At 49.3% G+C, this 72,089-nt stretch overlaps 1 protein-coding gene and 1 long non-coding RNA gene across 2 annotated transcripts in view; one reads left to right on the top strand and one right to left on the bottom strand.

The window, feature by feature from the left end:
• LOC142295377 (uncharacterized) overlaps nucleotides 1-12,976 on the bottom strand; it is a 23,771-nt gene extending 10,795 nt beyond the window's left edge. The window contains exons 1-2 of the long non-coding RNA XR_012751441.1: nucleotides 11,038-12,976; nucleotides 7,898-8,075 (exon numbers count right to left, since the gene is read on the bottom strand). This is a non-coding gene — a long non-coding RNA (uncharacterized LOC142295377). The remainder of the gene's footprint in view (nucleotides 1-7,897; nucleotides 8,076-11,037) is intronic.
• A 9,409-nt stretch (nucleotides 12,977-22,385) lies between these two features.
• On the top strand, nucleotides 22,386-63,022 carry AP2M1 (adaptor related protein complex 2 subunit mu 1). The gene is made up of 11 exons (XM_075340365.1): nucleotides 22,386-22,490; nucleotides 34,696-34,815; nucleotides 39,051-39,316; nucleotides 39,949-40,031; nucleotides 54,968-55,103; nucleotides 55,189-55,330; nucleotides 56,239-56,358; nucleotides 59,936-60,071; nucleotides 60,281-60,378; nucleotides 61,707-61,818; nucleotides 62,036-63,022. The coding sequence occupies exons 2-11, from the start codon at nucleotides 34,742-34,744 to the stop codon at nucleotides 62,168-62,170; spliced, it is 1,302 nt and encodes a 433-aa protein (XP_075196480.1). The 5' UTR covers nucleotides 22,386-22,490; nucleotides 34,696-34,741; the 3' UTR covers nucleotides 62,171-63,022.
• The last annotated feature ends 9,067 nt before the right edge of the window (nucleotides 63,023-72,089 follow it).

Here is a 72,089-nt window from a genome sequence, read left to right as displayed (position 1 = left end):
GTGTAGTTAATGTATGATTTTTGTTATATATATATAGTGTAACGCCTGGTCCCACCAGACCCCGGGGGGGGGGAGCTCTCCCTCACATCTGCCCAGTCCCAGCATGGCTCCCACGTGCACTCCTGCCCCCACTCCCAGGCAGCGAAGGCCTTCCTCTTACCGGCCCCATGCAGACGCTGCTCCCACTCCTAGGCCTGCTGCAGTCTCCTCCTCACACAGAATTGATGTAAGTGACTCTAGGCTGCGTGCGAGGCCACGCCCCCTTTCTTAAAGTGGCATGCCCCATTTTCTGGAAGTGACCTCAGAGGTCACCTGTTGCCTAATAGGTATTTAAGTTCACCTCCCCCGGCAGCAGGCGCCCGAGCAACGCCTCTATTAGTGCATTGCCAGTGTCCAAATCCGTTTGTGCTATTGTTTGTGATCCGTGCATTTGTTACCTGATTCTAATCCTGTGTGTCTCACCGTAGTGCCATCTATACCATCCCGGCTGTGGACGTCACCACTTATACCTACCGTGGACGTCACCGTGCCATACCTGCCGTGGAAACTATCTATACATACCCGCAGTGGACGTCACCGCTCATACTGACAGTGGACGTCACCGTGCCCTACCTGCTGTGGACATTATCCGTACCGTATCTGCTGTGGACGTCACCTGCTGTGAACATCTCCGATGCCGTTTCCGTGTTCTGCCGGCTGTGGACGTCACAACCTTGCTACACCTGGCCCTACAGAGACTCCTACTACCGGTTCCTGGCCGCCGTGCATTTAGGCCTTCTGGGGAGGCGCCGCATAGTCCCTGTATAGGGGTTCACTGCTGGTCGCCTTCTCGGGGGAGTCTGGTGCACGGTCCAGTGGGTTCACCTCCGGCCGCTCGCCGCTCCTCGGTGAGCGTAACAGTTTGCTCGGGCCATGGACTCCGCCGGGATCAAGGTTAACCCGCTGACTGACCTGCAACAGGAGCTCTCCCGCCAACGCGAGACCCAAGCAAGAATAGTAGCTTACATGAAGTCTGTGGAATCCCGTCTGGCATCCATGCAAACCTCCGGATCCTCTGACGGCTCCCAGTTAAGTGAACTACAGAAGGAACTGTCCCGCCAGCATGAGGCCCAATGACGCATGGCCGAATATATGGCGTCCGTGGATTCCCGTCTATACGCCCTGCAGAATCCGGCCTCCTATACAACCCCCGACTCTGCGGGATTACTGACATGAATGTCTCCTTCCCGCCTGGCCTCACCACCCATGTATGGAGGGGATCCCCGTTTGTGTCGCGGTTTCTTAAACCAGTGCTCCCTGCACTTTGAGCTGTCGCCGCTGCAACGAGCGACTGATCGCTCGAAAATCGCATTTATCATGTCTCATCTGACTGGTCAGGCTCTGGCTTGGATGAATCCGCTCTGGGAGAGGAATGACCCGACCGTTCAAGTCCTGTCCGTCTTTCTGACCACCTTCCGTAAGGTGTTCGATGAGCCAGGCCGTCTCTCGTCTACTGCCTCTTCGCTCATGAGAATCCACCAGGGGAATCTCACCGTGGGACAGTATGCAATCGAATTCCGCACTCTGTCCTCCGAACTCAAGTGGAACAATGACGCCTTGGTAGCTGCCTTCTGGGAAGGGTTATCCGGTAAAATCAAGGATGAACTGGCCGGCCGGGATGTACCTACCACCCTGGAAGAGCTGATCTCTCTGGCTACCCGTATTGATCTCCGCTTCCAAGAGCGTGCCAGAGAAGTCACCCGGGCGAAAAGAATCCCGCGCCTTGCACCCACCTTCCAGAGGCCGATGTCGCCTCCTTCCACCCGGCCTACTGCTCCGCACGAGCCCATGGAGGTCGATCACGTCAGTGAGTCCAGACTGCGACAGAAGAATCGGAGAATGGCAGGAGAGTGTTTCTACTGCGGAAGTGCCAAACATCTGATTCAGGACTGTCCAGTAAAGCCGGGAAACTACATAGCCTAGGGTCCATCGGAGAGGCCACCCTAGGTCATGCCAAGTCCTCTCCTTTTCTCCATGTACCTGTATCCTTGTCCTGTGGTTCCATCCGGTTGTCGGAGCATTCGTTCCTGGATTCAGGCTCTGCCGGGAACTTTATCCAACAAGCCGTGGTGGACCTACACCGGATTCCCGTCCGATGTCTTGCTACCCCCATCAGTCTTTATTCCGTGGATGGAAAACCGCTATCCGAACCCATCCGGTACATCACGGAGAACTGTACTATGCAAGTGGGGTTGCTACACTCTGAGACCATCGCCTTCCACGTACTCCCTGGCATGACGCATGCCCTACTACTGGTAATACCCTGGCTTCGGTCACACAAGCCAGTACTGGACTGGGATTCTGGAGACATCCTGCAATGGGGTGCATCTTGCCACAGCAACTGCCTGAAACCAGTGCATCCTCCGCACCGACCCGTTGAACCGGTCACGCTTCCCGGGTTACCCCCTGCCTATTGGGCCTATGCCGATGTCTTTGACAAGAAGGAGGCTGAGACGTTGCCGCCACACAGACCCTACGATTGTCCCACCGACCTGCTCCCCGGGGCAACCCCTCCGCGTGGGCGCATCTACCCTCTGTCCCGAGAAGAGACCCAAGCCATTTCTGATTACATAAAGGAAAATCTAGCACGAGGCTTCATCCAAAAATCCTCCTCTCCTGCCGGAGCGGGTTTCTTCTTTGTGGGGAAAAAAGGACGGGGGGTCTACGGCCTTGCATTGACTACCGCGGATTGAATAAGATCACGGTGAAGAACAGATACCCGCTACCCCTGATACCAGAACTGTTTGACCGCTTTCAAGGTGCCAAGATCTTCTCCAAATTAGATCTCCGGGGTGCGTACAATCTGGTCCGCATTTGGTCAGGAGACAAATGGAAGACTGCGTTCAACACTCGGGATGGGCACTATGAATATCGAGTGATGCCCTTCGGGCTCAGTAACGCTCCAGCGGTCTTCCAGGAGTTTGTGAACGACGTCTTCCGTGATCTTCTATACACCTGTGTAGTCGTGTATTTGGATGACATCCTTATCTTCTCTCCGGACTTGCATACCCATCGAAGACATGTCCGTCTTGTCCTGCGGAGATTGAGAGAGAATCGCCTTTACGCCAAACTCGAGAAATGCCTGTTTGAGCAGACCTCGCTACCCTTCCTTGGCCACATAGTCTCTGATACCGGCCTGAAGATGGACCCCGATAAAGTATCAGCCGTACTGAATTGGTCCCGTCCGGAAGGGTTGAAGGCTATCCAGCGATTCCTGGGATTCGCCAACTATTACCGGCAATTCATTCCACACTTCTCATCTCTGGTGCGTCCCATAACCTCTCTCGCAAAGGGGAAAACCCAAAGAAATGGACCCTGGAAGCTGAAGAATCGTTCCTGTCCCTTAAACGAGCCTTCGCTTCTGCTCCAGCCTTACATAGACCCGACACGAACAAGCCGTTTATTCTTGAGGTAGATGCCTCCTCATCCGGAGCCGGTGCGGTTCTTACACAGAAAACGTCAGAGGGTAAGACAGTAACCTGTGGCTTCTTTTCTAAGGCTTTCTCCCCAGCAGAACGAAACTACTCAATCGGAGACCGTGAGTTGCTGGCAGTCAAGCTGGCCCTGGAAGAATGGCGATACCTGCTGGAAGGGTCATTGCATCCAGTTACCATCTATACTGACCACAAGAATCTGGCATATCTCCAGACAGCCCACAGGCTAAACCCCCGACAGGCCCGATGGTCATTATTCTTCGCCCGCTTTGATTTTGTTCTGCATTTACGTCCAGCCGAGAAGAACCTGAAGGCCGATGCGCTGTCTCAATCATTCCTGTTAGAGGATCAGGAAGATGAACCTCGGCACATCATTGAACCTTCCAAGCTAATGGCGGCACCAGTTGACATGCACCACCTTCCTCCCGGTAAGACGTTTGTTGCTGAGGTCGATAGAGAACGTGTACTCCGGTGGGGACACTCTTCCCGAATAGCAGGTCACGTGGGTCAAAAGAAATCTCTGCAATTGATATCCCGATATTACTGGTGGCCAGGGCTACGTCGAGACGTCCAGGACTTTTGTTCATCCTGTTCCTCCTGTGCCCGGAACAAGGTCCCGAAGACTCTTCCGGCGGGCCCTTTGCTTCCTTTACCCGTACCATCCGCTCCATGGCAACATATCGGCATGGATTTCATCACGGACCTGCCAAAATCGTCTGGCTGCACAGTCATCTGGGTGGTGGTGGACCGGTTCTCCAAGATGGCCCACTTCACACCACTATCCGGGCTACCGTCCGCTCCGGTTCTTGCTGAACTATTCATTCAACACATCTTCCGGCTTCACGGCTTGCCTCTCCATATCGTGTCCGACAGAGGGGTCCAGTTCACCGCTCGGTTTTGGAGAGCAGTCTGCAAGATGATGGATGTGGAATTGAACTTTTCTTCTGCCTACCACCCTCAATCCAATGGGCAAGTGGAGCGCATTAACCAAGTTCTGACTAACTATCTCCGCCACTTCGTGGACGAACACCACAGCAACTGGGTCAAACTGCTTCCATGGGCCGAGTTCTCCTATAACAACCATGAAAGTGAGTCCTCTGCTAAATCTCCGTTCCAGGTGGTGTATGGACAGCGACCCAAAGTGCCGTGTCCTGTGACATGTTCCTCAGGCAACCCTGCAGCTGATGACCTCATGAGGTCCTTCTCCGCCGTCTGGGCTGAGACCAAGTCGGCTCTGCAACGGTCCTCTGTCCGCATGAAGAAACACGATGACAAGAACAGTCTGGATGTTCCTTTCTTCCAACCCGGAGATAAAGTCTGGCTCTCGTCTAAGTATGTCCGCCTGAAACAGCCGTCTTACAAGCTGGGTCCCCGCTTCATTGGTCCCTTTGAAGTGCTCCAGCGGATCAATGAGGTGTCCTACAAGTTGAAGCTGCCGTCGACGCTTCGCATCCCGAACTGCTTCCATGTGTCCCTCCTCAAGCCGGTGGTCCTGAGCCATTTCCACAGTGATCCTGGGGCTTCGCCTCCTCCTGTTGGTGATGATGACGTCTATGAGGTAAAAGCCATCCTTGCGGCTAAGGAGGTCCGAGGTAAAACCTACTATCTGGTGGATTGGAAGGGGTTCGGTCCTGAGGAGAGGACGTGGGTACCTGCGGAGGACGTGGATGCTCCTCGTCTCCTCCGGAGCTTCCTGAGGAGGAGGGGGCTTCAGGGGGGGGTACTGTAACGCCTGGTCCCACCAGACCCTGAGGGGGGGAGCTCTCCCTCACATCTGCCCAGTCCCAGCATGGCTCCCACGTGCACTCCTGCCCCCACTCCCAGGCAGCGAAGGCCTTCCTCTTACCGGCCCCATGGCTCTGCAGACGCTGCTCCCACTCCTAGGCCTGCTGCAGTCTCCTCCTCACACAGAATTGCTGTAAGTGACTCTAGGCTGCGCGCGAGGCCACGCCCCCTTTCTTAAAGTGGCATGCCCCATTTTCTGGAAGTGACCTCAGAGGTCACCTGTTGCCTAATAGGTATTTAAGTTCACCTCCCCCGGCAGCAGGCGCCCGAGCAACACCTCTATTAGTGCATTGCCAGTGTCCAAATCCGTTTGTGCTATTGTTTGTGATCCGTGCATTTGTTACCTGATTCTAATCCTGTGTGTCTCACCGTAGTGCCATCTATACCATCCCGGCTGTGGACGTCACCACTTATACCTACCGTGGACGTCACCGTGCCATACCTGCCGTGGACACTATCTATACATACCCGCAGTGGACGTCACCGCTCATACTGACAGTGGACGTCACCGTGCCCTACCTGCTGTGGACATTATCCGCACCGTACCTGCTGTGGACGTCACCTGCTGTGAACATCTCCGGTGCCGTTTCCGTGTTCTGCCGGCTGTGGACGTCACAACCTTGCTACACCTGGCCCTACAGAGACTCCTACTACCGGTTCCTGGCCGCCGTGCATTTAGGCCTTCTGGGGAGGCGCCGCACAGTCCCTGTATAGGAGTTCGCTGTGCTGGTCGCCTTCTCGGGGGAGTCCGGTGCACGGTCCAGTGGGTCCACCTCCGGACGCTCGCTGCTCCTCGGTGAGCGTAACATATAGATGTTGTTGTGTGTAGTTGCCAGTGTTTGTGTAGGGCGCTGTAAATGTTCTGGGTGTTGTCTGGGGTGTGGGGGTGTGTGAGAGCGGTGTTGTATGTGTGTTGCGTTGTGTGTGTTGCATTGTTTGTGGAGCGCTGGGTGTCTGCAGCGTTCTGTGTCTGTGGTGCTGTGTGTGTTGCGCGGTTTGTGTGGGTGTGGAGTGCGTGTGTGTGTTTTGGGGGGAGGTATGTTTTGTGAAGTGTGTGTGTTGCGCGGTATGTGCGTATATTTATTTATGCCGCGGTGTTTGTGTGTTGGGTGTTGTGTGTGTGCGGTGTTGTCTGTGTGGGTGTCTATGTAGGGCGGTGTTTGTGGTTCCCAGTGTGTGTGTGGTGTGTTGTGCGGTGCGCGTGTGGCGGTGTGTGTGTGTGTGTTTTGGGGGGAGGTGTGCACCCCTCATCGTGCTCCATCCCCCATGCTGCGCACCCCTCATCGTGCTCCATCCCCCATGCTGCGCACCTCCCATCGTGCTCCATCCCCCATGCTGCGCACCTCCCATAGTGTTCCATCCCCCATGCTGCGCACCCCCCATCATGCTCCATCCCCCCATGCTGCGCACCCCCATTGTGCTTCATCCCCAATGCTGCGCACCCCCCCATCGTGCTCCATCCCTCATGCTGCGCACCCCCATCATGCTCCATCCCCCATGCTGCGCACCCCCTATTGTACTCCATCCCCCATGCTGCGCACCCTCCATCGTGCTCCATCCCCCATGCTGCGCACCCCCCATCGTGCTCCATCCGACATGCTGCGCACCCCCCATCGTGCTCCATCCCCCATGCTGCGCACCCCCCATCGTGCTCCATCCCCCATGCTGCACACCCCCCATCGTGCTCCATCCTCCATGCTGCACACCCCCCATTGTGCTCCATCCCCCATGCTGCGCACCCCTCTTCGTGCTCCATCCCCCATGCTGCGCACCCCTCATCATGCTCCATCCCCCATGCTACGCACCCCCCATCGTGCTCCATCTCCCATGCTGCACACCCCCCATCGTGCTCCATCCCCCATGCTGCGCACCCCCCATCATGCTACATCTCCCATGCTGCGCACCCCCCATCGTGCTCCATACTCCATGCTGCACACCCCCCATCGTGCTCCATCCTTCATGCTGCACACCCCCCATCGTGCTCCATCCCCCATGCTGGGGCCGCCGGGGGTGGGTCCGAGCGTGGCAACGTGTGCCGGGGGCGGGGCTGAGCGGGCGAGGCGTCAGCGTATGCCGGCTCCCTGCACATGTGTACCGGGAGCCGGTGTACGCTGGTAACCATGATACACATCAGGTAACTAAGGGAAGTACTTCCTATAGTTACGCGATGTGTATCATGGTTACCAGCGTACACCGGCTCCGTCACGATCCCAGCATCGCAAGGTTATGTCCGCCGGGGGCGGGGCCGAGTGTGCCAACGTGTGGCGGGGGCGAGCGGGCGAGGCGTCAGCGTATGCCGGCTCCCTGCACATGTGTACCGGGAGCTGGTGTACGCTGCAGCGGGCGATGCGTGCGGAGGGCCGGGGGGAGCGGCTAATCCATGTGGGGGGCGGGGCCAGGCCGAGGCAAGCGGCTAATCCGTGGGGGGGCGGGGCCAGGCCAAGCCCAGCGGCCAATCCGACAGTTGTCACTGTAACGACACTGTCACGGTGACACAGTTTTGGAACAAGACAGACAGACAGACATACAGACAGACAGAATAAGGCAATTATATATATAGATATAGTGTGTCACCAATTGGGACTATATAATAAAGAAAGCCGAAGATAATATTAAGAATGTAATTAATCATACAGTACCTCCATGCGCAGGTGGTGAGATGAGATCTGGAGAGAGGAGAGCTGATCTTCTGTCATGGTTGAGAAGCTGGTTATGGAGGAGGGCTCAGTAGTTTTGGGGAGGGCTGTGGGGACTGTGAGCCAAAGCTTCCTCTGATGTTTTCAATCTTCTGATCGAAGAATAAGGCAAAGTCTTTAACTGAGATTAGAGGAGAGGGAGGGGTGCCAGGGGATGGAGGAGAGAATTGAAAGTGTTGTGAGACAGGGAGGATATGAGGGATGAGAAGTAGATTTGTTTTGCAGCAGTGAGTGTGGACTTTAGATTGGTGAAGAACTATATTCGATGAAGTGTATGCGATGAAGTGCTCTGTGGAATGGGGTATCTTCCGTCTCCGTTCAGCCATGCTGGAGGCCTGTCTCGGTTCTTTAGTCAGGCTGGTATGCCAGGGTTGTCTGTTGATTGTGCGGGTTTTGGTATGTGTGAGGGGGGTGGCCAAATAAAGAGCTGTAGATTTTGTGGTATTATATAGAGTGGCAGCAGCATCTGCATCATGTAATGAAGCAATGACAGCAAGAGGGAGTAGGGACTCAGAAAGTGAAGTGTAGTCAAGGTGTTTGAGATTTCTACAAGCGAGTGAAAGATTCTTGAGTGGGGATAGAGTGCTAGGTGAGGAGAGGAAAGAGATTGTAAGGCTATGTTCACATTTCCGTTGTTTAGGATCAGTCTCAATCTGCCGCTCTGATAAACAACACAATCTGTTTGGCGGATTCCGTTGTTTCCCATAGACTTGTATGAGCGGCGGATTGTGACTGATGACCCTGCATTGCATTTGCCACGCGGCGCATCAGTCGTTTACTGACTGACCGTCGGGCGGGAGAAACGCAGCATGCAACGCTTTTTGTTGTGGCAAAAAAACGCACCCCGCAGGATTCCGTTGGCATCCGTCAGGATGCATAATGTAAGTCTATGGTGCAGGATTACGTTATCCTGCGTCATGCAACGGATTCCAGTGCAGGAATCTGTTATGTTTTACTGAGCATGCCCAGCATGTCCAGCAGAATGTCCGAAATCATGTACAATCAGTTCCTCTCTCTCTCTCCCCGCAGGTTTTAAACTGAAATGATTGGCTTTTCAGAGAGATCAGCTGATCGGCTTTTGAGAGCGATCAGCTGATCACCCGGAGGCGGCCGGCTTTTCACAGCGATCAGCTGATCAGCTTTTGAGAGCGATCAGCTGATCACCCGGCAGCTGGCTTTTCAGAGAGATCAGCTGATCGGCTTTTGACATCACCCGGCGACCAGCTTTTCATTGCAATCAGCCGATCGGCTTTTGAGAGCGATAAGCTGATCACCCGGCGGCCGGCTTTTCAGAGCGATCAGCTAGCTGATCGTTCTCCCTCTCAACGGAATCTGCTTTCTCATGACAAGCAATTCCATTTCTTGTCACCCGTTGTACAATGCATCAGTCACAAGCGTTAATCCCTTCACGACCATGGACGGATCCTTCCGTCATTGTGCCCTGGGCCTTACGACCAAGGACGGATCTTTCCATCATGGCGTAATCGCGGCACCGGAGCCTCCGGTGACTGCGAAAAGTTAGCATAAACCGCAGATTCGGGGAGGAGGGGACCTGTACCTGACCTCAGGAGGGGTGGTGCCTCCTCCCCGGACCTACGGAGGCTGTGATTGGCTGACGAACGCCGCTCAACCAATCACAGCCACTGTAATGTTCCAGCCATTTAAAATGACTGAAACATTGAAATCCAGCCCTGACCAGTGCAGCTGTAGCACTGGCCATTGGCTGGAGCTGGGTGACCTCACTGGATCACCCTCCCCCAGTTCCAGCAGCTCTGATTGGAGAGATCGGCCTTGTGACCGATCTCTCCAATCACCATGGACCTGTTGCCGGTGACCGCCCCCGTCACTTGTCGTCCCTGCAGCACGCCAGCACAGTGAGTGTATACAGTGCAATGGCAGGGCGACAAGCTCCGGTCCCATGCTGTTATGTGACCGGAGCATGGGACCCGGAAGTTGCTGCGCTGCCATTGCACTGTATGAAACCGGCGAAAAGCCTCCCGATCCGCCGCTGCCCTCCGCGATCTGCCACCTGTCTCCCCAATCTGCTGCCCGCACCCCCACCCCTCGTATCTGCTGCCCTCACCCTCACCCCCACACCTCCCAATCCGCCGCCGCTGCCCTCCGCGATCTGCCACCTGTCTCCCCGATCTGCTGCCCGCACCCCCACCCCTCGTGATCTACTGCCCGCACCCCCACACCTCCCGATCCGCCGCTGCCCTCCGCAATCTGCCACCTGTCTCCCCGATCTGCTGCCCGCACCCCCACCCCTCGTGATCTGCTGCCCGCACCCCCACCCCCACACCTCCCGATCCGCCGCTGCCCTCCGCAATCTGCCACCTGTCTCCCCGATCTGCTGCCCGCACCCCCACCCCTCGTGATCTGCTGCCCGCACCCCCACCCCCACACCTCCCGATCCGCCGCTGCCCTCCGCGATCTGCCACCTGTCTCCCCGATCTGCTGCCCGTACCCCCACCCATCGTAATCTGCTGCCCGCAACCCCACCCCCACACCTCCCGATCCGCCGCTGCCCTCCGCGATCTGCCACCTGTCTCCCCGATCTGCTGCCCGCACCCTCACCCCTCGTGATCTGCTGCCCGCACCCCCACCCCTCCTGATCCGCCGCTGCCCTCCTCCGTCTGCCACAGTGTCACCGCTCTCCCCGATCTGCTGCCCGGCCCCTCCCCCTCGTGATTGGCTGCCCATCTCCTCTCCTGCGTTATGTGCTGCACGCCCCCTCTCCTCCGTTATGTGCTGCGCACCCCCTCTCCTCCGTTATGTGCTGCGCGCCCCCTCTCCTCCGTTATGCGCTGCGCGCCCCCTCTCCTCCGTTATGCGCTGCGCGCCCCCTCTCCTCCGTTATGCGCTGCCCGCCGCTCCCCCTCGTGATCGGCTGGCGCCCCCTCCCCTCCGTGATGTGCTGCCCACACCCCCCCACCTCTCACCCCCGTGATCGGCTACATCAGGGGTGGGGAACCTTTTTACTGCCGGGGGCCATTTGGAATTTCCTACTAACCTTTGGGGGCCGCACAACATTATCAACCTGAAAAATAACCCTGCTATATTTGGTCAAACGATTAACTCACCCCTATTGTGGTGGCCGGAGCTGCTTCTCTTTGGTGCGATTGTAATGTTCGGTGATATTGATCATCTTGTTTCTCACAGCTGCTTTTCCAGGTTTGTCTCTGTCTGGAGATGCTGAGGGCATACACATCACAGGAGGGGCCAGGGCGCATAAATTACAGGAGACACTGGGAGTACACATCACAGGAGGGGCTGGGGCATATACATCACAGGAGGGGCTGGGGCATATACATCACAGGAGGGGCTGGGGCATATACATCACAGGAGGGGCTGGGGCATATACATCACAGGAGGGGCTGAGGCATATACATCACAGAAGGGGCTGGGGCATATACATCACAGGAGGGGCTGGGGCATATACATCACAGGAGGGGCTGGGGCATATACATCACAGGAGGAGCTGGGGCATATACATCACAGGAGGGGCTGGGGCATATACATCAGTAGGGGGCATGGACAGCCCTGGCGGTGGCACAGACATGACTGGGGACACGCACAGCACTGGGTGGCAGCACGCACTGCACTGGGTGGCAGCACGCACTGCACTGGGTGGCAGCACGCACTGCACTGGGTGGCAGCACGGACTGCACTGGGTGGCAGCATTAGGGAGACAGACAGGTCTGGGGGAACATAGACATCAATAGGAGAGCACGGACTGGGGAGCATAGAAAGCAGTGGGAGGGTACAGACAGCAGTAGCGAGTTAAGAGCACTGAGGGGTGGCACACAGCACTGGGGAGCATGGACAGCATAAGGGGGACACAGGCAGCACTCACCGTGGCATGGACAGCACTGGTGGCAGCATGGACAGCATTAGGTGGTGCGGACAGCACTGGTGGGGGGGCATAGACATCACCCAGGGGGTACAGACAGCACTAGGGGGGGCACGGACAGCAGTGAGGGGTTACACCGCGCTGAGGGGGTACACAGAACTGGGGTGTACACAGCATTAGGGGGTACACACAGCACTAGGGGGTACACACAGCACCTGGGGGTACACAGCACTGGGGGGTACACACTGTACTAGGAGGTACACAGCATGAGGGGGTACACACAGCACGAGGGGGTACACAGCACGAGGGGGTACACAGCACGAGGGGGTACACACAGCATTAAGGGGTACACAGCATTAGGGGGTACACACAGCATTAAGGGGTACACACAGCATTAAGGGGTACTCACTGTACTAGGGGGTACTCGCTGCACTAGGTGGTACACACTGCACTAGGGGGCACATAGCACGAGGGGGTACACACAGCACTGGGGTGTACACAGCACTAGGGGGTACACACAGCACTAGGGGGTACACACAGCACCTGGGGGTACACAGCACTGGGGGGTACACACTGTACTAGGAGGTACACAGCATGAGGGGGTACACACAGCACGAGGGGGTACACACAGCACGAGGGGGTACACACAGCACGAGGGGGTACACAGCACGAGGGGGTACACAGCATGAGGGGGTACACAGCATGAGGGGGTACACAGCATGAGGGAGTACACAGCATGAGGGGGTACACACAGCATTAAGGGGTACACACAGCATTAGGGGGTACACACAGCATTAGGGGGTACTCACTGTACTAGGGGGTACACACTGTACTAGGGGGTACACACTGCACTAGGGGGTACATACAGCACAAGGGGGTACACACAGCATTGGGGGTACATACAGAACGAGGGGGTACACAGCACGAGGGGGTACACACAGCATTGGGGGGTACACACAGTACGAGGGTGTACACAGCACTGAGCGGGGGGGGGGGGGCAGCGATGGGTTGAGTACTCGCAGTGAGGGGGAGGGAGAGTCACACACACACACAGCACAGTTTCGGGAGGCTGGTAAACCTGCTGCAGCTCTTCTGTGTGACTTTATCGCAGCTTGCTGCTTACCCGCCCACCAGAGCACACAGGCCGGGGATAAGCCTAGAATGTATGGGCTGCAGTCAGGTCCTGGAAGTCAGGATCTGGAGAGAGCCCGTACATTCTAGCATCTACCCACAGGGCATCAGGCAGTGGGATTTAAAGGGCCGGCAGCCGGGAAAGCGCGGCTGCCACCAAAGCACAATGGTCCCCGGGAATGTGCCCGGGGGCCGCATAAAAAGTCGTCACGGGCCGTATACGGCCCGCGGGCCGGAGGTTCCCCACCCCTGGGCTACATGCTCCCTCCCCTGTCACCCCCGTGATGTGTGCTCCCTCCCCTGTCACCCCCGTGATCTGTGCTCCCTCCCTTGTCACCCCCGTGATCTGTGCTCCCTCCCTTGTCACCCCCGTGATCTGTGCTCCCTCCCTTGTCACCCCCGTGATCTGTGCTCCCTCCCTTGTCACCCCCGTGATCTGTGCTCCCTCCCTTGTCACCCCCGTGATCTGTGCTCCCTCCCTTGTCACCCCCGTGATGTGTGCTCCCTCCCCTGTCACCCCCGTGATGTGTGCTCCCTCCCCTGTCACCCCCGTGATGTGTGCTCCCTCCCGTCACCCCCGTGATGTGTGCTCCCTCCCCTGTCACCCCCGTGATGTGTGCTCCCTTACCTGTCACCCCCGTGATCTGTGCTCCCTCCCCTGTCACCCCCGTGATCTGTGCTCCCTCACCTGTCACCCCCGTGATCTGCTGTCCGCTCTCCCGCCACCTCTCACCCCCGTGATTTGTGCTCCCTCACCCCCGTGATCTGTGCTCCCTCACCTCTCACCCCCATGATCTGTGCTCTGCTCACCTGTCTCCCCCGTGATCTGTGCTGCGCTCCCTCTCCCACCTCTCACCCTCCCCGATCTGCTGCCTCCTTCATCTCCTGTGATCCTGCTGCCTAGATCCATCCTGTAAGGTAACTATCCCCATCCCCCCCATCCCCCCTTCACCCCATCCTCTGCCGCTCCTGCATCCACTGTGCCCTCTCCCATCCGCCCCCACCCTATCCCATCCGCCCCCACCCTATCCCAGCCGCCTCCACCCTATCCCAGCCGCCTCCGTCTCACAATCACAGATGCTCCCTTTATATGCCGCTGCCCCCCCCATCTGCCGCTGTTCTGATCCATCCTGTAAGTATAGTTCGTTGCTCTTTTCTAACTATTCCCAATCCCATCTCCCACTCCCTCTCCCCACCCTCCTCTCCCACCTGCTTGCCGCCAAGTGCTGATCAGCTACGTGATTGGCTGATCAGGTACATAATTGTTGCTCTAGGTTTTGCTTTTTTTGTGCACCCCAAATAAAAAAAAAAAAAACAAAACTTGAACAATTAGGTACCTGATCAGCAATCATCCTGCAGTCGTACTCGACTTTGGACAGGACTTCTTTTTTCCATCCCACCTAGTCCCCCCCCCTTTTTTGCAGAACATTCGTGCGTGCGCCCTGTTTTTTTTTTTCTATGCCATGGGGGGTCTAGTTTCCAAAATGGGGTCACATGTGGGGGAGCTCCACTGTTTCGGCACCTCAGGGGGTCTCAAAACACAACATGGAATACGGTAATTATCGCAGACAATTTTGCGTTTGAAAAGTCAAATGACGCGCCTTGCATTCCGAGCCCTGCTGTGCGCCCAAACATTTCATTTCCAGCACATATGAGGTATCTGTGTATACATTTTATGGTGCAATTTTTCCTGATACTCTTGTGAAAAAAAAGCTACCTGGTTGAAGTAACAATTTTGTGGTAAAAAATTTTTTTTATTATTTTCACGGCTCAACTCTATTGACTTTTGTGAAGCCCCCAGAGGATCAAAGTGCTCAATAAACATCTAGATAAATTCCATGAGGTGTCTAGTTTCCAAAATTGGGTCACATGTGGGGGCGCTCCACTGTTTCGGCCCCTCAGGGGCTCTCCAAACGCAACATGGTGCGGCTAACGATTCCAGCTAATTTTCTGTTTAAAAAGTCAAATGACGCTCCTTCCCTTCCGAGTCCTGCCGTGCGCCAAACAGTGTTTTTTCGCCACATATGAGGTATCTGCGTGCTCAGAAGAAATTGCCCAACAAATTTTGGGGGTTCATTTAATCCTGCTACCCTTGTGAAATTCAATATTTGAGGCTAAATTAACATTTTTGTTGCAAAAAGTAAAATGCTCATTTTTTCCTTCCACATTGCTTTAGTTACTGTGAAGCACCAGAAGGGTTAATAACCTTCTTGAATGTGGTTTTGAGTAGCCTGAGGGGTGCCGTTTTTGGAATGGTGTCACTTTTGGGTGTTTTGTGTCATGTAGACCTTTCAAAATCGCTTCAAATGTGATGTGGTCCCTAAAAAAAGTGGCTTTGTAAATTTTGTTGTAAAAATGAGAAATTGCTCATAAACTTTGAACCCCTATAACTTCCTTAATTTTTGTTTTTTTCCCAAAATTGTTCTGATGTAAAGTAGACATGTGGGAAATATTATTTATTAATTATTTTGTGTCATATGTCTCGTTGGTTTTAGAGCATAAAAATTCAAAGTTTGAAAATTACAAAATTTTCAACATTTTCGCGAAATTTCCGTTTTTTTCACAAAGAAACGCAAAAAATATTGGCCTAAATTTACCACTAACATGAAGCCCAAGATGTCACGAAAAAACAATCTCAGAATCACCGGGATCCGCTGAAGCGTTCCAGAGTTATAACCTCATAAAGTGACACTGGTCAAAATTGCAAAAAAATGGCCCGGTCTTTAGGGTCAAAATAGGCTTGGGGCTGAAGGGGTTAAGCAACGCAGGTGACTGATGAAAAAAATGGAAATATGAACATAGCCTAAGTAGGTTGTGGTCAGACAGTCGGAGAGGTGAGTTTGAGAGGTTAGATAGGGAACAGAGGTGGGTGAAGATGAGGTACAGCGTGTGGCCATCTTTATGGGTGGCTACGGAGGACCATTATGTGAGGCTGCGGGAGGAAGTTAATGTTAAACGTTTAGAGACAGCTGAGTGGGAGGTGTCAATGAGGATATTAAAGCCGCCCATGATGATGGTGGGGATGTCATGTTTATCCCTTTTATTTTTATGTAATTGTATATAGGGGCGTACATAGAAATCATGGGGCCCCATAGCAAAAGTCTGAATGCCCCCCCCCTGTCAATAAAAAAAAAAAATATACAACAAAATAATAACATAATAATCATCATACATGCTACTGGGGGCCGGCACACGTTACTGCGGGTGACATACACGTTACTGCGGGCAGGTTATAGTTAGGAATAACACATACTACATAGTGTTACTGAATAACACCCACCATACCAAGGCCAATAATACATTGCAAAATAATGCCGCCACTCCATGACCAAATATCACCACATAGAGTCTGAATATAATCACCGTCCTGTTACTGAGCAGAGCCCACTGCACCAAGACCAGTGGATTCACACTGCAAATCCTTAAAAAAAAATCTGCAATATGTGAACTCTGCCAAAAGTAGGGATGTCCTTCTTCGTGCCCCTCACTACACACATACATTTTCACATCTCTCTCCCCCATTTAATGGTAACAATTATGACCCCCTTTATAGCATTAGGAAATACAGTAAAACTCTACAAAGCACATATATAACACACACGCAGCCACACACACAGCCACACACACATACAGCCACACCCACACACACAGCCACACACACACAGCCACACCCACACACACAGCCACACACACAGCCACACCCACACACACAGCCACACACAGCCACACACACACAGCCACACCCACACACACAGCCACACACACAGCCACACACACAGCCACACACACAGCCACACACACACACACACACAGCCACACACACACAGCCACACCCACACACACAGCCACACACACAGCCACACACACAGCCACACACACACACACACACAGCCACACACACAGACACACACAGCCACACACACAGCCACAACACACGCAGCCACACACACACAGCCACACACACACAGCCACACACACCCACACACACAGCCACACACACAGCCACACACACAGCCACACACACACAGCCACAACACACACACAGCCACACAAAGCCATAGTCACACACACATCCACTACACACGCAGCCACACACACACACACACACACAGCCACACACACAAAGCCACACACACAAAGCCACATCCACACACAGCCACACACACACACACACAGCCACACACATCCACACACACAAAGCCACACACAGCCACACACACACACACACACACACACAGCCAGAGCCACACACAGCCACAACACACACAGCCACACACACACACACAGTCACACACACAAAGCCACAGCCACACACATCCAGCCACACACAGCCACAGCCACACACACACACACACACAGCCACACACAGCCACAGCCAGCCAGAGCCACACACACACAGCCACAACACACACAGCCACACACACACACACACACAGTCACACACACAAAGCCACAGCCACACACATCCACATCCACACACACACACACAGCCACACACACACACACACACACACACACAGCCACAGCCAGCCAGAGCCACACACACACACAGCCACAACACACACAGCCACACACACAAAGCCACAGCCACACACACAAAGCCACAGCCACACACACCCACACACACAAAGCCACAGCCACACACACACAGCCACACACACAGCCACACACACACACACACACACACACACATAGCGCCACAGCCACACACACAGCGCCACAGCCACACACACAGCCACAGGCAGCCACAGCCACACATACACACACACACACAGCCACACACACACCCACACACACAGCGCCACAGCCACAGGCAGCCACAGCCACACACACAGCCACACATACACACACCCACACACACAAAGCCACAGCCACACACACAGCCACATACACAAAGCCACACACAGCCACACACACACAAACCCACAGCCACACACACAGCCACACACATCCACACACACACAAAGCCACAGCCACACACAAAGCCACAACCACATACACACACACACACACAGCCACAGCGCCACAGCCACACACACAGCCACAGGAAGCCACAGCCACACACACAGCCACACACATCCACACACAACGCCACACACAGAGCCACAGCCACACACAGCCACACACGCAAAGCCACAACCACACACACACAGCCACAACCACACACACACACACACACAGAGGCCCCAACACACACAGAGCCACAACACACAGCCACAACACACACACAGCCACACACACAGCCACAACCACACACAGCCACACACACACACACACTCACACAGCCACAAACACAGTGATGGCACAGCACAGGAGCAACACACATGGCACAGCTCAGGAGCAGCACACACACAAACAAACACACGCAGTGATGGCACAGGAGCAACACACACACACACACAGCCACAACACACACAGTAATGACACAGGAGCAACACACACACACACAGCTACACACACACACACACACACACAGTGATGGCACAGCACAGGAGCAACACACATGGCACAGCTCAGGAGCAGCACACACACAAACACACAGTGATGGCACAGCACAGGAGCAGCACACAGTAATGGCACAGCACACACACACGACACAGCTCAGGAGCAACACACACACACAGAGTGTAATGGCACAGCACAGGGCAGTTTCTGTAGTTACAGGCAGACATTTGTCCATTATAATACCTGCTCCTGTGATGTGAGAGATCATCAGTGACTCCGGCCTCACTGCTGCACTCCCTGTCAGTCCTCCTGGCGTCTCCTCTGCTTTTTCTTTCAATTCCTTCTGTTCTCTGCTTCTCACTGTTTTTAATACTTTGTTTGATCTTCTCTCTTTTCTATGGTCTCTACTCTGTTTTCCTGTTCATCTTTGTTTCTCCCACGCTGTACTGAAGGAGCTCCGCCCCCTCTCCTGATTGGCTGTTTTTCTCCTGGCATCTCTCACTGCTATCTGACTGAAAGAGGAAGTTGCCTGGCCACTCCCTCCTCTTCAGCACAGGCCGCGCACAGTGTGCAGTGAGTGAGACTGCATCTCTGCATTGCAGCCAGCCTGCAGCTATAGAATCAGTGCGGGTACCCAGCGGCCTTAATCAGCTGCTTGGTGACGCCATGGGGGCATGAAAGAGAAAGTGGAAATATACACACAGCGGGCAGCTGCCTCCGGGCCCCTCCACCTCACAGGCCCCGTAGCAGTGGTGTGGTCTGCCTCTATGGACGGTACGCCACTGTCTATATAGTATTGTATTGCTTCCTTTTGTACAATCTTGTATATTTTTATAAACGCTGCCTACTCTTTTGGATTAAATATATAAAATTTAATAGCTTCATTCCAACTCTCTTCCCGCTCCCTCTTTGAACGGATACAATCTGGCTTCCGACATAATTCCACTGAAACGGCTCCAACTAAAGTCACCAATGACCTACTAACTGCCAAAGCCAAGCAACACTAGTCTGTCCTCTTCCTCCTAGACCTGTCTTCTGCCTTTGACACCATGGACCATTACCTCTTGCTACAGATTCTCTCATCTCTTGGTATCACAGACTTGGCACTATCCTGAATCACTTCATATCTAACGGATCAGACTTTGAGTGTCTCCTACTCTCACACTACCTCCTCATCCCACCCATTATCTGTCGGTGTCCCCCAAGGTTCAGTTCTAGCACCCTTGCTGATCTCCATTTACACCTTTGGCCTGGGACAGCTCATAGAGTCCCAAGGCTTCAAGTTTCATCTTCATGCTGATGATACGCAGATCTATCTCTCTGGACCTGATATCACCTCCTTATTAACCAAAATCCCACAATGCCCTATCCACCAAAATCGATGGCTGCTCACTCTCCCCAGTCATGCGTGCTCCCTGCCTGCGGATAACCCTTGACTCTGCTCTGTCCTTCAAGCCACATATCCAAGCCCTGTCTACCTCCTGCAGACTCCAACTCAAAAATATTTCCCGGATCCGTACATTCCTTGACCAAGAATCTGCAAAAACACTAGTGCACACCCTCATTATCTCCCGACTGGACTACTGCAACCTCCTGCTCTCTGGCCTTCCTTCTAACAGTCTCGCCCCCCTACAATCTATCCTAAACTCTGCTGCCCGACTAATCCACCTTTCCCCTCGCTATTCCTTAGCCCCTCTTCTCTGACAATCTCTTCACTGGCTTCCCACTGCCCACAGATTCTGTTTTAAAACATTAACCATGACCTACAAAGCCATCCAGAACCTATCTCCCCTGTACATCTGTGACATAGTTTCCTGGTACCTACCTGCATGATCTTCACAAGATCTTCTCTACTTCCCTCTTATCTCCTGTTCCCACAATTGCATCCAAGATTTTTCCTGTACCTCCCCCATACTCTGGAACTCTATATCACAACATATCAGACTCTTGCCTACCGTGGAAACCTTCAAAAGGAACCTGAAGACCCACCTATTCAGACAAGCCTACAACCTACAGTAACCCTCAGTCCACTATACCGCTGCCCGACCAGCTGTACTCTCACTTACTGTTTCTTCACCCATCCCTTGTAGATTGTGAGCCCTCACGGGCAGGGTCTTCTCCTCCTGTACCAGTCTGTGCCTTGTATTGTTCATGATTATTGTACTTGTATGTATGCTACCGCTATTTTCACATGTAAAGCGCCATGGAATGAATGGCACTATAATAAATAATAATAAAAATAAACTTACTAAACTCGTACCACAGATATGACTTTCGGGTTTATGGAGGATTTCTGAGAATACAAATATATAGCACCATAGCTTATCTGTATCCTCCAGAACTGAAAAAAGCAAAAATGTGGTAGCTGACTTATGACCTCAGGTCACCCTCCCCTCTATGACCTCATATGGGGATGTCTTGTAAGATGTGTCAAAAGCTTCACAAAATTATGAAATTCTAGTTTGCAGAATATGTTTGCCCCTGGGACTCACAGGTGAGGAATATTAGCGTAATATTTTCTATCCTGATTTTACCTTCACATAAATATGAAACATATTTGGCATGATTTTATTGGCCAATATAAATTTATTGGGATACCTGCAATATCCCAGCAAAACAGTGATTTGCATTCGCCACTTCGCCAGCATTCCTACAATATAATTTTTCTATCTCCGATATTAACGTGTCACCTGAAATCTTGGTTCATAGTTTCTTTTTTAACTACAAGAACAGAGATGTCTTTCTTTGCACATTCTCCCTGAGCTACACGCATCCTCCGGTTGTAATACCCTATTCTAATAGATGATCAGATAAGGTGGCCATAGTGCCATGGAGAGGGGGGCAGCCAGAGGCATCTCGGTGCTAGCTTTGGTTTGGGTATGACTGTATGAGAGACTGGGCCATTATTGGCGGTTTGCCCCTTACCTGAAGCATTTTGGTTCACATGTATAGCCGCGTTATTAATGCTTTTTCAAAGCAAATGTATCGGTGTTTCTTTTTACATATGTGGGGTTTTCACACTCCACATAGAATAAAGCACCAAAGCCAATACAATACAATACAACAGCGTCATTGATGCACGGAGGGCAGATTTCATGACATCACATCCACTGTGCTTGGATTTTCTGCATTATTTGTCTGTTCTTCTAAAGTTTGGCCGTATGTACTGTGTATTGAGACACTGATTGCCATTAAAGCCTGCTTTACACCTTGCAATTAAGCATACGATATCGTATGCGATCATACCCGCCCCCATCGTATGTGCAGCATGCTCAATTTGTTGAATGTGCCGCACAAACGATTAACCCCCGTCACACGTACTTACCCGTCCAAACGACCTTGATGTGGGAGGCGAACGTCCACTTCCTGGAGTGGGGGGGAAGGTTCGGCGTCACATCGACGTCACACGGCAGCTGGCCAATAGAAGTGGAGGGGCGGTGCTGAGCGGGACGTAAACATCCCGCCCACCTCCTTCCTTCCGCATTGCCGGCGGGAACCGCAGGACGTAGATAAGATCTGTTCATCGTTCCCGGGGTGTCATACACTGCGATGTGCGCTACCCCGGGTACGATGAACAACCTGACGTTCAATTTTTAGGAATGAACGACGTGTATGCGATGGATGTTTTACCGTTCAATCACAATCACACGTAGATGTTACATGCTACAATGTACCTTACGATGCCGGATGTGCGTCACTTACAACGTGACCCCGCCGACACATCGTAAGATACATTGCAGCGTGTAAAGCTGGCTTTACACTCCAAAATTGGCCAATCTGAATAGAGAATTAGGCAAATCACAGGGACCTGACGTGCAAGCTGAGCTATGGGCCACACATAGACCTGTATACTGTTTTTTCCTCACAGAGCTGTATATACTGAATACGATGGTCTTTGCATCACGAGACATGGCCTGATCAGTCAGCTGATAATTGGAGTGTCGCCTTCTAGTGCGCGTGCGCAGACTTCCCTGCCAGTCACGTCTCATCTGCTGGAGGCTGGAATTAAACGCAGCTGCGCGGTGACGTAAGCACTGCGGAAAGGAGCGGGTGGGAGGAGGAGCGGCCATCTTGCACTCTCCTCAGAAGCTCGGGGATTGAGAGAAGGTAAAGGGGCAATGACAGGCTGAATGTCTCGCGCTTTGGCTGGGCCGTTATTGGCGGTATCCACAGTACGGGCTGCTTTTGTCCTCCTCATACGGGGACGGTCTGTGCTGGGCGCGGGCTGGAGGCTGAGGGCGCGGCTGTCACTTTAGCCGGGTGTGGTCTCCGAGCCGGCCGTGTGTTCACGGGTCACAGCGCCTGGCTCCTTCTCAGGATGGAGGCATCAGCCTGGTCCGCCATAGCAGAGAGGCACGGGTGGAGGGACCGGTCTCCCCGAGCAGGGGACGCAGCGCTGCAGTGGCCTCAGTCCATGGCCCGGTGCCTGTGCGGTGTCCCTGTCTCTGTGCGCTCCTGTCACCAGCTCTCCTCCCCTCTGTGTATACTATATACTGGCGCTAGGCTGTGCCCTCACTGCCAGGACAGGCGCCACTCACCTTGTGGCCAGCTCTGGGGCATGATGGCTTCGGTGTCTGCTGCGTATAATGTAACTGGCAGATCTCGAGCATCTGGTCTGTGCCAGGGTTGGCAACGTGTATTCAGTTAATGACATGGTTTATCCACGCAAAGAACCCTTTAAGATTCCGAGTAATCCACGTGTAGCCCAGGTCCTGGTATGAAGACGTCTGAAGTGTCACCTGTAAGAAGCCACAATCCCACCTGCCCCGATCCTGCAGTTTATATGGACGCACCTTGTGTTTTGTGTACCGATATCTGGCGGTGATGTTGATCTGCGGGTAGTCACATTCCACATCTTTTCACAAACGTTTCTAATACCAAAAATCATTCCATACATCAGAATAGGACCCATGTACTTTGCGCCAATGAATAGCCTATTAAAAGGCGTCCCGCTCTGCTGACCGAGCATCTCACCCGCCGCAGCCAGCACAGCGCCATTCACCAACTCCCGGTAAGCTAAATTTGGATTATAAGTTGCACCCCTAATTTTCCTCCCAAATTTTTGGGAGGAAAAGTGTGCCTTATAATCTGAAAAATACAGTAATTTTCTGCTGACAGTTCATTGACAATCAGTCTGAAATTCTGATTGTGATTCACTTAGGCTTCTGATCACACAGCGTGCCACAGAGAAGACACTAACCCCGATATAACTTCTGCCGGTGTCTCTGACAGAGAGTGCCTTGTCACTTCTCACAATGCACATACGTCAGACTAGTACCCACTACAAGTTAAGTCTGTATACTGGCAACTACTGGTCATATTGTATGCATAGTTATTACATTAGCCTGGGAGGTGAGGGGCTCTGTAACCCTGCTCACCACCACCACTGATGGCAACTTTTTGCCTATGCACAGTATACACAGCTTCCAGGGGAAACCTGTCTGTAGCTGTTAATAAATAACCAACATTAACTCATTATACTTCTATAAAACCAAGCACAGAACCTGGTAGGGGCATAGCCCTAAATAATATGGAAACCCTACAGAGAACCTGTCGTCAGGATTTTATACCCCAATCTGTGATGTATACAGAATTGCTTATGGTGATTGTTACATTTTTTGTAGAAATCCATTCTCCTGTAGGTACACGGCTCGCCCCAATGCAAAGGGGATTTGTTAGCATACAATTTCAGCTATGGATATCTTTAAAACAGGAGAACAGATTTCAAGAAAAGTAAGACTTGAATCAGTTTTAAAGCGACGGCATACATGCCATTTATTTATGGTGTAATATCCTGATGACAGATTGTGCCAAATCTACCCTTGCAAGAAATCATTCCTATATAAGTTTCCTAATGAGATGCTCAGTGCCCCCTTGCGGTGGCCAAGTAGTTTAGTGCACCCTCCCAAATACCGTACTTGTTTTGAATCTCTTCTGGTTCCTATAAATTCAAAGGTGTCAATCAAGGAAATGACTGCGTTGGAAGGTGGCTGACCTGTTCAGCTACGCCCAGGGTGCACCAAGTGCTTCATTAGCATATTTGGAAAAAGAATAATTTCTTACACTTGCGGCAATGGATTAGAACACTAAATTAAATTTATTAGAGCGGCGTTTGATCCGGACAGTTATTTTGTGCTGATAGACTCCATTTGAAATGAATTTTTAGTCACACAAATTTCTACTTTGTTCAAATTGGTAGATGCAAGAGTCATGGGTGCACGTTGCCCTAATAGGAATATTATTTTGCCATCTAATTTGAGTGTAACCTAATGTAGTAAGAGACTATAATTCGAGCGATATGTCAATTATTGGACTGCTTGTTGTAGGTTGATAAAATCACTATTTAACCAGCAGGAGATTATCATTAGAGTAGGAAACCTTCTGACATTTAGTCCTCCATATTAATGAGCTCTGTATAGCTCTATACCCAACACTGGCAGCTTTCTGCCTATTCACAGTGTACACAAAGCTGCCAATCAGTGGTATAGGCGGACTTATACAGAGATCAGCATTCAGAGACATGGTAGATCTGCAGCTAAGTGTGTGTGTGTGTGTGTGTGTGTACACACACAACCCCTGGCAAAAATTATGGACTCACCCCAGCTCTGAGGATGTTCATTCAGTTGTTTACTTTTGTTTAAAAGAAGCAGATCACAGACATGGCACAAAACTAAAGTAATTTCATATGGCAACTTTCTGGCTTTAAGAAACGCTAAAAAAACAATCATGACAACATAATGTGCTAGCCAGTAACTGTTACTTTTCAAAACCAAACAGGAAAAATTATGGAATCACTCAATTATGAGGAAAAAATTATGGAATCATGAAAAACAAACAAGAATACTCCAATACATCACTAGTATTTTGTTGCACCATCTCTGGCTTTTATAACAGCTTGCAGTCTCTGAGGCATGGACTTAATGACTGATAAACAGTACTCTTGATCAATCTGGCTCCAACTTTCTCTGATTGCTGTTGCCAGATCACCTTTGCAGGTTGGAGCCTTGTCATGGACCATTTTCTTCAACTTCCACCGAAGATTTTCAATTGGATTGAGATCCGGACTATTTGCTGGCCATATCATTGACCTTGTCTTCTTTCAAGGAATGTTTTCAGTTTTTGCTCTGGCAGGATGCATTATCATCTTGATAAATGATTCCGTCATTCCCACACATCCTTTCAATTGATGGGATAAGAAAATTGTCCAAAATTTCAATGTGAACTTGGGCATTTATTGAAGATGTAATGACAGCCACTCCCTAGTGCCTTTACCTGACATGCAGCCCCATATCGTCAATGATTGTGGAAATTTACATCTGTTCCTCAGGCAGTCATCTTTTTATTGTTTAGCTTTTCTGTATGTAAATCCCATTTCCTTTAGGCGGTTTCTTAGTTTGGTCACAGACATTGACTCCAGTTTCCTCCCATTCATTCCTCATTTATTTTGTTGTGCATTTCCTATTTTGGAGACATATTGCTTTAAGTTTCCTGTCTTGACGCTTTGTCTTCCTTGGTCTGCCAGTATGTGCCTTTATCAACCTTCCCATGTTTGTATTTGGTCCAGATTTTAGACACAGCTGACTGTGAACAACCAACATCTTGCAACATTGCATGATGATTTACCCTCTTAAGAGTTTGATAATCCTCTCCTTTGTTTCAGTTGACATCTTACGTGTTGGAGTCATGGTTCATGTCAGTCCACTTGGTGCAACAGCTCTCCAAGGTGTGATCACTCCTTTTTAGATGCAGACTAACGAGAAGATCTTATTTGATGCAGGTGTTAGTTTTGGGAATGAAAATGTACAGAGTGATTCCATAATTTTTTTTCCCCCTGTTTGGTCTTGAAAAGTAACAGTTACTGGCTAGCACATTGTTTTCATGATTTATTTGATTTATTTTTTTAGTGGTCTTAAAGCCAGTAAGTTGACATTTGAAATGACTTTAGTTTTGTCTGTGTCTGTGATCTGCTTTTTTTTTTTTTTTTTTTTTTTTTTAAACAAAAGTAAACAACTGAATGAATATCCTCAGAGCCAGGTGATTCCATCATTTTTGCCAGGGGTTGTAGAAGAATTGTTGATTTCATGCTGTTCTGAAGGTAAAGGATGTTAACTAGTGATGGGTGAACACGAACTGTAAAGTTCGGGGTCCGTACTGAACACATTATGGTCGTGCACATGATACCGAACACAAGCTTACCTGGGAAGCTCGTGTTAGAGTTCGGGTCCAGGAGCTGTAAAAACAAGCACATTATTAAAAAAACATTGATCATACTTGTAGGTCCTGAGACGTGTCCTGCAGAATGTCTCCTGGCCAATTAGGCTTCTGGGTTCAATCATTAACTTCCGGGGTATTCCCTGCACTGCTCGTCACTCGGCAGTCTTCAGCTGTTTACGGCCGTGTTCGCGGTGACGTCAGGGTTCACCAGAGTCCATGGACTCGATTGAACTTTGTGCGCTGTGCCGAGACTCGCAGTGACAATCTCTTGACAGGAGCTGGTCAGCTGCATGTATTTCCATGCAGCTGAGGTGCTCCTGTCGAAAGAGTGTTAGGGGTGATGCAATGCGAGACTCGCATGCGTAATACCCAAGTGGAATCACCCTCAATGTTAGCCTGCTTCTCGCTCTGTAGAGACATTTGTCTGTACAGAGTGGTGAAGCAGAGCTGACATGGCTCTCCCTGCTTCTCGCTCAGTATAGACGCTTGCCTGTACAGAACAACGAAGCAGAGCTGATATTGCTCTACCTGTGGACTGTCGGATTAAGGATTTTTTTTTTTTTTTATAATAAAGATGGAGTTTCTAAATTTAATTTTAATTTTTGTTTTTATATTAGTTTACTAGAAATTCATGGTGGCTATGTCTAATTTGGCGTGACACCGTGAATTTTGGGCTGAGTATACGAAGCTGGTATTAACCCCTTTATTACCCAGCGTGCCACTGCCATCAGGGTCGCTGGACGAGCCGGGTAAAGTGTCTGGAAATGGCGCTAAGAAACAATGCGCCATTTCCAGGGGCGGCTGCGGTTTTTAGGTGGCGGGTGCAAAATGCTTGGGCCTCACCACACTGAGAATCCCGGCCCCCAACTGCCTGGTTTTACCTGACTGGCGATCAAAATACAGTGGGAACCCATACATTTTTAATTTTTTTAAATAAAAAAAAATGAATGGTCTTCCTGTATTTTGATTGCCAGGCAGATGGGAGTGGCAGCCCGTTGCCGATAGCTTTATCTGCACTGAGAATCAAAAATATTGCAGAGCGCTACGTCATTTTTTAAAATTATTTTTTTTATACTACTATGTGTCAGGGACCCAACAGTCAATCACAGACACGGTCACGCAGAATGGGCGTCTGTCATTGGCTGTTGAAGTAACCTTCAATCTGCCCATACATTCTAGATGCTAGAATGTATGGGCTGGTTTCAGGTTACTCCAGCATCCATTCAGATGCTCACTCTGTGACAGCATCTGTGATTGTATGTCTGTTATTTTAACAGTAAAATAAAACAAAAATATTTTATTAGTAATAAAACAGAAGACCTTTTAGGACTCCATCTTTTATTACCCAAAAAAAACCCCTCTGACATAGTCCAAAGGTGGGTGAGCATCTTCAGCTCTGCTACATGTGTGAGGGGAGATAAACACAGGTCTGCTCACACAAACTCAGCTGAGAGCAGGCAGAGACTTCACCCGAGTGCGCATAGCTGAGGACGGTGAGCTGTGCCTCCGGGTAACCACCACTGACTACAGGACCATCCATGATGTTATAGCCATGTGACCAGTCTGTAACCCACGAAGTAATACAATATTCACACTTGACTGGTCACATGGCTATGACGTCATGGATGGTCCTGTAGTCAGTGATGGTTACCCGGGGGCACAGCAATGATCGAACCCGGAAGCAGAAGCGGCTGGGAGACAGTCTGCAGGACACGTCACAAGCCCTGTAAGTATAATGACAATGTTTATTAACTATATTCTTTATTTTACAGCCCCCCCCCCCCATCGCTATAAAGCCAAAGGAGGGGGTTCGGACGCAGGTTTGCGTTATCTCCGAACACAAACTTTACAAAATATTCAGGCGAGGATCACGAACAATGGGGGGGGTTCGTCCATCCCTTATGTTAACACCAAAGATTGAGTTAAGATTTTTAAATTTCACTCTGCATTTTACTTGATAAAAATAGTTTTGACAACATCCCGTTCAACACTTTTCCACACCTGTCTAAAACGTTGCATAGGACTGTACATGTTTGTTGGTCCTCACAATGCATCACCTGACGGGGCAGAGTAGCATGTACAAAAGTCTGAGATGTGTATCTAGAAGTAAAATGCCTCCTGTAAGATTACGGACTAGAAAAAAAGCAGTTTTTGTAACTAGTTTGGTGTATTAAAAGGTTTCTTTATATACATTTTTCAAGGGGTTTTTAGTAAAACATACGGAGCTATGGAGGGGGTGATATCTGCTCTTATGAACCTGAACAGATCTATGGACAATCGAGTCTGTACACCACTTGGTTGGCTGTTGTGGGAGAAGCTAATCAGCAATTAGATAAGAAGCCCTGGTGAGCAACGTTTTTTTATGGAATAGTTGTAGTAAAATAAGTGACTGAGACAAATCCCTCCAGAGCAAATCCACACAAGTCAGCTTTGCTGCAGAAATCACTCTCATTTCTCTAGATCAGTCATGGCGAACCTTTTACAGGCCGAGTGCCCAAACTGTAGCCCTAAGGCTTTGTGCGCACTAGAAATGTGAATTTTCTCAAGAAAATTTCTTGAGACTTCTGGGAGTGAAAGATTTCCGGACCTCCGGAAAAAATCCGCACCAAATCCGCATGCGGATTAGCCGTGGAATAGCCGCGAATTTGCCGCGATTTTCCCGCGGGTGGTTCCCTGCGGATTTTGAAGGCTGTACTGCCGAAATCCGCAGGGAACCTGCGGAAAAGAATTGATATGCTCATTTTCTCGAGAAATTCTTCTCAAGGAAATTTCTTGAGCAAAATCCGCACAGTGTGCACAGCTATTTTTTTTTTTTTCTCATAGAATTTGCTGGGAAATGTCTGCACAAAGATTGCAGACATTTCTCAAGAAATTTCCGCGGCAAATCCGCGTGTAAATCCGCGGGTAAAACGCACTAGTGCGCACAGAGCCTAAATCTTACCGTTGCTGTCTTCTCTTCAGCAGGGGGCATCACGCTCATGCATGCTTACCACACATTGAAGTTGAGCCCCTGTCCTTTCCAGACACAGCAGTTGGATTGATCTTTCTGGAAAAAATTGCAGCATATTAGACAGATTTTAGCCTGGAAAGCAATCAGATTTCACCCTGTAATCCACATCTACATTTCAAAGTCTGAACATCTTGAAATCCCATAAAGACGTGCGAGTTGCTCCCCTCCCCTTTCATTGTGTAGTTATGTCCCCTTCCTGGGCCACTTCTTGGTAAACATGTCACCCATCCTGATATATATTTCCAACATTCTGGTATATTTGTCCCCATCATGGCCCCATCCAGGTAAATATACCTCATCCTGGTAAATGTCCTCCATCCTGGTAAATGTACCTTATTCTGGCATGTACCCCATCCTGACATATTGACCATCCTTGTAAATGTTCCCCCATCCCGGCATGTACCCCATTCCTGGTAAATGTTCCCAATCCTGGTTAATTTACCTCCTTCCAGGTAAATGCATGTATGTTTCCTCCATTCTGGCATGTGCGTTCCCCCACCCCATCCCCACCTTGGCACAGCCGCACACAAGTTATAAAAAAAAAATAAAAGCAACACACAACTCGCCTTCCTGCACCCGCTCCCCCGCTGCGCGCCCTGGGTCCTCAGTTCCCACGCGGCCAGAAGACGTCATTACGCCGGCGCCACTCACTGACGCTCCTCCGTCTCCTAGGCAACACACCTGCGGCCTGGGAGAGGAGGAGTGTCAGAGCGAGGAGAAATGTCTCCTCCGCTCCAACACAGATTTGATCTGCCGGCGCGATCACACCAGCAGATCAAACCGGCAGGATCAGGCGACAGCACGCGTGCCATAGGTTCGCCACCACTGCTCTAGATGGTGGTTCAGAAAATCCCATTCAGATGCAATAAGCAGCATAAGGCTATATGCACACAGAGTATTTGGTGCCGAAACTTTCTGCATTAAATCTTCACCTTTTAGCAGAACAATGCACCAAAAAAACCCCATGCAACTTTTGGTGCTCCCCCCCCCCCCCCCCCCTCCTTCCCTTCCATGCATTTTTCATAATGAAGCTAATGGATGGAAGGGCTGAAAAATGCACCAAGAATTGACATGCTGCAGATTTTCTGCACCAAATCTGCAAGGAAAAACAAGCCATGTTTACAGCACTTCAGAATTCAGATTAGGAGCACACATGAAAAATGCACCAAAATACGCTTTTTTTTTTTTGTTTTTGTTTTTTGTGAACGCATTGGCTGGATGGGATCAAAAATGCCGGAAAAAAACCGCACCAATAATTGACATGCTGTTTCGTTTTTCTGCACCCAAAATTGCAAGGAGAGAAGAAGCAACATGTGCACAGCACTTCAGAATTCTCTTTGACATTGCTGGCATAAGGATAGACATGCAGATTTGGACAACAATCTGCATTATAAACTGCACCACACATCCAAGCCCTCTTTACCTCCTGCCGCCTCCAACTCAAAAATATTTCACGGATCCAAACATTCCTTTCCCAAGAAGCTGCAAAAACCCTAGTACATGCCCTTATTATCTCCCGCCTGGATTATTGCAACCTCCTGCTCTGTGGCCTCCCTTTTAACAGTCTCGCACCCCTACAATCTATTCTAAACTATGCTGCCCGGCTAATCCACCTATCCCCCCGCTACTCCCCGACCTCTCCTCTCTGCCAATCCCTTCACTGGCTTCCCATTGCCCAACGACTCCAGTTCAAAACACTAATCATGACCTACAAAGCCATCCACAACCTGTCTCCTCCCTACATCTGTGGCCTAGTCTCCCGGTACTTACCTGCACGTAACCTTCGATCCTCACAAGATCTCCTTCTCTGCTCCTCTCATCTCCTCTTCCCACCATCGCATCCAAGATTTCTCCCATGCCTCCCTCATACTCTGGAATGCTCTGCCACAACACATCAGACTCTCGCCTACCTTGACAAGCTTGAAAAGGAACCTGAAGACCCACCTCTTCAGACAAGCCTACAATCTGCAGTAACCCTCAGTCTGATACAGCGCCGCACAACCCTAACCTACTGTATCCTCACCTATCCCTTGTAGACTGTGAGCCCTCGCGGGCAGGGACCTCTATCCTCCTGTACCTGTCTGTGTCTTGTATTGTTTGATTATTGTACTTGTCCCTATTATGTATACCCCTTTCACATGTAAAGCACCATGGAATTGATAGCGCTATAATAAATCTGAATAAAAAAAAAAACTCCGGTTGTGTGCGCTTGCTAAGGATAGATGGACATGTAGATTTGTGACAAAACTGCACCAAAAGTGCATCGTGTGCACATAGCCGATGAGTAACAAACTTCAGCACCAAATCTGCATGTGGCTATAATGATATTGGCTGTGTCCGCACAGTGCATTATTGTGTTGTAGATAAGGTTTTTTTTTGTTTTGTCAAACTGCAAGCAAATCCTTATGCTGTCAGTTTTCAGCATCTTTCACCATTGCAAGCAATGGAAAAAAAAATGGTAAACATGCTTTTTATTATTATTAATAATAATAATAATAATAATAATAATAATATAATATAAAAAGCTCTGTTTTTTCCTGCCATGAGATGCCAAAATGTCTACAACCAAATACTCAACGTTTGCACGTACCCGTAGCCAATTCACCTAATGTCTCCGTGGGTCTCACTGAGGATGCAGCAGTGTGGCGTCTGGGCTCGTCACTGCTGTCCCTTTCCATGTCCGCATATAACAGCGACATATCAGTCACAGTAGCTTTAATTATTAGAGGAGTGATGTAATCGCAGGATTGGGAATCAGCCTTAAATATCAAAGAGAAGGGCCCCTCCTTATTTGTTCAGTTGGGAATCCTGACACTAATTTGTGTGGAATATTTGCCTTTCATAACGGGTGAAATATGGTTACAGCTCGACAGCCCCACTTTTCTCTCGTGGTTTTTTTTTTTTTTTTTTTTTTTGGCTCAGTTTTAGTGAATTTCTTCTACAATCAGGCATGCTCTCAATAATGGGACAAAATATTTAATCCTCCAAGTCTTAGGATCTCTGTGTTTGAAAGAATTTCGTTAATATGGTAAATGTTTCTGGGAATTTGAAATGTGAATTCTTCGTTCTGGTCATCTTATTATCTTCACTTATCATGGCTCACAGCGTCTGGACTTGTATCTCCATGAACAGATGGAAACGGAAAAAAACGTCCTACGGTCGGTCCCCACTCCTGTATACTACCAGAATACTTTTTTTTTTTTTTTTTTTTTTCTTGCATATCATTCTGCTTTTGGTTGTTTTTTTTTTTTTTTTTTTTTTTTGTTGGAGGTTTACTCCCCATCCTATGGGTATCCTATAGCATAGGATTCATACAGTCTCTGCATATTGGAAAAGGATCCTTTACCATAAACCAAGGATCCTAGATAATTCAGCGCATGCACTAAGGGTAATGCAGAAGGAGCAATCTGCAGATGCTCAGATCTAATTTGTACTATTGTGATCTATACCACTTCGCTAATATCAGATCTGCCCATCCCCCTCGCCACCACCCGTGTCTAACATTCCTGAGTTTCTAGTCATTTTCATCTGGAAGGATTTAATGTGGGTTTGTTTGTTTTTCCCCCTGTTCTTTGTATTATTCTGTGTACATCACAGCTGTAAGCCCCCTGCTCACATAATCCGTGTAACATGATCTATCATTTCTGGGTTGTTTTGCTTTTTTTTTTTTTTTTTTTTTTTTTTTTCCTCGGTATGTAGCATTTTGTGAGATCAGCAGTTTCAATTCCTGAGCAGTTTGCATAGAAAACAGTTTCCTCTGAAATCAGCGATTTCCCTGGAATTTCGTGTGCGCGGATCTCTGCCTCTTCCTTCCTCTGGTTTCTTGCAGGCAGTGCTGACTGTTCATTGTTAGATCTGGGAAGAGACAGGTCATCAGATTGTATGAAGCATCTTCTGTGCCAGCTCATCTTTTCCACCCCCTCATTCTGTGCTTCTGGTGCTGTAGACAGAAAACAGGCCTAAACAGCCGACGTTCTGTAATAAATGGCAGTGTCCAAGGCGTCTCGTTGTCTTTCATGTAATCATTTGTCACTGAAAATCTAATGTCTATATGTTTCTGCAGGAGAATTGGTTCTGCCTTGTGTGTTCAGATGTGCAGGGTTATAGAAGATCTTTGTGTACTGTGCGTTTATGGTTCTCTTTAGGGGTGCTTCACACACAGCGAGCTCGCTGCCGAGATCGCTGCTGAGTCACGCTTTTTGTGACGCAGCAGTGACCTCATTAGCGATCTCGCTGTGTGTGACACTGAGCAGCGATCTGGCCCCTGCTGCGAGATCGCTGCTCGTTACACACAGCCCTGGTTCGTTTTCTTCAAAGGCGCTCTCCCACTGTGACACACAGATCGCTGTGTGTGACAGCGAGAGAGTGACAAATGAAGCGAGCAGGAGCCGGCATCTGGCAGCTGAGGTAAGCTGTATCCAAGATAAACATCGGGTAACCAAGGTGGTTACCCGATATTTACCTTAGTTACCAGCCTCTGCAGCTCTCACGCTGCCTGTGCTGCCGGCTCCGGCTCTCTGCACATGTAGCTGCTGTACACATCGGGTTAATTAACCCGATGTGTATAGCAGCTAGGAGAGCAAGGAGCCAGCGCTAAGCAGTGTGCGCGGCTCCCTGCTCTCTGCACATGTAGCTGCATTACACATCGGGTTAATTAACCCGATGTGTACTGTAGCTAGGAGAGCAAGGAGCCAGCGCTCAGTGTGCGCGGCTCCCTGCTCCCTGCTCACACTGGTAACTAATGTAAACATCGGGTAACCATACCCGATGTTTACCTTAGTTACCAGTCTCCGCAGCTTCCAGACGGCGGCTCCGTGCAAGCGCAGCGTCGCTTGCACGTCGCTGCTGGCTGGGGGCTGTTCACTGGTCGCTGGTGAGATCTGCCTGTTTGACAGCTCACCAGCGACCATGTAGCGATGCAGCAGCGATCCTGACCAGGTCAGATCGCTGGTCGAATCGCTGCTGCATCGCTAAGTGTGAAGGTACCCTTAGGCTCTTTCCAGATATGTTGGCCAACCTTACCTCTAATCACATTTGTCTGCATTGGTGCCATTTCCAACCTTTTTTTTTCTTCACTTTTTTTCACAGGTCTGTTGTAATAATGGAAATAGGAGACTGAAAAAAAAAATCCACCATGATCGGAGGCCTGTTTATCTATAATCACAAGGGAGAGGTCCTCATCTCCCGGGTGTACAGAGATGACATTGGGTAAGCTGCATTCACCTTTATTTTGTATGCTTATGCTGCAGGGTTTTTTTGTTTTGTTTTTTTTTCTCCTCCCTAAAACAACCACCTTCTAAAGTGAAGTTGGAACTGATCACTGTTATCAATCTTGCTTTTCTGACCCAGTGTTAAGCTGTTTTTACCTTTCTGGCCACTCCTTTTCCCTGCAACATTGCATAGTAATCATGGATGCTTGGTCCTTTTGTAAAATGTGTCAGAGGTTGTCCTCAAATGTAGGAAACTTTCCACCCTAAGGGGCTTGTCTGTGCGAAGGATCGTGCACCCAGTGGTGGTAGCAGTTATTCAACCTTAAGGGCCTGTAATAAGAATGAACTCTCTCCATGGCGTTTTATATGGACGGCTCTGTATGAGGGCATCCTTACTTGCTGTGTTTAGCAATACAATATGTTGTCCACAATCAGATGATGCCTATTGTTTAAGAAAAATGTGACTTATTTCTTCCTGTGTAACTTCTTTCCATTTGGAGCCTTTGAAAAGACAAGGATATAAACCATTTTTCATATAGATGGTTGAAATGGAAAAGACTGAGGCAATACTAGTAAAAGCTTTTTGTTTTGTGGGATGTCTGCTAAGGATTCAATCCTGCCCAAATAATATGCACATGTAGGACTGTCGTGGATATTGAAGGAATATCTTCCAAAATTGTAAGCCCATTGGAATTTGTCTGGCCAGGTCTTTGGTTGTCTTTATAGTTTGGATCTTCAGTACCCTTCCTGTTATCTCACACCAATTTTACATGAGGTTCAATCAGGATACACTAATCTGCTTCTAACCATTATGAAGAGTAATTGATTTTGAAGAATTTTGCATTTTATGACGGTTTTACCTAAGTAACTTAGCTTCCTTAGATTTTAGTAATGCAGATCTTGCTATATTTTATTACTAGAACAATATGGGAAGTGCAGAACCGGTGTAACTAGGTTTAGATGCCTATATTTGTTCCCTGGAAGACCACTCTCCTAAGTTCTTCCATGAGGAGGAAAATGTAAATGTGTTAAATCTGTCATTCTAAAGCGATTTCCCCCATCTGATTAGTTTGTACAGGCGAGATCTAGGGTCTCCAGTCACTTGTGATGAACTCTTCTGCCCCCCCCCCACCCCTGATCAAGAGCATACTTCTCTTCTTACATTGCATGTGGATGTTTGGTATGTTGACTTTCTTGTGCACTTTCCATCCTATCTAACTGTGTACACTTAGTAACACTTGGATAAAAAAGTTTCCTACCTAGTGAGGTATCAGAAACAGTGTTTTGCTAAGCAAAGATTCAGTATTTAAGCTCCTTTGCCTCGCACACAGATAATTTTTATTTTATGCAGGGTAATGCATGGTTGCCATTTTTACACCCTGCATGGCGCATGACTACTTCTTTTCAAATAAAAGAAATTCTCATTAGAGGGTTTCCATAGTGTTTGTGGGTTTTTGTTTTTTTATTTTTAATTAGCATGTCAAACTGAGAAGGGAATTGTACAGCATGTCTACTGTGGAGTGCCAATCCAGCTAAAGCGGAGTCATTTAGGATGTTCTGTTTTGTTAGGGCTTGTTATCCTATGAAGTGGTGTATATTTCTAGTATATGCCATCACTCTTTCATCAAAGGGTCTGACCTCTTGGACCCACACTGTTGATGATATTGAAGGGTCTTCAGTGCTATCCCCATCAATAAGGTGTGTGTATATAGAAATTGCCATCCAGTTTCAGCACTTGGTGTGCTCCCCTCCTTTTAGGTTTTCTGTTCTTGGCATTGAGCTGAAGGCAGAGGATGGGCATGAGGCATGGCTGCTCTCCACCTCCTCTGCTGTGCTAGGCTTTGGAGTTAGCATGCATGTAAGCGGAGTGCTAAGCTGCTGCACCTTGCTGTTTTGGATGTGTCTGCAGTATGCGGTGTGCTCTCCTCCTGGGTCTTTGCTAGAGTGTGCTGTGTTTTTTTTAGTATTTTATTTCTAACCCTTTCTTTCATTGCTGTCACTGTCCTTTTCCTTGCTGGTGCCATCTCTTTCCATCTCATCACTTCATTGGCTGCTGTAGCAATAGGTAAGATCTTACTGCTGCGACTTGCCCTGTAGTGCCAGCTGTTTGTCTCTGTGCTTGTACCATGCTCAAACTGTCTTAACCAGTATGTTTAATAGCGGCTTATATTGTGAGGTCCAAGGCTTTTTGTACTAATCGTATTGTTGACTTAATCTACTTCTGCTAGAGACCTATGCATTCACTGCCCTCCTGGTAATGCCAGTCCTCAAAAATGGATGTATATTGGGGTTGGGCTAGTAAACTGTCATATTGGTTAATAACTCGGAAGTTGGACTGAGCTATTATTTTGGTCTCTGGTAGGGAGTTTATTGAAACTTGCTTTGGTAGTAATGATTAATACGATTGCTGGCGTTCTTGTCTTTTGATGATATTCATCTGTAATATTGCTAACACAATTTAAAGATCCTAATTCTCTTACCTTTACTGATATACAGTATGTGGTTCTCATTTCCACTGATAACATAGGGTTGAATAAGCTCTAAATATTTTACATTATCGTGTCCCTTTGTTATATACCATATATACTCGAGTATAAGCAGAGTTTTTCAGCCCCCTTTTTTTTTTTTTTTTTTTTTTTTTTTTTTTTTTTAAATAAAAAAAAGCTGAAAATGCCCCCCTTGGCTTATACTCGGGTCAGGGTCCCACAAAATTATTCTCATATTCTCACCGCTTCTCCGTTCTTGAGGTGCCTCAGCTGCTCTTTGTAGACCCCTCCGTGATGGCATCTGATGCATGGGCCTGCTGTCATGTCTTTTACTGCAGTTGAATGCGACGGTGCAGTTAAGCAATCAACTGCTGTAAAGCGCTGACTGCAGCGGTGGCCCTGTGTACAGGATGCTATCACTGAGGAGTCTATGCCTGCGGTCTGCAAGAGGCACCCCTTGATTGCGTCCCGTGCATGGAGCCACCGCTGTAGGCTGCCATGGTGACTTTACAGCAGTTGAATGCTTTACGGCGGCAGCGGTGCGCAAAGCATTCAACTGCTGTAAATCACTGACTGCAGCGGCGGCTCCGTGCACGGAACTTGATAATCAAGGGGTGCCTCTTGCAGACCACAGGCATAGACACCTCCGTGATAGCGTCCTGTACACGAGCCACCGCTGCCGTCAGCGCTTTACTGCAGTTGATTGCTTTACTGCACAGCCGCCGCTGTAAAGCATTCAACTACAGTAAAGACATGGACAACAGCCCCATCAATTGGACGCGATCACGGAGGGGTCTACAAGAAGCAGCTGAGGTCACCGCGGGAACGGAGGACAGGTGAGTTGTTTGTGGTTTTTTTGTTTTTTTTTTTCTCATAAGAGGACAAGGGGACCAGTAGGAGGACATTACTATAGGGTGCATTACTAGAGGGCCCAAGGAAGGGGCACAAGGATGGGGATAGTACAATAACGGTAGGGGGCACCAGGGTGTGGCACTAGAAAGGGCATATTACAATAAGGGGAGGGGGGAGAAGGATGGGGCCCATTACGATAAGGATGGGTACATTACATTTTATTGGGATCTATTTTTATTTTTGAAACTTCCCAGTAGCTGCTGCATTTCCCTCCCTGGGCTTATACTCAAGTTAATTCGGTTTCCCTGTTTCTCGTTGTAGAATTAGGGGCCTCGGCTTACACTCGAGTATATACGGTATGTCACTTCTGCCCAGTATAACATTACCGATGACGTACCCAAAGGAAAAAACAAATCCCAATGTACACACAAAATGTGAGACTGTCTTTTAATATCTTCTGTGATGAGATGGCTTTCTATTTCCAGGCATAAAGCCTGAGTTATTCGAAGATTTTAATGGCATCTTCTCCCCTGTACTGTTTAATTTTAATGCAGTGCTATTAGGACTTTGTGTGGAGCCAAACTGATGAATGCAACCATACCTTGGTCCTGCCTGGCTTTTAATAGTTTGATAATTGGTGGACCGGTATAGATTTGGCGATTTAGGCCCACCAGGTTAATGACCAGATAATACAGAGCAAAGTAAGAAAGGGTCCTCAGTGTCTTAGATAGGCAAGGGCTCATAACCCAAAAGGATTATATAGCAAAGAAGATATTTAAAAAAGTGTACTTTTATGTGCAACTTTCTTCCACATCACTTATGCACAGAGCTAATTTCCACCTAAAATAAGTAGATTGTGAAATGCCATAATCTTTACATTTCTCTATTTTCTCAGGAGGAATGCAGTGGATGCTTTCCGTGTCAATGTCATCCATGCCCGGCAGCAGGTGCGCTCTCCTGTCACCAACATTGCCCGTACCAGCTTCTTTCACGTGAAGCGCTCAAACATCTGGCTGGCAGCAGTCACCAAGCAAAATGTCAACGCCGCCATGGTATTTGAGTTCCTTTATAAGATGTGTGATGTGATGACGGCTTACTTTGGCAAGATCAGTGAGGAAAACATCAAGAATAACTTTGTACTGATCTATGAACTGCTTGATGGTAAGAAGCCAAATTGTTCTCATCTGTCCTATATAGCTTTATTTCAAGCCTTACGGCTAATAGAAAAAAATGTTCTGTTTTATTTCTAGTATGAGTTGGGTTTTTCAGTGTCTTTTTAATCGTTTTGGACTGCCATAGACTTAAACGGCTGTAAGAGACCCAGCATCTGTGGGAGTCAATGGGCACATCCAGACTCCCCACAGAGAAGGTAAACGTGATATATTATCATGTTTGCCTTCCTGATCACTGTGTACATAATCCTGAGCAAGCATTATGTATATAGGAATAGCTGACCTGCTTCCTTCTCTGGACCCAGGGGCTCATGTGATCACTGGGTCTATGGTGAAACTGCTTGGTCCTAGGAGCAGCCTGGAAGCTGAATTCATCCAGTGAGTGGGGCTAATATACCAGCCCCAATTAACGTGTGTATATATATATAGTGTGTGTATATGTGTATATATATGTGTATATATATATGTATATATGTATGTGTATGTATGAGAACTGGTTTAAGTTGGTATTTCCAATTTAATGTGTTTTTTGTTTTTTGTTTTTTTATTTATATTTTTTTTTTTTTTTTTTTTTTCTCCTATAAAAAAAAAATAATTTTTTTTCTCTCTGTACTGTAATAGAAATCCTGGATTTTGGTTATCCACAGAACTCTGAAACTGGAGCATTGAAGACCTTCATTACTCAGCAAGGGATTAAAAGTCAGGTAACAAATGTCTGCAGCTTTATTTTTTTTTTTATTTTTTTGTGGGGTGTAAGAGACATGTTCAGGTGAAAAACATACAACCTAGGCCGTTTTTGTTGGTTTGTTTTTGTTTTTTTTTATAGGCTACCTATTGATCCTAACTTTTACCCAGAAAGAAATCTGGTAATCTGTTTTTCTTTGGGTCTCCCAATGGAGCGACAGACAATTGGGTGTATAGCTTCTGCCTCCGGAGGCCACACAAAGCACCACACTTTAAAAAGTGTAACCCCTCCCCTCTGCCTATACACCCTCCCGTGCATCACGGGCTCCTCAGTTTTATGCTTTGTGTGGAAGGAGGCACACATACACTCATGCATTCTCATATTAGTTATATCGGTTGGAAGAAAAGTGGGGCCCCCGGCATGTTCCCTTCTCACCCCACTACGTCGGCGGTGCTGTTAAGGTTGAGGTACCCATTGCGGGTACAAAGGCCGGAGCCTCATGCCGTTTTTCCTTCAGCATCCCTTAGCGGCTCTGGGAGAAGTGGGATCCTGACCGGTCAGCCAGTTACTGGGACCGTGCTCCCTCCGCAGCCCCTGTGGGAATCTGCCGGACAGGAGTCTATTTATCCTCAGGGACCGGGCCCTGCATCTCTAAGGTACTCTGTGTCCCGATGGGGGCTGTGCATGGAGCGCCCTCATCCCGGACGCTGCAGCAGCTGCTGATTTGTGCAGACCGGCGGACTTCCGCGCCGACCGCGCCTGCTTGTCGGCCGCGGTCTTAAATTTAGTCCCCGGCTTCATTGCGGCCTAGTAGCAAAATCCCGCCCCCGGGCCTGTCTGTCAGGGGTAAGGGCGGGACTGCCGACCTGACGTCTGATGTGAGGGCCGGAGCATCCTGTATGTTTCCTCCCCCCTCACTGATCACTGTGGGGACTCCAGATTCCCGCACTTTTCTAGCGCCGCCCACGGCTCCACTCCTCCCCAGAGAGCTCCGGCAGCCATTTTTTTGACATTCTGCCGGTGGAGGATTTCCAGGAAAGAGCTCTGCAACTCTGGGAGACCTAAGGCAGGGAATCTGGAGGACACACGCTCCGCTTTTTAGCGGTCGGTAAGCCACACCGGTCACCCGGTGCTGGTCCCCTTAGGGTGCCGGAATAGATACTTACATATATATGTATGTGTGTGTATATATATATATATATATATATATTATATATTAATATTATATATATATATATATATATATATATATATATATATATATATATATATATAATATTAATATATAATCTGTTCGGTCGGGCTATATACCTTTTCCCATATACCCTCAGTGATCACTCTCCTAGGAGACAACAGCATGTCGTCCACAAGGAGCAAGGGTGCCAAAGCACAGGGTTATTTTGCGACCTGTACCTCTTGTGCGACTATGTTACCTGCGGGTTCCACCTACCCTCACTGTGAGCAATGCTCGACCCCTGTTTTGCTTGCTCAGCTGGAGCCTCGGTCACTAGTGGGCCCCTCGGCTCAGGTAGACCCCCCCCCCCCCCCCCCCTGCTCCCCCCGTCCAGGCGGCAGGGACAGAGTTTGCCGCTTTTGCTGATAAACTCTGAGTCACTTTCACAATCCATGGCTCAGTCTATGGACAAATGGTCTCCCAAGCTGCTTGAAGCTTTGCAGTCCAGACCGGTCCTTACACAGGTCCCGGGCCCTGTTGGATCGTCCCCTCCAGGCCCCTCTCTGTCCACGCCGCAGCACACTCCCAGGGGGGGCCCTAGGTCTCACGTGGAGGACTCCTGCCCGGACCACAGTCCCAGACCGGCTAAGTGGGCTCGCTGGGAATCTTCCCCGACTTCTTCACGCTGCTCGGGTTCCCAGCTTGAGGACTCTCTGGAGGACGAGGCGGACGTCGCAGCTCAGGGCTCTGACCCTGACGTTGCTCTCAATCTTGATACACCTGAAGGGGACGCCATAGTAAATGACCTTATCTCGTCCATCAACCAGGTGTTAGATATATCTCCCCCGCCTCCACCTGTAGAGGAGTCGACTTCTCAGCAGGAGAAACACCAGTTTCGGTTCCCTAAACGTACACGGAGTGCGTTTTTCGATCACTCTAACTTCAGAGATGCTGTCCAGAAGCCCAGAGCGGTTCCGGACAAGCGCTTTACTAAGCGCCTTACTGACACACGTTACCCCTTCCCCTCTGATGTTGTTAAGGGTTGGGCTCAATGTCCCAAGGTGGATCCTCCAGTCTCTGGATTGGCGGCTAGATCTGTGGTATCGGTTGCAGATGGCTCATCGCTAAAAGATGCCACTGACAGGCAGAGCTCCTGGTGAAATCCATCTATGAAGCCACGGGCGCGTCTTTTGCCCCGGCTTTTGCAGCTGTGTGGGCACTCCAAGCTATCTCAGCTTGTCTGGCTGAGATTAATGCGGTCACACGTAATTCTGCTCCGCCGGTTGCGTCTTTGACTTCTCAGGCGTCAGCTTTTTCTTCCTACGCCATGAACGCAGTTCTAGACTCTGCTAGCCGTACAGCGGTGGCATCCGCTAATTCTGTGGCAGTCCGCAGGGCCATGTGGCTGCGCGAATGGAAGGCAGACTCAGCTTCCAAGAGGTTCTTAACCGGTTTGCCGTTTTCTGGCGACCGATTGTTTGGCGAACGATTGGATGAGATTATTAAGGAATCCAAGGGAAAGGACTCCTCCTTACCCCAGTCCAAACCGAAGAGACCTCAGCAACGGAAAATACAATCGAGGTTTCGGTCCTTTCGTCCCTCCGCCAAGCCCCAATCCTCTTCGTCCAACAGGCCGGAGAAAGGCCAGAGGAACTCCTATGCGTGGTGGGCTAAGCCACGGCCCCAAAAGCCCGCCGGAGGCAATGCCTCCAAGGCGGCCTCTTCATGACTCTCGGCATCCCCGAACCGCATCCTCGGTCGGTGGCAGGCTCTCCCGCTTTTGCGACGCCTGGTGGCCACATGTTCAAGACCGATGGGTGAGAGACATTCTGTCTCACGGTTACAAGATAGAGTTCAGCTCTCGTCCCCCGACTCGTTTCTTCAGAACCTCTCTGCCCCCCGCGCGGGCCGATGCACTTTTTCAGGCGGTGGACGCTCTGAAGACAGAAGGAGTTGTGATCCCTTTTCCCCCCCCAGGAACATGGTCGCGGCTTTTACTCCGACTTGTTTGTGGTGCCAAAGAAGGACGGTTCGTTCCGTCCCGTTCTGGACCTCAAACTACTCAACAGACATGTGAGCATCAGACGGTTTCGGATGGAATCTCTCCGCTCGGTCATCGCATCGATGTCACAAGGAGACTTCCTAGCATCGATCGACATCAAGGATGCTTATCTCCATGTGCCGATCGCACCCGAACATCAACGCTTTTTGCGTTTCGCCATCGGGGACGAACACCTTCAGTTCGTGGCATTGCCTTTCGGCCTGGCGACAGCCCGACGGGTGTTCACCAAGGTCATGGCATCTGTTGTGGCGGTCCTACACTCTCAGGGCACCCTCTCAGATGGCGTGTCAAAACAGCCTTACCGTCGCTCTGGCGACTCTCCAGCAGTTCGGGTGGATCATCAACTTCCCAAAATCCAAGTTGACACCGACCCAATCACTGACTTACCTCGGGATGGAGTTTCATACTCACTCAGCGGTAGTCATGCTACCGCTGGACAAACAGCTTTCTCTGCAAGCAGGGGTGCAATCTCTTCTTCGGGGTCAGTCACACCCCTTGAGGCTTCTCATGCACTTCCTGGGGAAGATGGTGGCAGCGATGGAGGCAGTGCCCTTCGCGCAATTCCATCTGCAGCCACTCCAGTGGGACATTCTCCGCAAATGGGACAGGAGGTCGACTTCCCTCGACAGGAACGTCTCTTTCCCTTGCAACCAAGACGTCACTTCAGTGGTGGCTCCTTCCCAACTCTCTGTCGCAGGGAAAATCCTTCCTACCCCCAACCTGGGCTGTGGTCACCACGGACGCGAGCGTTTCAGGGTGGGGGGCGGTCTTTCTCCACCACAGGGCTCAGGGAACCTGGACTCCGATAGTCTTCCCTTCAGATCAATATTCTGGAGATAAAGGCAGTGTATCTAGCCCTATTGGCTTTTCATCGGTGGCTGGAGGGCAGGCAGATCCGTATCCAGTCGGACAACGCCACTGCCGTCGCATACATCAACCACCAAGGAGGCACTCGCAGTCGTCAAGCCTTCCAGGAAGTCCGACGGATTCTGCAGTGGGTGGAAGCCACAGCCTCCACCATCTCCGCAGTTCACATCCCGGGCGTAGAAAACTGGGAAGCAGATTTTCTCAGTCGTCAGGGCATGGACGCGGGGGAATGGTCTCTTCACCCAGACGTGTTTCGAGAGATCTGTCGCCGCTGGGGAACGCCGGACGTCGATCTCATGGCGTCACGGCACAACAACAAAGTCCCGGCATTCATGGCCCGGTCTCAAGATCAGAGCTCTGGCGGCGGACGCATTAGTTCAGGATTGGTCGCAGTTTCGACTGCCTTATGTATTTCCTCCTCTGGTGATGCTGCCCAGAGTGCTGCGCAAAATCAGGTCCGACTGTCGTCGCGCCATTCTCGTCGCCCCAGATTGGCCGAGGCGGTCGTGGTACCCGGATGTGTGGCATCTCACGGTGGGTCAACCGTGGGCGCTCCCAGACCGCCCAGACTTGCTGTCACAAGGGCCGTTTTTCCATCTGAATTCTGTGGCCCTCAACCTGACTGTGTGGCCATTGAGTCCTGGCTCCTAGCGTCCTCAGGGTTATCTCAAGATGTCATTGCCACCATGAGACAGGCCAGGAAACCAACGTCCGCCAAGATCTATCATAGGTCTTGGAGGATCTTCTTATCCTGGTGCTCTGATAATGGTTTTACCCCCTGGCCCTTTGCCTTACCCACTTTTCTTTCATTCCTCCAATCCGGAATGGACAAGGGTTTGTCTCTCGGCTCTCTCAAGGGACAAGTATCGGCGCTATCCGTATTTTTTCAAAAGCGTCTAGCCAGGCTTCCGCAGGTCCGCACGTTCCTGCAGGGAGTTTGCCACATAGTCCCACCTTATAAGCGCCCGCTGGAACCCTGGGACCTTAACAGGGTGCTAACGGCTCTTCAGAAACCACCTTTCGAGCCGCTGCGGGATGTCTTTTATCACGTCTTTCGCAGAAGGTGGCATTTCTAGTGGCAGTTACATCGCTCCGTAGAGTCTCGGAGCTGGCAGCGCTGTCATGCAAAGCCCCCTTCCTGGTCTTTCACCAGGGTAAGGTGGTTCTGCGTCCTGTTCCGGAATTTCTCCCTAAGGTGGTATCTCCTTTTCATCTCAATCAGGATATCTCGTTACCTTCATTTTGCCCTAATCCAATTCACCAATGTGAAAAGGATTTGCACTCATTAGATCTGGTGAGAGCACTCCGGCTCTACGTGTCTCGCACGGCGCCCCTGCGCCGTTCAGATGCGCTCTTTGTCCTTGTCGCTGGCCAGCGTAAGGGTTCGCAGGCTTCCAAGTCAACCTTGGCTCGGTGGATCAAGGAACTGATTCTTGAAGCCTACCGTTCTTCTGGGCTTCCGCTTCCTTTGGGGCTGAAAGCCCATTCTACCAGAGCCGTGGGTGCGTCCTGGGCATTGCGGCACCGGGCTACGGCTCAACAGGTGTGTCAGGCAGCTACCTGGTCGAGTCTGCACACTTTCACGAAACACTATCAGGTGCATACCTATGCTTCGGCAGACTCCAGTCTAGGTAGGTAGAGTCCTTCAGGCGGCGGTTGCCCACCTGTAAGAGGGGGTCGTTTTCGGCTCTTTTTTTATCGAGGTATTCTTTTACCCACCCAGGGACTGCTTTTGGACGTCCCAATTGTCTAGGTCTCCCAATGGAGCGACAAAGAAGAAGGGAATTTTGTTTACTTACCGTAAATTCCTTTTCTTCTAGCTCCTATTGGGAGACCCAGCACCCGCCCCTGTTCCCTTCGGGCTGTTGTTCTTTTGTGTACACATGTTGTTCATGTTGAATTGTTCTTTTGGTTCATGGTTTCAGTTCTCCGAACATCCTTCGGATTGAATTTACCTTAGACCAATTTATAAGTTTCCTCCTTCCTGCTTTTGCACCAAAACTGAGGAGCCCATGATGCACGGGAGGGTGTATAGGCAGAGGGGAGGGGTTACACTTTTTAAAGTGTAATACTTTGTGTGGCCTCCGGAGGCAGAAGCTATACACCCAATTGTCTGGGTCTCCCAATAGGAGCTAGAAGAAAAGGAATTTACGGTAAGTAAACAAAATTCCCTTCTTTTGGGGGTTTTTTTCCACCGCAAACAAAAATGTTCCCATGAAACTATAATTTGTTTTCACCCTCTTCCACAACCACCCCACTAAAATATTGTTCATTTTAACCCCTTCAGGACATATGCCATATATTTAAATCCTATGTAGTATCCCTGGTTTTGATACAGGCTCAGATGCCGAGCGTGCACATTTCCGCCTGTGGCTTTTAACCAGTTAAATCTTGTCAATTTGACAGCGGGATTTAACACACGCTGGCAGGGGGGCTCGTCATTCCCCGATAAATTTTCATGGCAGCTTAGGGGTAAGCTGATGACCCCTGTTAGGCCTAAGACACACGGCATGAAAATCGGACCGAGTGGAGTGCGATAAAACATCGCATTCGACTCAGACCAATATTACTCTGTCCCAGCACCCATGAGTGATTTATTTTCTCGGCCCCAATCAGACCGAGAAAATAATTGCAGCATGCTGCGATTGTAATACGAGACTTTTTCTCTCACACCCATTCAAGTATATGGGGCGAGAGAAAGATCGCACTGCACTCGCGGTACACCGGTGTACCGCGAGTGCAGTGCGAGAATGGCAATAGCCGGCTACGGAGGAGAGAGGGAGATAAATCCCTCCTCAGTGCCAGCCTGCCCCCCACAGCTGAGGTCCGATCGCAGGATCGGACCTCAGTCGCAGTGACACTCACATGACACTCTGCTCCTGCTGTGCTGCTAGCGCGAGCCGAGTGTCATGCGAGGATCGCATTAGTCCCCGTGTAGCCCCGTTCTTACTGTCATGATCTTCCTGTGAACGGCAACTGCGAGCCTGTGTTCATAGGAAACTAAGGTTTCTTTGTCGCTCTATTGGGAGACCCAGACAATTGGGTGTATAGCTACTGCCTCCGGAGGCCACACAAAGTATTACACTTAAAAGTGTAAGGCCCCTCCCCTTCTGCCTATACACCCCCCGTGGGATCACGGGCTCCTCAGTTTTCATGCTTTGTGCGAAGGAGGTCAGACATCCACGCATAGCTCCACTGTTTAGTCAGCAGCAGCTGCTGACTATGTCGGATGGAAGAAAAGAGGGCCCATACTAGGGCCCCCAGCATGCTCCCTTCTCACCCCACTTTTGTCGGCGGTGTTTGTTAAGGTTGAGGTACCCATTGCGGGTACGGAGGCTGGAGCCCACATGCTGCTTTCCTTCCCCATCCCCATAGGGCTCTGGGTGAAGTGGGATCTTATCGGTCTCCAGGCACTGAGGCCGTGCTCCATCCACAGCCCCTGGGAATCTGCTGGACATGGAGCGGAGTATCCTCAGGGACATGGCCCTGCTACGTTGAGGTACTCTGTGTCCCCGTGGGGACCGCGCACAGACACACGGCAGCACTGCTGGGTGTGTTAGTGCGCCAGGGACGGTGGCGCTGCCCGCACTGGTGCCATCGCACACTACAGCGTAGCTGGGTGTGTTAGAGTATTGGGGGACTACCGCGCTAACCGCCGCTGCCATTTTTATCTCAGGCGCGGCTGGGACTTGTGGTGCGCCGGGGACTTCCGCGCCGACCAGGGCTTATATGCCGGCCGCGCTTATCACTCTAGTCCCCGGCTTGTGCGGCCTAGTCTCACTTCGTTACCGCCCACAGGCCTGCCAGTCAGGGTAAGGGCGTGACGCTGCACAGCACGGCAGCGCTGAGAGCTGGAGTATGCTTTGCATACTCCACCCCTCTCACTGTGTACACGGTGAAACCGGATTCCCGCACTTTCTGGGGCACGCCCACGGCCTCCTCCTCTACACAGGACGCCGGCAGCCATTCATGTCAGTTTTTTCTGTGGCTGAGAAAAGAGACAAGTTTGGGAAGACCCTGGCAGGGATTCTGATGGTCACACAACCGCTGTGAGCGGGCGGTAACAAGCACCTGTGGTGCTGACCCCACTAGTGCCGAAGTGCACATATAGATATATGCTTGTACGCTATACATTGCACTGTTCGGTCGCACTTTTGTATTTTGGCTATATACCCTCCTTGATGTTCGGGGGAGATAACAGCATATCGTCTGTGAAAAACAAGGGTGCAGAAGCACAGGTTTTCCATACAGCCTGTACAGCATGTACGGCTATACTGCCGGCAGGTTACACGGACCCCCATTGTATGCAATGCTCGGCCCCTGTGGCACGTACTCAGCCGGAGTCTCTGCTAATGGTCCAGGTGATGGGGACGGAGTTTGCAGTATTTACTGACAGACTTTCTGAGACTATGGCTATGATACTAGAAGCCTTGCAGTCCAGACAGGTCTCTCAGACCATGGGCACTGTTGATTCATTGCCCCCTGGTCCCCCCCCCCCCAGTTGGTACAACAAGGTGCTCCGGGAGTGTCTACATGGATCCCAGGGTGAGGGGTCTGACTCGGACCGCAGTCCCAGACCCCCTAAGCGACCTCGCTGGGAGCATCCCTCGACCTCACCGCATTATTCAGGGTCTCAGCATGGGGACTCTCTCTATGATGAGGCGGAGGTATCTGATCAGGATTCTGATCCTGAGAACGTTCTCTACCTGGATACACCTGATTGTGACACCGTAGTGAACGATCTTACGGCGTCCATCAATCAAATGTTGGTTTTTTTCTCCCTCAGCTCCTACGCCTGAGGAGTCAGCTTCTCAGCAGGAGAAGTTCCGTTTCAGGTTCCCCAAGCGTACATTGAGTACGTTTCTGGATCACTCTGACTTCAGGGAGGCGGTCCAGAACCACCAGGCTTGTCCAGATATCGTTTTTTCCAAGCGCCTTAAGGATACACGTTATCCCTTCCCTTTTGACGTTGTCGAGGGCTGGGTTCAGTGTTCCAGTGTGGACCCTCCTATCTCCAGCGGCTAAATCCTTAGTTGCAGCGGAAGATATGGCTTCACTCAAAGATGCCGCTGACAGACAGATGGCGCTCTGGTTGAAATCCATCTATGAAGCTATTGGCGCGTCTTTTGCTCCAGCTTTCGCAGCCGTCTGGGCGCTCCAAGCGGTCTCAGCGGCTCAAGCGCAAATTGAGGCAGTCACACGTACGTCTGCGCCGCAGACTGCGTCTTTAACTTCTCAAACGTCAGCGTTTGCGTCATACGCCATTAATGCTGTCCTGGACTCGGCGAGCCGGAAGGCAGTTGCGTCCGACAATTCAGTGGTAATACGCAGAGCCTTGGGGTTGCGGGAATGGAAGGCAGATTCTGCTTCCAAAAAAGTGCTTAACCAGTTTGACAATCTCTGGCGACCGCTTGTTTGGTGAGCGACTGGATGAAATCATCAAACAATCCAAGGGAAAGGATACATCTTTTCCTCAAGCTAAACCGAACATACCCCAACAGAGGAGGGGGCAGTCGAGGTTTCGGTCCTTGCGGGGCGCGGGCAGGTTCAATTCACCTCGTCCAATAGGCCTCAGAAGGATCAGAGGAATTCCGATTCATGGCGGCCTAAATCACGTCCTAAAAAGACCGCCGGAGGTACCGCCACTAAGGCGGCTTCCTCATGACTTTCGGTCTCCTCACACCGCATCCTCGGTGGCAGGCTCTCCCGCTGTTGCGACACCTGGCTGCCACAGGTAAAAGACCGTTGGGTGAGAGACATTTTGTCTCACGGTTACAGGATAGAGTTCTCCTCTCGTCCTCCGACTCGATTCTTCAGAACATCTCCGCCTCCCAAGTGAGCCGAGGCTCTCAGGCAAGCGGTGTGCACTCTGAAGGCAGAAGGAGTGGTGGTCCCGGTTCCTTTTCAGCAACAGGGTCACGGTGTTTACTCCAACGTGTTTGTGGTCCCAAAAAATGACGGGTCTTTCCGTCCGGGCAACAGACACGTAAAAACCAGGCGGTTCCGGAGGAATCCCTCCGCTCCGTCATCGCCTCAATGTCCCAAAGAGATTTCCTTGCATCGATCGATATCAAGGAGGCTTATCTCCACGTGCCGATCGCTCCGGAGCATCAGCGCTTCCTGCGGTTCGCCATAGGAGACGAACACCTTCAGTTCGCGGCACTGCCTTTCGGCCTGGCGACAGTCCCGCGGGTTTTCTCCAAGGTCATGGCAACAGTAGTAGCGGTCCTCCACTCTCAGGGACACTTGGTGATTCCTTACCTAGACGATCTGCTTGTCAAGGCACCCTCTCAAGGGGCATGCCAACTCAGCCTCAACGCTACTCTACAGATTCTCCAGAGCTTCGGGTGAATCATCAATTTTCCAAAGTCAAATCTGACACCGGCACAATCGCTGACATATCTGGGCATGGAATTCCATGCCCAATCGGCGATGGTGATATTTCCGCTGGACAAACAGCGGTCACTGCAGGCAGGGTTGCACAATGGGACATCCTTAGCAAATGGGACAGTAAGTCGGCGTTTCTCGACAGAAACGTCTCCCTCTCTCAGGCAACCAAAGATTTTCTTCGGTGGTGGCTTTTCCCCACTTCATTGTCGACGGGGAAATCCTTCCTATCCCCATCCTGGGCGGTGGCCACGACGGACGCGAGTCTGTCCGGGTGGGGAGCAGTGTTTCTCCACCACAGGGCTCAGGGTACGTAGACTCAGCAAGAGTCCTCCCTTCAGAACAATGTTCTGGAGATAAGGGCAGTGTATCTTGCCCTAAAAGCTTTCCAGCAGTGGCTGGAAGGCAAGCAGATCCGAATTCAGTCGGACAACTCTACAGCGGTGGCTTACATCAATCACCAAGGAGGAACACGCAGTCGGCCAGCCTTCCTGGAAGTCGGGCGGATTTTGACGTGGGTGGAAGCCACGGCCTCCACCATATCCGCAGTACACACCCCGGGCGTAGAAAACTGGGAAGCAGACTTTCTCAGTCGCCAGGGCATGGACGTAGGGGAAAGGTCCCTTCACCCGGACGTGTTTCAGGAGATCTGTTGCCGCTGGGGGATGCCGGACGTCGACCTAATGGCGTCTCAGCACAACAATAAGGTCCCGGCATTCATGGCACGGTCTCACGATCACAGAGCTCTGGCGGCAGACGCCTTCGTTCAGGATTGGTCGCAGTTTCAACTCCCTTTTGTGTTCCCACCTCTGGCAATGTTGCCCAGAGTGTTACGCAAGATCAGGTCCGACTGCCGCCGCGCCATCCTCGTCGCTCCAGACTGGCCAACGAGGTCGTGGTACCCGGATCTGTGGCATCTCACGGTAGGCCAACTGTGGGCATTACCAGACCGACCAGACTTGCTGTCTCAAGGGCCGTTTTTCCATCTGAATGCTGCGGCCCTCAACCTGACGGTGTGGCCATTGAGTCCTGGATCCTAGCATCTGCAGGGTTATCTCAAGAGGTCATTACCACTATGAGACAGGCCAGAAAACCCACATCTGCCAAGATCTACCACAGAACGTGGAAGATATTCTTATCTTGGTGCTCTGCTCAGGGAGTTTCTCCCTGGCCAATTGCCTTGCCTACTTTTTTTCCTTCCTGCAATCCGGTTTGGAAAAAGGTTTGTCGCTCGGCTCCCTTAAGGGACAAATCTCAGCGCTCTCTGTATTTTTTTTTTTCAGAAGCGCCTAGCAAGACTTCCTCAGGTACGCACGTTCCTGCAGGGGGTTTGCCGCTTAGTCCCTCCTTACAAACGGCTGTTAGAACCCTGTGATTTGAACAGGGTGCTGATGGTTCTTCAGAAACCACCATTCGAGCCTATGAGGGATTTTTCTCTCTCACGTCTTTCGCAGAAAGTGGTTTTCCTAGGAGCAGTCACTTCACTTAGGAGAGTGTCTGTCGGGGCAGCATTGTCGTGCAAAGCCCCCTTCCCGGTGTCTCACCAGGTCAAGGGGTTCTGCGTCCGGTTCCGGAATTTCTCCCTAAGGGGTATCCCCCCTTTCATCTCAGTCAGGGTATCCCCGTACACTCTTTGTCCTCATCTAGTTCACCAATGTGAAAAGGATTTGCACTTGATTAGATCTGGTGAGAGCACTCAGACTCTACATCGATCGTACGGCGTCCCTGCGCCGCTCGGATGCACTCTTTGTCCTTGTCGCTAGCCAGCGTAAAGGGTCGCAGGCTTCCAAATCAAGCCTGGCTCGGTGGAACAAGGAACCAATTCTCGAGCTTATCGTTCTGCTGGGCTTACGGTTCACTCAGGGCTGAAGGTCCATTCTACCAGAGCTGTGGATGAGTCCCGGGCTTGAGGCACCAGGCTACGGCTCAGCTTGTGTGTCAGGCGGCTACCTGGTCCAGCCTCCACACTTTCACGAAACACTATCAGGTGCATACCTATGCTTCGGCGGATGCCAGCATAGGCAGACGAGTCCTTCAGGCGGCGGTTGCCCACCTGTAGGAAGGGGCCGTTTTACGGCTCTATTACGAGGTATTATTTTACCCACCCAGGGATTGCTTTTGGACATCCCAATTGTCTGGGTCTCCCAATAGAGCGACAAAGAAGGGAATTTTGTTTACTTACCGTAAATTCCTTTTCTTCTAGCTCTAATTGGGAGACCCAGCGCCGCCCCTGTTTTTTTGTGTACACATGTTGTTCATGTTGAATGGTTGCAGTTCTCCGATATTCCTTCGGATTGAATTTGCTTAAACCAGTTTATTGGCTTTCCTCCTTCTTGCTTTTGCACTAAAACTGAGGAGCCCGTGATCCCACGGGGGGTGTATAGGCAGAAGGGGAGGGGCCTTACACTTTTAAGTGTAATACTTTGTGTGGCCTCCGGAGGCAGTAGCTATACACCCAATTGTCGGTCTCCCAATTAGAGCTAGAAGAAAAGGAATTTACGGTAAGTAAACAAAATTCCCTTCTTCTGCTATAAAGAGCAGTGCTTATTGCAATGAGGCAATGAAACATATCTATCCAAAAAATATCAGTAGACACTAGTGATGAGTGAACTGTTCAGTGCTCGTAACCATTGACGTTCATTGTTCTTTGGTAAACGTGTACTGAGCATCAGAATAGTTACGGGCAGCGAACAGTTTGCTCATCACTAGTAAGAACGTCTGTTCAGGGGGTGCAAAAAATAAGCCCAGATCCTGAAAAATAAAAACGTTATGGTTCTCTGAAAATGGTGCCAAAAGCTCAATTTTTAGGCAATTTTGTTTGTTTTTTGTTTTTTTTTTTTGTCTGAATTTGTTTTACCATATAGTGGATTTTATTTTTTTTTTAATAGCAATTTCACTGCACTTGGAATTTTTTTCCCCATTTTCCAGTACACTCTATGGTAAAATGAATTGCCATTCAAAAGTGCAAGGGGCTCTTGGAAGAAAAAGAGGAAATAAATGGAAAATGGCCATGGCATGAAGGGCTTAAGCAAAGTACAAAATGGCATTCCAGAGTTGTGGCGGACTATAAGAACTCAGCACTACAGTGATGTCTTTACCTCCTTTTTGAAATAATTAGTATTTTAATCTTATTATTGGGTCTTGGTGCTGTAGTTTGCTTTTTTGCTGTGAGTTTTGTAGTTTGATGCACTAACTGCTCTCGTCTGCCTTTTAGCTGCCGCCTTAGACCTTAACTTGACATTTTCTTGTTTTTATCCCTGCGTTTCCTGACCTGCTTATCCGTTCTTCCCACGTTTGCCTATCGTATTGCTTCTCCTCTGCTTCATGTGGCTGGACAATGTAGCATCAGGTAGGAGTGACTGGAATAATGCTGGCTATTATCTGCTGGTGGCTTCTTATTCTATTTGCCTCACAGGCACTTATGATATTTGCATCGATGTGTGTGTGTGTGTGTGTGTGTGGATACCTGGGTTTATAAAAGTAAGGGTGTTTACTAGATTGGTCTTAAGTGTCAAATTGTTGGGTGACCCAACTCAGTCCCACTTTTCTTCCATGCAAGGCAGTCGCTGATTTTCTTATACACTATAGCTGGATGCAGTACTTTGTCTGTGAGGAGTATACCTCAATGACCTGAGATGGGAATACCCTTTTTAAAGGGAACCTGTCACCAGGTTTTCCCCTTTTATATGCTGCGGCCAGCACCAGTAATCGCTTATATACAGCATTCTAGACTACTGTATAGACGTGCCCAGGACGCTTTGTATAATTTAATAAAAAGCCTTTATTTTACCTACCTAGAGGACGGTCGGGTCCAATGGGAGACGTTGGTCTCTGGGCCGATACCTCCTCCATTTTGTGCAGTCGCCGTCCTCCTTCCTTCCCAGCCCTGTATGGATGACGCGTCCTACATCATCCACACAGAGGCCTCCATTGCGGTCCTGCATATGCGCACCTTGATCTGCCCTGCTGAGGGCAGACCAAAGTACTATAATACGCAGGGAAAGGTCAAATACTGCCACTACATGCATACTGCAATACTTTGATCTGCCCTCAGTAGGGCAATTGAATCCTATATGTGGATGATGTAGAACGCGTCATCCACATGGGGGCTGGGAAGAAGGACGGTGACTGCACAAAATGGAGGATGTGCCGAACCGAGAACAGCAACGCCCAGTAAAGCCAACCGTCCCTAGGTGATTATAATGGTCTTTTTTATACGTTATACAAAGCAGTCTGGGCTCTTATGTACAGTATTCTAGAATGCTGTACAGAAGAGCTCACTGGTGCGGACTGCCGCTTATAAGGGAAAAACCTGGTGACATGTTCCCTTTTTAATCACTGCTCATACAGTGCTCACTTTTTGTACTAAGAATCCTCTATCTTCCACATTGTATAATCAATCACTCTTGGGAATTTCCAGATAACATTGACTTTTTTTTTTCTCTCCACCCCTGTGTTCTGTCAGACCAAGGAGGAGCAGTCTCAGATCACCAGCCAGGTGACGGGTCAGATTGGCTGGCGTCGTGAAGGGATCAAATATCGTCGGAATGAGCTTTTCTTAGATGTTTTAGAGAGCGTTAACCTACTAATGTCCCCTCAAGGTCAGTACAGTGTAGAATGATGTGATGAGTTGAAAGTATGCTAGAACTACCTATGGATCTAACATGTGACTTATCCCTTCTACAGGGCAGGTACTCAGCGCTCATGTGTCTGGGAGGGTGGTTATGAAGAGCTACCTGAGCGGTATGCCCGAATGCAAGTTTGGAATGAATGATAAGATTGTAATTGAGAAACAAGGCAAAGGAACGGCTGATGAGACCGGCAAAACGTGAGTGTGAAGAACCACTCTGGCTCTATGTAGAGTTCCTATATGCACCAGATGCATGTGATGATAACCTTTATAAGGTACAGAGAGGTTGTATAAACCTTTTAGGTGAGGAGACTGTAAGGGGAATCTCCTTAATCAATGGATTTTTGCTTTAGAAAAGAAGCGTACTTCCATGTCTTAACACCATTCGGGATATAATCTCACTGTAATTATATTCTCCGTTGGGGTTTTTTTTTTGTGTGGGGGGGGGGGGGGGGGTGTTCTGATTTTGGCTGTTCTACCCACATGTGACGTACTATTCCAGAATATAGAAAGGAGAATGCACTCTGATTAAGGCTGGGTTCACACGTAGCGATGCAGCAGCAATCACCATGGGCGACCTGACCTTATCAGGATTGGTGCTGCGTCGTTACATGGTCGCTGGTGAGCTGTCAAACAGGCAGATCTCACCAGCGACCAGTCACCAGCCCCCAGCCAGCAGCGACGGGTGGAAGCGGTGCTGCGCTTGGTAACTAAGGTAAATATCGGGTAACCAAGGGCTTGGTTACCCGATAATTTCATTGGTTACCAGCGCACACCGCTTAGCGCTGGCTCCCTGCATGTCAGAGGACACATCGGGTTAATAAGCAAACCCTTGTAGGTCTGTTGTCCTAATTTGTATACCAGCAAGTAATTTATAAATGTGAAGTTTGGGAGCTTTTATTTTCTATACTGGATTTTCTATTTTATTTTTTTTTACTGTTGCTACAGACCAGTTCCTTTCATGTGAATGGGTTTGGATTTCTAAAAAGCCGCATGTTGGTAAACTCCAGTGTTCACGGTTTCTGGGGTCCTTGATATGCTGCATGTGTTTTTTTCTTTTAAGATCTATTAAAAGTAGTGTTTGTGGGTGGGTTTTCTCCTTCCAGTGGGAAACAATCCATTGCTATTGATGACTGTACATTCCATCAGTGCGTTCGGCTCAGCAAGTTTGATTCGGAACGCAGCATCAGCTTTATTCCACCCGATGGAGAGTTTGAACTGATGAGGTAAAACTTGTTTCCTTTCTTTTATACTTCATTACGTTGTTTGGACAATCCAGACTTGATCTATTTTCAGCATTTATTTTTCCAGCATTCCCTCTGTGCCTTTTGTCCCTGAAAATAAATGCAAGGTCTGTTAATCCCTTAAGGACCAAGCCAGTTTTGTACCTAATGAGGGGCCATTTTTTTTTTTTTTTTTGCAATTCTGACCATTATCACTTTGAGGTTATAACTCTGGAATGCTTCAGCGGAATGTGGAATGAAAAAAATGTATCATTATACTTAAAAATGTTGCACTAGCCCCAATGTATTCACTTTTAGAAGAAATAACACAACAAATTGGACCCCAAAATTGGTTATCCAATTTCTTCTGAGCTCACGGATACCCCACATGTGGTCAGAAACCTCCGTTTGGACAAATGGGAGCACCTGGAACAGGAGGAGTAATATTTGATTTTTGGAAAGTAAATTTGGCTGAAATAGATTGCAGGAGTCATGTTGCATGTGTAGGGCCCCTAAGGTACTTAATAGCAGAATCCTCCTACAAGTGAAGCCATTTTGGAAACTAGACCCCTTTTGGTGAGTACCCTGAACCCCCGGGTGCTTCACTGAAGTTTATATCGTTGAGCTGTGAAAATGAAAAAATACATATTTACCACAAAATTGTTACTTCAACTAAATAGCTTTTTTTTTTTTTTTTTTCCCACAAGGGTATCAGAAAAAAATACACTATATAAAATTTATTGATCAATTTCTTATGAGTACGCAGATACCTTATATGTGGTGGAAATTAACTGTTTGGGCGACTGGCAGGGCTCAAAAGGGAAGGAGTACCATTTGACTGTAAAATTGGCTGGAATCATTAGTGGACGCCATGTTGAGTTTGGAAAGCCCCTTAGGTGCCTAAACAGTGGAGCTTCCCCAAAAGTGACCCCATTCTGGAAACTAGACCCTTCATGACTTTTTCCAGGGGTATAGTGAGCATTTTGATTCGACAGGTAATTCACAGAATTTGTTAATCTTAGGGAGCCACGCCACAGTTCAGTTTATGCTGCAGAGAAAAGAAGCACAGTGGGCCATGGGATTTCTAAAAATCAGTCCATTGTGCTTGTTCTGCACAATGCAGTCCTACCCCCCTCCCCCACCCCCACCCCCTGCATGTTCTAAGCTGGCACCCTCTAGTGACTATCATGTGGCACTAAAGGGTGCTTAGCCTTGTATTTAGCCAAAAAATAAGTAAATAAAAAAAGACGTGGGGGGTCCCCCTCATTTTTGACAGCCAGCTTAGGGTAAAGCAGACAGCTGCAGCCTGCAGTCCCCGGCTATCGACTTCACCTTGGCCAGTAATCTAATTTGGAGGTTACCCCATGTTGTTTTTTTTTTCCGTTTTTTTTTTTTTTCTAATATAAAAATTTGATTACCAGCTAAGGTAAAGCAGACAGCTGGGGTCTGGTATTCTCAGGGTTGGAAGGTCCATGGTTATTGCCCCCTTCCCAGCCTAAAAATAGCAGGCCGCAGCTGCCTCAGAAGTGGCGCATCTATTAGATGCACCAATCCTGGCGCATCGCCCCAGCTCATCCCAATGCGGTGGCAAACTGGGTAATATATGGGATTGATACCAGCTCTAATGTCACCTGGCATCAAGCCCAGAGGTTATTGATGTCACAACGTTTATCAGATACCTGACATCACTAACCCAGTCAGTAACAAAAAAAACCTAAAATTATTTGAAAAAATGCTCCCCAAAACATTCCCTCTTTCACCCATTTATTGAGGAAAAAAAAAAAATCCTGTCTGCTGTAATCCAATTTGGAGGTCCCACAACGACTCTGGACCTTCTAGAACAGAGGTTCCCAACTCCAGTCCTCAAGGCACACCAACAGTGCATGTTTTCAGGATTTCCTTTAGTATTGCACAGGTGATGGATTCAGCACCTTTGCAGGTGATTAAATTATCACCTGTGCAATACTAAGGAAATCCGGAAAACATGCACTGTTGGTGTGCCTTGAGGCCTGCAGTTGGGAACCTCTGGTCTAGAATATGGGGGCACGCTCAGATCGTATCCCTCATTTTCTGGAAGAGCAAGCCCTGCATGTGAGCAGTGTGGGTGCAGTCATCTGAGAATACTGCACTCACACTGCCCTGGTCCAACCGAGGGCAGAGTGACCTACAGTAACCTCATTCCAGAATGAGGGGCACGCTCTGAGAACATATCCCCCATTTTCTAGAACAGCAGGCCCTCCATGTGAATTGTGGCTGCAGATTACTGCACTCGCGCTCCCCCGGTCCACAGTACAGCAGTATGAGCTGCAGAAAGCTCAGCGTCCCTGCTTGCAATGAGCCGGCTGACTGTGCATGTAGCCGCCGACTGCGCATGCAGCCGCCATCTCTTCAGAAGGAGGAGGGATCGCGGGGAGCGTAGCAACAGCAGGTAGCGGGGTTTACCTGGGGACGACTTTTCTGTCGCATGTGACGTGACGTGTCACATACTACAGAAATGAGAGGAGGATGATGAATGCTGCAGGCGCACTGGTTGTTAGCGCCGCCATCTTGGAAAATTGTGAAGGGGTCGGGGGGCACTTTAGCAACACCGGGGGACTGGAGGGGACCCGGGGAGGAGATTTATCTCCCATCTGACATGTTTGATCTTGCCAGGTGGGAGATAAAGTGAATAGCGCTCTCCAGCATCGGAAAAGCTCCAGGGTTTCAGCTACCGGGGGTAGCTGAGACCCTGGAGATCACGTTTTCTCCGGTCACGTGATGATCACGTTACAGTAAATGACAGCGCTAGTAAAAAATTATTTTTTCTGACTGCTGTTTTAAGACGATCTGGCATAAGTACCCTATTCTGCCGTCGTTTTAATCTGTGCGGCGGTCGTAAATGGGTTAAGTTGACTACAACTGTCTTCACTTTTAGACAGTGCAAACCTATACTACTCTACTAGACAGTCTTATATAATGCGGAAATAATGTGTTGCAGTTTAAGCCACGACTGCTTTTCTGATAGGTCATGCCCTTTTTATTCTGTGAGCTGTAAAAAGGACACATGTAGTGCAAGTGGTTTAATAAAAAAAAGCCATCATTCTGGTGCAATATATTAATCAGAAAGGGGGGGGAGCCAGCACTGCTTGAAAATTGGCATGCGAAAAAATTAAGTGTAAATTCACAAATAATTCCAACTGTACTACAATGCAAAATGACATTTTTAGCAAAAAATTGATCAACCTCTTGAGCCACCCCTGCCACGTCACGGCAAATCTCAATAGGGGGTCCTACTCTCTATTTCCATTGTGCTATGCGGCCTCAAATTCATTAAAAGTAGAACCATATACATAGAGTAGGATCCCCCTATTGAGATGTGCCACAGCGTGGCAGGAGTGGCTCAAAAGCTTTATCAATTTATTTTTTTTTTTGCTAAAAATCTCCATTTTGCATTGTAGTACAGTTAGAATTATTTGTGAATTTACACTTTTAATTTTGCATACGCCATTTTTCAAGCAGTGCTTCCCCCCCCCCCCCCCCTTTCTGCAATATATTAAGTGTGCTGTATTGTTTGAACCCTAAATCTCCTATTTTATATTAGGTATCGAACCACAAAAGACATAATCCTTCCATTCCGTGTCATCCCACTGGTTCGTGAGGTGGGGCGTACTAAGTTGGAGGTTAAGGTGGTCATTAAATCCAACTTTAAGCCTTCTCTGCTGGCTCAGAAAATTGAGGTACGATATAGATAAGTGCTATGAAAAACTTTTGAATAAATGTTTAATGGCAGTTAGCGGGAATTGAGGAGAAATCTCAATATTAGTCTTTTGAGTATTTCCGTATTTTGTAGCTATAGTTTTATTTCTTTATAGTGGTGGTTTTTGTGTTTTTGTTTTGTTTTTTTTGGTCAACTGTTCATACACTTAAATAGCTGATTGCTCTATAGGTTCGAATCCCAACACCACTCAACACAAGCGGGGTGCAAGTCATTTGTATGAAGGGGAAAGCCAAATACAAGGCCAGTGAAAACGCCATCGTCTGGAAGTGAGTGATTTTTAAAATACAGTATTAGATTAAATATTTGATTTGTACGCCTAGATTTTTGTTGTTGGCCCTGAAAAACACTTCTCACCTCTCCTAAAGATGGCAATTAAAATGTAGAATCACCCCTCCCCCCACACAGACTGCTAGAACAGGGAACAGAAACCCTTGTTTTAGGGGTAATTTAAAGGGAGAGTAGATAATGACTAATTGCCAATCTATTTAACGTTCTCTGGAATTGAAGCTCAGGGGCTGTTTCTTATTTGGTATGACCCCCAGCATTTAAATATTAGCTAGGCATTTAATGTTTTCTAGTGGTTAACCCCTTTTTTTTGAATACATGTAGTATTCAATCCACAAGACTTTTAAGGCTGGAATCACACTTGGGCGTGTAAAATCGGTCCGATTCTCATGCCAGAAAGTCGGACGATTTTAGTTCACTTTTTATCAGTGTGCTGTCACTGTGCAATCAGTTTTCACCCTCAGCAGCTGCTACTCATGTACTTATGTACAGGAGTACAGGAGCATTTACATTATTTTCTGCTACTTGCTAGAAATCTATTGTGAAAAACGCATGTCACTAGGATGGTCCGTATGCACCCATAGACTTGCATTGGAGAGACTCGTGCGAGAAACTCACCAAAACGCAGCATGCTGCGAGTTTTTTGTTTTTGTTTTTTTTTTTTTTATTTCCCCCCTTCCCCCCCCCCCCCCCCCCCTCTCAGTCCGATTTGGACTGAGTAAAAAATAGATGGGAGCTGCCTCATTGGAGTGCAACGAGAATTTCTAGCATTGCACTCCTGCGTGTTAATCGCAAGTGTGAAGCCGGCCTAAATTAAATTGTTGCCAAGTCCATTAGGTTTTCAGAAAGCCCTTGTCTCAGATTTTCATGACATGTTAGGATTTGATTCACAAATAAGATCAAATCCTAACAATGAGGTCCTCATTTCCAGTGAATCCGCACCACTGATGCCAAACAGATAAGTGAATTTGGCCTAATAGTGGTATAAGCCAAATTCAGCAAGAAGGAAATAAGCAAAGGCATTTTACTTCTTACACCAAAAAGAGGGTTTTTAAGTGACTTTTTTTTCTGCAATGTAAAGTATAATGTTGACTGTGAGGTGAGCCCCTTGACCACATTTTAGGTACATTGTTTCAGTTCTAGCTTTAATATAATTTTATATTTTTCATGTTAATGGCGTTAACTGTTATTTTTGTGACTCTCCTGTAAACGATAAAGAAAAGTAAAACCTAGGGTAAAGGGCCTTAATCATTTGGATCACAAGCAGATAAGCGTGATAGTTAACATCTTCTAACACTTTATCATTTAGGATAAAACGAATGGCTGGAATGAAGGAATCGCAGATTAGTGCTGAGATTGAGCTCTTGCCGACCAATGACAAGAAGAAATGGGCACGTCCTCCTATTTCCATGAACTTTGAGGTAAGGTAGAATCTTTAATAGGGCGATTAAAAGGATGACCTGAAAGTGCAGTTGCCTGTACTAACCAGTATGGGTGGTGGTTTTTATGGGGAAGTGCTTGAATCTCCTTACTATTGGCACTGGTTTTACTTTAGCCATAGCCTTGCATCCTTTATCGCAGGCAGTGTACATAGGATATGTTTGTAAAGATTTGACATTGCTTTGTCTCCTTCTCTAGGTCCCCTTTGCTCCGTCAGGACTCAAAGTTCGTTACCTGAAAGTGTTTGAGCCGAAGCTGAACTACAGTGACCACGATGTGATAAAATGGGTGCGATACATTGGCCGTAGTGGAATCTATGAGACACGTTGTTAATGCATCAATACTTAGAGAGGAGGGAGCCGCTTCCATTGTTAAAGCTGCCCCCATCACACTACATTCCGATGGGGTGACCCCAAGTTACAAAAGGGAGGCAATTCTCTCAGGCTCTGAAGAGTGGAAAATGCTCCTTACTTTCTTGCTTCTTCCGCCCGACCATTACAGTCATTTGGCTCATTAATCCCATTCAGTCTGGAGGCTCTGCACACAGATTCAGCTTTGGAGAGGTTAACCACAGTTGGAGATCTCCCAGTGTAAGGGATCTCCTTGTCCACCTTGCTGCTATGTGGTTTTATTAAAACCCTTCTGACATGCAGCCGCCCCTGACCTTGTATACCACCATACAGTCTGTGATAATGCTGGCAGATAGTATTTCTGAATAGTGTAGTGCTTCCTGCACGCTTCCCATCACATCCCTCTTACCAGTAGCTAGCAGCGTCATGTTTACTGTGTTCAAGTATTTCTGTTTGTCATTAACTATTAACGATGTCGCAGGCCAGCTCAACAAGAGGGCAATGCTGAGTTCTGACATCAGTATATGGGATAAGAAGTCACAGAAAAGATCACTCTACTTGGAGGGGGGGGTTACTTCTATGTTTTGACCAAATCTATGGGAAAAGGGTTTGTCATGGCGTGCATAGAGAAAAAAAACATATCACTGCCAGTGAGCAGTCACTAATCCTAAGGCGGCATGGATGGGATCCTGTAGCTATCACTGATGTGATTTGTGTGGCCCTGTGACCCCTCTCTCATGTCCCTGTACTCCTTGTGCTGTGATTTTTCTGTTTGTTTTTTTTTGTTTTTTTTTTTGTTTGTGATGGTCGAATAATAAACAGTGTAGAAAATCAAGCGGTTGATTTATTTTCTTAATTTGTAAATTCAAAATGTTTAACCAGTGTACCCCACTTAGCTTATTCTGCAGAATTTCCTCACGTAATCCATAAATATGGCACGTGTGTGTGTGTTTGTGTGTGTGTGTTTTTATCATAACTTTGTCACCAAGAATTTTGCATAGGTTTTCTATCTGGTTTAGATCAGGGCTCTAGGCTGGCCATTTCATTGTTTCAATGTTTTCTTTTTCAAGGTACTGCTTTACTCGTTTTGCTGTGTGATATGAGGCATTGTCCTGCATGAAATTTGCTGGCTGAGTGAATGCTGTATCAGAGGTCCAACTCTTGCTGCACATTTGGGGACTTTTTAACACACTTTGGCTTCAGTCTTTCCCCAGTTTGTTGACAAATATAACATTTCCCATCAGACCCAAATAAATTAAGCCTTCCTTCATCACTAAAATGAACCGTGGACCACTTCTCTGTCCACACAACATGCTCCTTTTGATTCTTTCTGCTAATGAGTGGTTTGGTCACTGTAGAGTGGGATTTCAGTCAAAATGCTCTTAAAAGTCATGATACTTTATGACAAAGTTCCTAGACTGTTCAGTGCTGAACTGTTGAGCAATTCCAGCTGCAGTGTTGAAGCGATTACCCATGGAGATTCTACGCATTATCCTGTCCTCGATTTGAATTTGTATTTTGAGGGTGACTAGCTGACTTGGGAGATTTGAGTCTATAAAGATGTAATATTCTCAAAATCACAGATTTGGAACGACCAACTTCTCTTGCTATGGCTGATGGGGCTTCACCCCTTTGGCCTTTATCTGGACAACTTGCTGCCGGAGGGTTTGTCACTTCGGAACAGCACACCATTTTTGCAAAGTCAGTGGAAACTGGAAAGTTAGGCTGCCAGTTACATAAGGTTTGTCAGATTATTTAGGAAATTAGCACCTGGTGACAGATTAACACCAATACCTTGCAGGTATCTGGAAGTGTTTTCTAATATTGATCCATGTTCTTTTTTTCAATTCTCATTTACATTGTGTTGTACAATAAATTCAATTTATGAAATGAGCTTAATGCTTAGGAAAGTGTGTGTGTGTGTGTGTGTGTTTGTATATAATAGAAAACATATGTATATATTTCTATTCATACTTTCTTTGTCGCTCCATTGGGAGACCCAGACAATTGGGTGTATAGCTTCTGCCTCCGGAGGCCACACAAAGTTATTACACTTTAAAAAGTGTAACCCCTCCCCTCTGCTATACACCCTCCCGTGCATCACGGGCCCATCAGTTTTATGCTTTGTGTTGAAGGAGGCACACATTCACGCAAGCTCCACATTTTAGTCAGCAGCAGCTGCTGACTTTATCGGATGGAAGACAAGAGGGCCCCAGGGCCCCCGGCATGCTCCCTTCTCACCCCACTTTGGTCGGCGGTGCTGTTAAGGTTGAGGTACCCATTGCGGGTACAAAGGCTGGAGCCACATGCCGTTATCCTTCCCCATCCCTTAGGGGCTCTGGGAGAAGTGGGATCCTAACCGGTCACCAGGCACTGGGACCGGGCTCCCTCCGCAGCCCCTGTGGGAACCTGACGGACAGGAGACTGGATGTCATCAGGGACAGGCTTTGCTTCTCTGAGGTACTCTGTGTCCCCTTGGGGACGGCGCATAGGGCGCCTGTGGATCGGACGCTGCAGCAGCTGCTCTGTTTGGGGTCGCCGGGACTACCGCGCCGACCGCGCCTGTTTGCCGGCCGCGCTTATAAATAGAGTCCCCGGCTTTTGCGGCCTAGTACCGCATATTCCCGCCCCCGGGCCTGCCAGTCAGGGGCAAGGGCGGGACGCTAGACTGAACGTCAGCGGTGAGGGCTGGAGCATACTTAGTATCCTCCTCCCCCCTCACTGAGCACCGTGGGGCACCAGATTCCCGCACTTTGAGGCATGCCCACGGCTCCCTCCTCCTCTCAGAACGCTGGCAGCCATTGTTATTATCGCTGCTGCCGGAGGAGAAATTCAGATAGAGCTCCACAACTCTGGGAGGCCCAGGCAGGGAATCTGGTGGACACACAACCGCTGAACGCGGTCGGTAAGCCGCACCTGTTACAGGTGCTGGCCCCCCTGGGTGCCGCAGTGTGTATATATATATATATATATATATATATATATCTATCCATATTGGGTATACATTTGCTCTGCTCGGCCGCAGTATTTGCTTGGCTATATACCCTCACTGTTTGCTAAGAGGAGATAACAGCATGTCGTCTGCAAAAAAGCAAGGGTGCCAAGGCACAGGCTTATTTTGCAACTTGTACCTCTTGTGCGGCTATGTTACCTGCAGGTTCCACCTACCCTCATTGTGTGCAATGCTCGGCCCCTGTGACACTCACTCAGCCGGAGCCTCAGGCACTGGTGGGACCCTCGGCTCAGGTAGAACCACCGGCTGTCACTGTCCAGGTGGCAGGGACAGAGTTTGCAGTGTTGGCTGAGAAACTATGGCTCAGTCTATGGACAAATGGTCTGCTAAGATACTAGAAGCTTTGCAGTCCAGACCGGTAACACAGGCCCCGGGCACTGTTGAATCATTGACCCCAGGCCCCCCTCGGTTGGAGCAGCAAACTGCTCCTGAGGTGACACATAGGTCCCACGGGGAGGACTCCGACTCGGACCGCAGTCACAGACCGTCTAAGCGGGCTCGCTGGGGACCTTCATCCACTTCATCACGCTGCTCAGGGTCTCAGCATGAGGACTCTCTGGAGGATGAGGCGGAGGTTGCAGCTCAGGGCTCTGATCCTGACGGTGCTCTCAATCTTGATACACCTGAAGGAGACGCCATTGTAAATGACCTTATAGCGTCCATTAACCAGGTGCTAGAACTTCCTCCTCCAACTCCACCTGTTGAGGAGTCAGATTCACAACAGGAGAAACACCAGTTTAGGTTTCCCAAACGTACAAGGAGTGCTTTTTTCGATCACTCTAACTTCAGGGATGCTGTCCGGAAGCACAGAGCATATCCGGACAAGCTCTTTACTAAGCGCCTTAAGGACACACGTTACCCCTTCCCACCTGACGTAGTTAAGGGTTGGGCTCAGTGTCCCAAGGTGGATCCTCCAGTCTCTAGGCTGGCGGCTAGATCCGTGGTATCAGTGGCAGATGGCTCATCGCTCAAAGATGCCACTGACAGGCAAATAGAGCTCCTGATGAAATCCATCTATGAAGCCATAGGTGCGTCTTTTGCTCCAGCATTTGCAGCCGTGTGGGCACTCCAAGCTATCTCAGCTTGTCTGTCTGAGATTAATGCGGTCACACGCACCGCTACTCCGCAGGTCGTGTCTTTGACTTCTCAGGCGTCGGCTTTTTCGTCCTACGCCATGAACGCTGTCCTCGACTCGGTGAGCCGTACAGCGGTAGCATCCGCCAATTCGGTGGCAGTCCGCAGGGCCATGTGGCTACGCGAATGGAAGGCAGACTCTGCTTCCAAGAAGTTCTTAACCGGTTTGCCATTTTCCGGCGACCGCTTGTTTGGCGAGCAATTGGACGAAATTATCAAGCAATCCAAGGGAAAGGACTCGTCCTTACCCCAGTCTAAACCGAACAGACCTCAGCAGCGAAAGATTCAACCGAGGTTTCAGTCCTTTCGGCCCTCAGCCAGGTCCCATTCCTCCACGTCCAACAGGTCACAGAAGGGCCAGAGCAACTCTTCTGCATGGCGGTCTAAGTCACGTCCTAAAAAGACCGCCGGAGGAGCCGCCCCCAAGGCGGCCTCCTCATGACTTTCGGTCTCCACAAACCGCATCCTCGGTCGGTGGCAGGCTCTTCCGCTTTTGCGACGCCTGGTGGCCACATGTCCAAGACCGATGGGTGAGAGACATTCTGTCTCACGGTTACAGGATAGAGCTCAGTTCTCGTCCTCCGACTCGTTTCTTCAGAACATCTCCGCCCCCCGAGCGAGCCGATGCACTTTTTCAGGCGGTGAACACTCTGAAGGCAGAAGGAGTGGTGATTCCCGTTCCACCTCAGGAACATGGTCACGGCTTCTACTCCAACTTGTTCGTGGTGCCAAAAAAGGACGGATCATTCCGTCCCGTTCTAGACCTCAAGCTGCTCAACAAGCATGTGAGCACCAGAAGGTTTCGGATGGAATCTCTCCGCTCAGTCATCGCCTCGATGTCACAAGGAGACTTCCTAGCATCAATCGACATCAAAGATGCTTATCTCCATGTGCCGATCGCTCCCGAGCATCACCGCTTTCTGCGTTTCGCCATCAAGGACGAACACCTTCAGTTCGTGGCGCTGCCATTCGGCCTGACGACAGCCCCACGGGTCTTCACCAAGGTCATGGCAGCAGTGGTGGCGGTCCTACACTCTCAGGGCCACTCGGTGATCCCTTACTTAGACGATCTTCTAGTCAAGGCACCCTCCAGGGTGGCATGCCAACACAGCCTGACCGTCACTCTGGAGACTCTCCAGAGGTTCGGGTGGATCATCAATTTCCCAAAGTCAAATTTGACACCGACCCAATCGCTGACTTACCTCGGGATGGAGTTTCATACCCTTTCAGCGATAGTGAAGCTCCCGCTGGACAAACAGCGTTCACTACAGACAGGGGTACAATCTCTTCTTCGGGGTCAGTCACACCCCTTGAGGCGCCTCATGCACTTCCTAGGGAAGATGGTGGCAGCAATGGAGGCAGTTCCTTTTGCGCAGTTTCATCTGCGTCCACTTCAATGGGACATCCTCCGCAAATGGGACAAGAGGCCGACGTCCCTAGACAGGAACGTTTCGCTGTCACGGACAGCCAAGACCTCTTCAGTGGTGGCTTCTTCCCACTTCCTTGTCGAAAGGAAAATCCTTCTTGCCCCCATCCTGGGCTGTGGTCACGACGGACGCGAGTCTGTCAGGGTGGGGAGCGGTCTTCCTCCACCACAGGGCTCAGGGAACCTGGACTCCGACAGTCCTCCCTTCAGATCAACGTTCTGGAGATAAGGGCACTGTATCTGGCCCTAAAGGCATTCCAGCGGTGGCTGGAGGGCAGGCAGATCCGAATACAGTCGGACAACGCCACGGCGGTTGCGTACATCAACCACCAGGGCGGCACACGCAGTCGTCAAGCCTTCCGAGAAGTTCAGCGGATTCTGCTGTGGGCGGAAGCCACAGCCTCCACCATCTCCGCAGTTCACATCCCGGGCGTAGAAAACTGGGAAGCAGACTTTCTCAATCGCCAGGGCATGGACGCAGGGGAATGGTCTCTTCACCCGGACGTGTTTCGGGAGATCTGTTGCCGCTGGGGAACGCCGGACGTCGATCTAATGGCGTCTCGGCACAACAACAAAGTCCCGGCATTCATGGCTCGGTCCAAGGATCACAGAGCTCTGGCGGCAGACGCGTTAGTTCAGGACTGGTCGCAGTTTCAACTGCCTTATGTATTTCCTCCTCTGGCACTGCTGCCCAGAGTATTACGCAAGATCAGGTCCGACTGCAGTCGCGCCATCCTCATCGCTCCAGACTGGCCGAGGAGATCGTGGTACCCGGATCTGTGGCACCTCACGGTGGGTCAACCGTGGGCACTCCCAGACCGACCAGACTTGCTGTCTCAAGGTCCATTTTTCCATCTGAATTCTGCGGCCCTCAACTTGACTGTGTGGCCATTGAGTCCTGGCTCCTAGCGTCATCAGGGTTATCTCAAGATGTCATTGCCACCATGAGACAGGCCAGGAAACAAACGTCCGCCAAGATCTACCACAGGACTTGGAGGATCTTCTTATCCTGGTGCTCTGATCAAGGTTTCACTCCCTGGCCGTTTGCCTTGCCCACTTTTCTTTCTTTCCTTCAATCCGGAATGGACAAGGGCTTGTCTCTTGGCTCTCTCAAGGGACAAGTATCGGCGCTTTCCGTGTTTTTTCAAAAGCGTCTAGCCAGGCTTCCGCAGGTCCGCACGTTCCTGCAGGGGGTTTGCCACATAGTTCCACCTTACAAGCGTCCGCTAGAACCCTGGGATCTTAACAGGGTGCTGACGGCTCTCCAGAAGCCACCTTTCGAGCCGATGCGGGATGTCTCTCTATCTCGCCTTTCGCAGAAGGTGGTCTTCCTAGTGGCAGTCACATCACTTCGGAGAGTGTCTGAGCTAGCAGCGCTGTCATGCAAAGCCCCCTTCCTGGTGTTTCACCAGGATAAGGTGGTTCTGCGTCCGGTCCCGGAATTTCTCCCTAAGGTGGTATCCCCGTTTCATCTCAATCAGGATATCTCCTTACCTTCTTTTTGCCCTCATCCAGTTCACCAATGTGAAAAGGATTTGCACTTGTTAGATCTCGTAAGAGCACTCAGGCTCTACATTAAACGCACGGCGCCCCTGCGCCGTTCGGATGCGCTCTTTGTCCTTGTCGCTGGCCAGCGTAAGGGGTGCAGGCTTCCAAGTCAACCTTGGCTAGGTGGATCAAGGAACCGATTCTTGAAGCCTACCGTTCGTCTGGGCTTCCGATTCCTTCTGGGCTGAAAGCCCATTCTACCAGAGCTGTAGGTGCGTCCTGGGCATTGCGGCACCAGGCTACGGCTCAGCAGGTGTGTCAGGCGGCTACCTGGTCGAGTCTGCACACTTTTACAAAACACTATCAGGTGCATGCCTATGCTTCGGCAGACGCCAGCCTAGGTAGGCGAGTCCTTCAGGCGGCAGTGGCCCACCTGTAAGAAGGGGCCGTTTTTTCGGCTCTTTTTTATCGAGGTATTCTTTTACCCACCCAGGGATTGCTTTTGGACATCCCAATTGTCTGGGTCTCCCAATGGAGCGACAAAGAAGGGAATTTTGTTTACTTACCGTAAATTCCTTTTCTTCTAGCTCCTATTGGGAGACCCAGCTCCCGCCCCTGTTCCCTTCGGGCTGTTGTTCTTTTGTGTACACATGTTGTTCATGTTCAATTGTTCTTTGGTTCATGGTTTCAGTTCTCCGAACATCCTTCGGATTGAATTTACCTTAGACCAATTTATAAGTTTCCTCCTTCCTGCTTTGGCACCAAAACTGATGGGCCCGTGATGCACGGGAGGGTGTATAGCAGAGGGGAGGGGTTACACTTTTTAAAGTGTAATAACTTTGTGTGGCCTCCGGAGGCAGAAGCTATACACCCAATTGTCTGGGTCTCCCAATAGGAGCTAGAAGAAAAGGAATTTACGGTAAGTAAACAAAATTCCCTTCTTTTTATATACAATGATGTAACTAAGGGGTGTGGTACTTGTTTGTTTGACTCTGTTTGGACCAATGGCATGGTTTGAGACTGGCCTAAACTGTGCTCTTAGATACTGCAGACTGTTCCAGTCCGGCCCACATGCTGAAACCAGTGCCCTCCTCTGCTGCTTACTTTCTGATGTCACAATTTTGCATCCTTGGGATGCAGCCAGCATTGAACACATTACTAGAGGTTCTGCTGGCACAGTCTTCCACCAAACAGCATGGAGACACAGGAGGTGTGATGACGTCAAATCATTGCGTGCGCTGTGCGGAGCATGAGTGCATCGGAGGCTGGAGCAGAGTAACTTTTTTTATTTTTTTTTTTAGAAGGTTTGCATCGGTTAATCTAAAGAATTTGACTACAATTGTCAACATTGGTCATCTTTTTATTGTGAAGCAAACAAGTAGGAAAAAATAACTGAAAACTCCAGTGTACATTACTCATTCTCCGCACTAAAGACATTTAGGTTTTTTAGAGCCTCCTTTGTGGCAATTACAGCTGCAAGTTGCTTTGGAGAAGTGTCTCTGAGCTTTCCATATCTTGCCACTGCGGTTTATACCCATTCTTCAAGGCAAAACTGCTCCAGCTGGTGGACAGTGCTACCAGATTTGGCCATTAAACTGCTTCCTGTGGGATCCAGCAGACAAGCTAAAGGAGTTTGCCAGAGGGGACCCCCTGGACTCACCCCGGGCCTTAAGGGGAAATTCTGCTCCTGCTAAAAGTAAAACTCACCCGTCTACTGAGGAGGGATTGGAAAAGGAAGATCTAACCCTCCAGAAGGCCTCTGAACAGTTACTCCAAACTATATCTTTATGTAGGTTCTTCCTGTCAGGGACGATAGGAGGTGCACTCAGAAGTGAGGCTCCTTCGGCAAGATCTACAATCTTTAAGGGGACGAATTGTGGAGGTTGAAAATAGGGTCTCCAATTTGGAAGACAGTGACCCCCATGACATGTAAGCTTACTAAAGTGGCGATCTATGAATGCCTGGAAACAAAAAGCAGATCACCTTGAAAATAGAATGCGATACAACAACATACGCATTATTGGACTTCCAGAGCTCTTGGAAGGGCAGCAGCCAGGATACTTCCTGGATAAATGACCAAAAATCACCCTGCGCGATGCCTTCTCAAAATTCGCGGTGGAAGGAGCCCATTGAGTCCCTACCAGACCTCTTTCTCCAGGAGCTCCTCCCAGACCTTTCTTGCAAGACAGACACGGTATTGCGGCTGGCCAGGCAGAAGGGCCCACTTAAACTTGATAACGCCATAGTCTCCATCTTTCCTGACTTCTCTGTGGACCTCCAAAAGCACAGAGCCCAGTTTTTGAATGTCAAGAAATCGCTCATGGAGCACAACATTCTGTTTTCGATTTACCTACCAGTCTCCGGATCATCCACGAAGGCAAGTCTCTCTTCTTTTCGACACCCGACAATGCCTCTGGCTCCAGCTGCATCCAGGAAGTAGGTGGAAGGGATCTTATCCCCTTCATTGCCTGGATTGATTTTATATTTTTTACGTCAGGTTGGTGAGGCAGAATAGTTATACCCCCTTGGTGTCCTCTCTGCAATTTTTCTACTTGATTGTTTTCTTTTAATACCAATGACATTTTAGCACTCAACAGCTCCCTCTTGCCATGGACGCCATAACATCCATACCTACCACTGTGGTTTGAAACGATAGGCACTGGACATTGCCTTTGCTCTTTTTAAATGCTTTTGTGTTGAAAAATCTCTCTGCACAGTGCATGTTTGTTTTGTTATCTTTCAATCTATGTTCTGTCTGCCGATGTGTGATGCTAAAGGTACCGTCACACTAAGCGACGCTCCAGCGATCCCACCAGCAACCTGACCTGGCAGGGATCGCTG

This window comes from Anomaloglossus baeobatrachus, chromosome 3 (assembly GCF_048569485.1).
Source record: "Anomaloglossus baeobatrachus isolate aAnoBae1 chromosome 3, aAnoBae1.hap1, whole genome shotgun sequence".
In the NCBI taxonomy this organism is placed as follows: domain Eukaryota; kingdom Metazoa; phylum Chordata; class Amphibia; order Anura; family Aromobatidae; genus Anomaloglossus; species Anomaloglossus baeobatrachus.
The sequence above is the reverse complement of the archived record's forward strand: the minus strand, read 5'-3'. Positions and strand labels throughout refer to the sequence as shown.

Coding starts and splice junctions, on each gene's coding strand:
- AP2M1 (XM_075340365.1), top strand. CDS start 34,742: ATGATCGGAGGCCTGTTTATCTATAATCACAAGGGAGAGGTCCTCATC. Junction 39,317..39,948: donor GATCTATGAACTGCTTGATG/GTAAGAAGCCAA, acceptor GTACTGTAATAG/AAATCCTGGATTTTGGTTAT. Junction 60,379..61,706: donor GAAAACGCCATCGTCTGGAA/GTGAGTGATTTT, acceptor TTTATCATTTAG/GATAAAACGAATGGCTGGAA.